The sequence below is a fragment of the Anomaloglossus baeobatrachus genome, chromosome 1, assembly GCF_048569485.1.
Source record: "Anomaloglossus baeobatrachus isolate aAnoBae1 chromosome 1, aAnoBae1.hap1, whole genome shotgun sequence".
NCBI lineage: Eukaryota > Metazoa > Chordata > Amphibia > Anura > Aromobatidae > Anomaloglossus > Anomaloglossus baeobatrachus.
In genome coordinates, this window is record NC_134353.1 from 706,877,323 (window position 1) to 706,949,411 (window position 72,089).

Consider the following 72,089-nt stretch of genomic DNA (forward strand, 5'->3'; position numbering starts at 1 on the left):
GTGTATCTAATCTGTAATTGCATTGGCCAGTGAAGGAATAGTCATTGTTCTTTACAGCAGGGGATCCCTTCATCTACTGTGGCTGGCAGACATATTGGAGCCCTGTGATGGACCAAACCATTGATGATAGGATGTGTGACCCCCACCCCCTGAACAAACATGGTGGGCTGGTCAAGCAGCACAGACAATGCATTTCCCTTTTTGTAACTTCAGAGTGAGCTGAAACTTGAAGAGAGCAGGAGCCCCAGCCTGGGTGGCTGTGGACACGGACGGAGCTAGGCCTGTGTGGCGGCCCGTGGGATTGTGTGGAACTCTTTGGACTACTGTAAGGACGATTGCTTTGTTATCCGGTCCGAGGATTGTTGGGAAGGGCCCCCGAATCTGTTTTATGTGGACTAATCGTGTGCTGTTCCTGTATTCCTGTTAATAAACCTATTGGATCGTTCCTCGGCCTCGTCCATCCTTTGCTCTCTTGTACACCCCCGTCACAAACTGGTTGGCAGCGCTGGGATCAGAGCAGAAGGAATGGAGGACAACGGCCCATTAACATCTGGAATCAGAACCTCAGAATACAAGAACTGGACTGTGGTGAGCCTACAAACAATGGCCCGTGAAGTAGGAGTTCGTTTCAAAGGACTCTCCAAGGAGCAGCTGATTGAGGCGCTAGAAGGAGTCTGTTCGCAAAATGACGTGGAGGAAGGATCCTCACAGCAAACGGAAGAAAGACGGCAGCCGGAGGTGAATACCCAAAAAAGTCAATGGGTTGTGTGGTACAAGGAGGAGATGGCACTGCTTGGAGATGAGGCCACCATAGAAGATAAGAGGGAGGCCATGCGTGGAGCTAAAGAGAAGGAGCGCAGGATGGAGGAGATGGCACTGCTGGATAAGGAGCTCGCTGTGGAAGCCGCGAGAGGTTCCAGACAGACTGTAACCCCAGCACCCATCATGAGGGAACTTCCCAGGGTGTCCCGCAAAGACTTTAAGCCGTTTAATGAGGCTGCAGGCGACATTGAGGGCTTCTTCCAGGACTTTGAGCATCAGTGTCGATTAATGGAAGTCCCGGACAGGGAGCGTGTCCGGCATCTGGTTGGGCTCCTAGAGGGGGGAGCTGCTGAAGCCTATAGAGCTATGGACCCTCGGTGGAACTGTGAGTATGCGGATATTAAACAGACTATTCTAGAACATTATGCTGTGACCCCAGACACTTACAGGACTCAGTTCCGTGCTTTAGCATGTGATGGGGAAGTGTCTTTTAAGATATATGCTCATAGACTCAAACAAATATGTAATCGCTGGCTGGAGGCAGAGGAGGCCTTATCTTGGGAGACCTTCCTGCAGGTCATCCTAAAAGAACAATTCTTTGCCCAGTGCCCCGCTGAGATCCGGGAATGGGTGCGTGAGAGAAAACCAGCGACAGTGGAGGAAGCTGCTGCTCTCGCGGATGAGGCTCTCACCATCAAGCCGCAGTGGAGGGTTCTGTTGGAGGATGGAGAGACGCCTAACAGCTCCACAACACCGGATGCCCCCAGTTATTCTGTCCCCATTGTTCCCCGTTCCTCTAAGGCACCACATGTTGATACCCGTGTTAATGTGCCTCCAGTTGCTTCTACTGCACTTTCTGGAATACGCCGGGGAGAGGAAGTAACAGAGCGCAGGTGTTATGTTTGTAGGCATCCCGGGCATTTGCAGGCCTCATGCCCAGCCAGGCCATGGAGGAATCATCCTCAAACCCCTACAGCACCTTCAGGTGGGAGCCGGCCTCCAAGTTCCCCTACCCCTTACCCAAGAGGACGCCTTGGATGGAGGGAGACCCAGCTCAGATGCTATCAATGTGGACAGCCAAGGCATCGGCAAGTCTCCTGCCCAGCTGTTCAAATGAGGACTGATCCTGCACCCAATCGGATTGTTAATTATTTACAGCCCAGTGCCATGGAGGAAGATGTGGCACCGCTATGTGAGGACTGGCCTAGTGACTCAGCCCCCCATGTTGCACCACCAGGAGTTTACGGGGTGCGACCCGCAGTTATGACGACTTCTGCTCATCGAGGTAAGCACTTGCAGGAGGTTGTGCTGGATGGACAGAGACTTGTTGGATTTTGTGACTCGGGTGCTTTCCTCACACTGGCTGATCCCCGAGTGGTTCGGTCTGAGGCAATCCATAGAGGACCTGGGATTGTTATTGAACTGGCTGGTGGACAATGGAGGACTATTCCCACAGCCACTGTGGATCTGAACTTTGGTTTTGGGGTCAGGCGATGTGTGGTTGGGGTGATGGGTGGTCTGCCTGCAGCTGTTCTCCTGGGCAATGATGTGGGAGAGCTACGATGCCAATTCGTGGCTGCATGAAGCCACATGTAAGTAACGCTCTGCCTGTGTGTACTTCACCAGTGACCTGTAGAGGTCCCTAGTACGTACACAAGTTGGGAGGGGGAGGGATTGTGAAGATGTAATTTACCCTCTCACTGTATATGCTGTGATACTATGTCATGATATGTATATTTCCCTGGTTGTATTAGTTGTAATTCATGTATTTTCTTGGGGGAGCTACTGGTCTCAATGTGTCTCTCTCATACAATTGTAGTCTTGGCATCTAATGTGATTATGTAAATAGCCTGTCCTCTTCTTTCCAGAGTTGTGTATCTAATCTGTAATTGCATTGGCCAGTGAAGGAATAGTCATTGTTCTTTACAGCAGGGGATCCCTTCATCTACTGTGGCTGGCAGACATATTGGAGCCATGTGATGGACCAAACCATTGATGATAGGATGTGTGACCCCCACCCCCTGAACAAACATGGTGGGCTGGTCAAGCAGCACAGACAATGCATTTCCCTTTTTGTAACTTCAGAGTGAGCTGAAACTTGAAGAGAGCAGGAGCCCCAGCCTGGGTGGCTGTGGACACGGACGGAGCTAGGCCTGTGTGGCGGCCCGTGGGATTGTGTGGAACTCTTTGGACTACTGTAAGGACGATTGCTTTGTTATCCGGTCCGAGGATTGTCGGGAAGGGCCCCCGAATCTGTTTTATGTGGACTAATCGTGTGCTGTTCCTGTATTCCTGTTAATAAACCTGTTGGATCGTTCCTCGGCCTCGTCCATCCTTTGCTCTCTTGTACACCCCCGTCACAGCGTGATTAGACGCGAAACGGCCGTCGTCCGTGAGGGGCCCTGCACCTAGCTCCTCTCCTGCTTTTTACCTGGCACCGACAATTTAATAAAGAAGATCTTTTGGCATATTCCGGAGAGTGCAGTCTCATCTCTTTTATGGACTCTATATGGAATCTTCTATCTGAACAGACGTGCACCTCTAAGCTGGGATCACGGAGCACCTGAGCTGATTCCCATGCTGGTGCGACACCCCGCAAGGTAACGCTGTGTGGTGCGGGACTTTTGCTAACTGTTTATCTGTGTTACTTTGTATTGGTCTTTATTGTCTGTACATGTAAATTGTAAAATGCTGCGGAATGTTGCCGCTATACGAGAAATAAAATTATTATTGATATTACTTGGCATTAGCTGCAAAGAGGATCCCGCACGGGAAATTCAGTCACTGTAAGTACACTGGTCAAAAATATAGACACAACACTTTTGGTTTTGCTCCCATTTTTCATGAGCTGAACTCTAAGATCTCAGACTTCTCTATGAACACAAAGGCCTTTTTCTCTTAAATATTGTTCACAAATTTGTTTAAATCTGTTATGGCTGCTTTACACGCAGTGACATCACTAGCGATGTCGCTTGTGAAAGCACCCGCCCCCGTCGTTTGTGCATCACGGGCAAATCGCAGCCCGTGGCGCACAATATCGTTAGTCCCCGTCACACTTACCTTCCTAGCGACGTTGCTGTGGCCGGTGAACAGCCTCTTTTCTAAGGGGGCGGTTCGTGCGGCATCACAGCGACGTCACACGGCAGGCGTCCAATAGAAGCGGAGGGGCAGAGAGCAGCTGCATGAATGTCACGTCCACCTCGTTGCCAAAGGACGCAGGAACGTTGTTGTTCGTCGTTCCCGGGGTGTCACACGTAGCGATGTGTGCTGCCTCAGGAACGACAAACAACTTGCGTCCAAAAGCAGCAACGATATTTTGGAAATGGAGGACGTGTCATCAATCAATGATTTGGTAAGTATTTTGCATCGTTAGCGGTCGCTCGTACATGTCACACGCAACGACGTCGCTAACGAGGCCGGATTTGCGTCATGAATTCCATGACCCCGACGACATCTTGTTAGTGATGTTGTTGCGTGTAAAGCCCCCTTTAGTGAGCACTTCGCTTTTTCTGAATAAATCCATCCACCTCACAGGTGTGGCATATCAAGATGCTGATTAGACAGCATGATTATTGCACTGGTGTGCCTTAGGCTGGCCACAATAAAAGGCCACTCTAAAATGTGCAGTTTTATCAGACCGCCACAGATGTCGCAAGTTTTGAAGGAGAGTATAATTGGCATGCTGACTGCAGGCGTTTGAGAATTTAGCAGTACATCCAACCGGCCTCACATCCGCAGATCACGTATAACCACACTTGATATGCCACACCTGTGAGGTGAATGGAATATCTCGGCAAAGGAGCAGTGGTCACTAAAACAGATTTAGGCAAATTTGTGAACAATATTTGAAAAAAGGCCTTTTGTGTACATAGAAAAAGTCTTAGATCTTCCAACAATGTATCACTTAGTTTTCTGGGTGCAATCGGAGTTTTCAGATTTAGCAATGCAAAAGAGCTCAGAGAGCTAGTCCCACCCACACCAGGCTCTGTATGTACATTGTCTAAAGACAGTGAGCTGCTAATCAGAGGTGGAGGGGGTGGGGTGGAAGACATGTGCCCCCACATGTACTGTTTTTTTCTGATCAATGATAATCTCCTGGTACTAAAACAATCATTGCAAGTAAACAACAGCACAGAGCCTGGAGCCTGATAACAGAGGCATCTGCTGAAATCTGTGTTTTAACCCCTACACATTGCTGTCTTCAGATTACATAGCAAAAATCTGCTTACAGATTCCCTTTAACATGTCCAAAAAGTCCAATGCTGCCATCTAGAGGCAATAATTGATTTTTCTATCCACAGTGAGGACTTCTTTATTTCTTTTTAATGGCAGTGTTGCTGAAAGTATATATGAATGTTAACAGCAAACATTTAGAATGGATAAACGGTTCTTTATTCTTACTTTAGGGAGCTATATAATAGAAAAAAACAAGTGTTGGATGTCGCGGCGGAGGAGGGGACGCTGCGCTCTCCCACTGCTCGGGTCCGGCTGCTGCTGCTGCTCGGTGGTGGCTCGAGCGGTGGGCCAGATCCCGGGGACTCGAGCGGCATTCCTCGCCCGTGAGTGAAAAGGGGAATTTGATTGTGGGGGTTTGGTATTGTCCGTGACGCCACCCACGGTTGTGGTGAGATTGGTGACACCACCGCTGCTCTGGACGGGGGATCCCGGGAGCGATGACAGGGAGCAGCCTGGATGTTAGTTCTCCCCTCTGTGGGTAGGGGGTTGGTTGTCCCGGGGCCCGGTGATGGGGTAGGGATGGATGGCAGGCGGATTACGGGGCCTGGTGAGGTGCAGGGTCGCGGGGCAGCGCTGTGCCGTATGGCACGGTGGTACTCACTCAGCCAATGATGTACACAGAGTCTTCGGTAAAACAAACGGCTGGATGGACGGGTCCCACAGACGGCTGCGGTGTTTCTCCTCCCGGCAGGTTGATGGTGACTGCCTTTCCCTGCACCTGTGTAGTGTGTTCGGTTCCGATGGGTTCCCACCGGTAACCCGCTCCCCAGCTTGAAGGATGCTGAAGGAGCCCTTTTTGCCCGCAGGCTCTGGCCCTGGGAACTTTAGCCTTGGCGGTGACTGTGTTTCCCTCTCTCAGTTGGACTGTTGCCTTCTGTCGGGACTTGGCTGCTGGGAAACCCAGGAGGTTCCCTTCGCTAACGGATTTGGCAAATTCACGGCGACTCCTAGCCTTGCCGGGGTCCATAAGCCCCTGCCGGATGGTGCTGGCTTCTCTTTGCATACCGGTCCGGTACCGCCGGGCCACCGCCTGTCCACGGTCCTTACGGCAAGCTCCAATAGGCCACTCCTGCAAACGGTCACCACCGTCTGCCAACCTTGCTGATCCGTCCGTGCCACACACCCGGACCACTTTCTGTCTGCTCAACTGCTACTTCCCTCCTTCCACTTTCACTTCCAAAACTCAACTCCTCTACTTTTCCCGCCTCCAGGACTGTGAACTCCTCGGTGGGTGGGACCAACCGCCTGGCCTACCCCCTGGTGTGAACATCAGCCCCTGGAGGAAGGCAACAAGGGTTTTTGTCTGACTTTGGTGTGCCTGACCGGGAGTGTGGGGTGTGTTAGTGTTGTTCTGTGACGACCTGGTTTGTCCAGGGCGCCACATTCCCCCTTAGTAAAATGCAGACCGTCCGCGGGTTGCCCGTCCATCACCGCTTTTATTTTCACAAACTGAAAAAGATAAACGGTCAACAGGTTACAATTATAATAACATCTTCCCACATCGGGAGGCATGGTTACTTAAACGTTGCTAAACGGTAACAGCTTCCGCTCTCTCCCACCCAAGTAACCTTGCCCTGATGCTGCCCCTAAGCAAACAGGCAGCACCCCTTGACCCCAGTCCAGCACAACTTACCTGAGAGGGTTCTGTCTCTTTCAGGGGACCCACGTCCATGGGGAACCCCTGAACCCCCGGAGGATCGCCACCGGTTGAGGTAGTGGCGGGCCTGGGCCATCACTTCCCTCCAGGCCCATCCTCCAAATCAGCCTCTCCGGAGGCGGTTATGGTAAAGCCATAAAACACATTTTATTTACAAACCACAAGTTCGTGGTTGCCCTGCCAGTTCTCGGGCTTGTCCGTAGTAGTTCCTATGCATTTGTTTGTGAGGGGTCCCAACGGGGACCAGTTGCCGGCAACGACCGGTGCAAATCAGGGTTTGTTAATCTGGTGACATCTTCGGTTATCATTCTTATCATTCATTTACAACTTTTAAATGGTTCTTTCAACACATAATACTGGTGGTCCCAACGGGGGACAATTGCAACGGGACTCCGCTGCCATCACTCTGATTCTTCTGCGTCGGTCGGGGGAGGGGGCGCGGTACACACTCGGGCCTTTTGGCTGCCCCTCAGGTTTGCGTCCAACGCAAACCACCCCCTCTCCCCGCAGTGCCGGGTGTACTGCACCAGGTCTCCTGGCATCAGGTTGCATCCTGGGTGCTCCTCCGGCAGGTGGGCATTAACATCCCGCCGGGCTATAAAGACTTCGGCCTCCAGGCCCGGCTCATATATAAAGCCATAGCCCCAGCGGACATCAAACCGCTTCACCTGCCCTTCATACAGGGGGCCCCGGACACGGAAGGTCGCTTGGCGGAGGCTCTCTTTTTCCCTGGATCGTGCGGGCCACCAACTCCGCCTTCTTCCTTTCCCTTTCCGCGATCTCAGGGCCCAGCGGTGTCGGCTCCCTGTCCCAATACGGGGCTGCTGCGAGCTCCGGCGCACGGGTCGGGCCCCGCGAGACCTTCTGGACACTGCCCACCACTGGCGATCTGGAAGGTCCCGCGGTGACTTGGCCTGGGGTACTGCCTTGCAGCGGCAACCCGGCGCAACCTCAGCCGAGGTGTGGGGGATGGGCACAGGGGTCCTTTTCCGCCGGGCCTCCTGCACGGAGCGGTCTGTCAGCTCCGGCACGGGGGAAGTCTCCGCAGATACCTCCGGTTCGGGCTTCGGCACCTTCCAGGGTAGCATTTCTGGTCGGTCACGGGCTCTGGCTACAGGCCGATCCGCCTGGGCGGACATGCGGGGTACCGCTACCGGTTGCGGGGGTAGCAGGCCTAGTGGCGGGGGCGCGGCGGCCAATACGGGTAGCGGGGGAGGTAGCTGGGCGAGCGGGTGTGGACCGGGTCCCTCCGCCGCGATGACCGACCCACTGGGGGCACAGGGGCGTGGGTCACTCACCCTCCCTTCCGAAGCTCCCTCTTCATCGCGTCTCCGCACGTTCGCCACAACCTCCGCCATGTCGGCCTCCCACTCCTCCAGGAGGAACTGCATCTTGACCTGCAGCCGTTGTTGGAGCTGTGCGGTCCGGATCTCCACCCATGCCGCGGTTCCAGGCGAGGGGGCTACGGCATGAACATGGCTCTGGCGGCCTCTTCCAGGAACCAGCAACAAGATGGCCGCAGGGTCCTGGCGTCCCTGCTTTTATAGCCACGGGCTACATGCGGCCAGACGCCATCAGTCCCCCTTAGTCTCTTTCCGGATCCTCCTCTACAGGGGCGGGGTTTTGGCCTTCGCGCCTCCACTGCTCGAGGAGACGCTTGAGCGGGAATTTTTCGCGCCCAAGATGGCGGCTTCTCAAATTTTTCGGCCGGACACCTCCGGCGGTCACAAGGCGCACCTCTACCAGACGGCAGAGCGGTAAGATCCTGTTCGTGACGCCAAGTTGTTGCGGGCGGAGGAGGGGACGCTGCGCTCTCCCACTGCTCGGGTCCGGCTGCTGCTCGGTGGTGGCTCGAGCGGTGGGCCGGATCCCGGGGACTCGAGCGGCGTTCCTCGCCCGTGAGTGAAAAGGGGAATTTGATTGTGGGGGTTTGGTATTGTCCGTGACGCCACCCACGGTTGTGGTGAGATTGGTGACAACACCGCTGCTCTGGACAGGGGATCCCGGGAGCGATGACAGGGAGCAGCCTGGATGTTAGTTCTCCACTCCGTGGGTAGGGGGTTGGTTGTCCCGGGGCCCGGTGATAGGGTAGGGATGGATGGCAGGCGGATTACGGGGCCTGGTGATGTGCAGGGTCGCGGGGGCAGTGCTGTGTCGTACGGCACGGTGGTACTCACTCAGCCAATGATGTACACAGAGTCTTCGGTAAAACAAACGGCTGGATGGACGGGTCCCACAGACGGCTGCGGTGTTTCTCCTCCCGGCAGGTTGATGATGACTGCCTTTCCCTGCACCTGTGTAGTGTGTACGGTTCCGATGGGTTCCCACCGGTAACCCACTCCCCAGCTTGAAGGATGCTGAAGGAGCCCCTTTTGCCCGCAGGCTCTGGCCCTGGGAACTTTAGCCTTGGCGGTGACTGTGTTTCCCTCTCTCGGTTGGACTGTTGCCTTCTGTCGGGACTTGGCTGCTGGGAAACCCAGGAGGTTCCCTTCGCTAACGGATTTGGCAAATTCATGGCGACTCCTAGCCTTGCCGGGGTCCGTAAGCCCCTGCCGGATGGTGCTGGCTTCTCTTTGCGTACCGGTCCGGTACCGCCGGGCCACCGCCCGTCCACGGTCCTTACGGCAAGCTCCAATAGGCCACTCCTGCAGACGGTCACCACCGTCTGCCAACCTTGCTGATCCGTCCGGGCCACACACCCGGACCACTTTCTGTCTGCTCAACTGCTACTTCCCTCCTTCCACTTTCACTTCCAAAACTCAACTCCTCTACTTTTCCCGCCTCCAGGACTGTGAACTCCTCGGTGGGCGGGACCAACCGCCTGGCCCACCTCCTGGTGTGAACATCAGCCCCTGGAGGAAGGCAACAAGGGTTTTTGTCTGACTTTGGTGTGCCTGACCGGGAGTGTGAGGTGTGTTAGTGTTGTTCTGTGACGACCTGGTTTGTCCAGGGCGCCACAGGATACTTTCAGACAGCTGCAAAATAGCTTTAAAGGGGCGGTCCTCTACTCGGACAACCATTATTAAATCCATATGTTTCCCCTTTTTAAGATAATAAAACCTATACTTCCCTCTGGTGATGGCGCCGTTAGAGTGGTTTCGGCCATGTCTCTCCCAGGATTGCGAACCAGGGTGACGTCACACGGTCCTAGCCATTCAGGGCCTGCGTCACTCTCTTCGCCTGCAGACAATCTCTTTCTCTGGATGTAAGCCATACGTTTGAAGGTGGGAGAGTGAAGCAGGCGCTGAATCACTTCTGGGACCGTGTAACGTCACCTTAGTACCCAATCCTGGGAGAGACGTGGCTGACATCACTGGAACGCCACCATCACTGGAGCTAAGTATAGGTTTTATTATATGAAAAAGGGGAAACGTACGGATTGAGAAAGGGTTGTCTGAGTAGTGGACTGCCCCTTTAAATAGGACCATGAATGTTAAGAGTTGATCTCTTCACAATAAAGAAGGCAGTGGATGTGCTGCTTAGATCTTATAGGTTTCATTGTCACTCCTAGCACAAATATTTGGCCCCGCACAGACCCACATCATGGCTGCCTTAAAATGCGTCCCTTTTCTCTGCAATATTTTACAATTATAGTGACCAGGAATACCTGGAATGGTTTGGGATTTAGACATTTCCCAAAAGCCAGAAATTTGTAAAGTTTCAAATGTCAAAAAGTTTGCAAAGTATTTTTACAGAGACCTTGTGAATCCGCAGGCCAGATGGGGGCAGCGGTGAGGGCTCATCTGTGACTATTCCTATGGAGATGATGCTTCGAGACACTGCGGCTTTTATGTGGCTCCATCATAGGCCATATTGAGGACCTGAGATATGGATCCTGAATATAGCTATCTACATATGAGATCGAGCTCTACGGATTGAAGACGTAAATCCTTTATTTCTATGGATAAAATCCAAAATCTATAGTGAAAATTAAAATCAACAGCAAATTCAAGTCCATGCTGAGTGTGAACAAGGCACCAACGCGTCATAGGTGCCATACACAATTATTAATAAGGGTTTATAACACCAGAACCGCCTTGTTGTCACTGATAAAGGGGTCGTCCACTACTGCAGCCATCGTCTGAGCCCACCTGGAAGATGTTCACTGCAGACGATCAGTGCTGATTGTCTGCAGTGCTCACGTGACACCCCTCTGGATATTGATCTTTATAGAATAGTGGGTGGTGCAGAGGAGCCAGTCTGGAAGGTACCATTTATTATTATTATTATTAATATTTATTTATAGAGCACCATTAATTCCATGGTGCTGTACATGAGAAGGGGTTACATACAGAATACATATCCAAGTTACAATAGACAGACTAATACAGAGGGAAGAGGACCCTGCCCTTGCGAACTTACATTCTGTAGGATTTTGGGAAGGAGACAATAGGTGGGGTGTTGATTGGGCGGAAGCTCCGCACGGTGGTGAGGTGGCAGCGGCTCTGCACGGTGGTGAGGCGGCTTCGCACGGTGGTGAGGCGGCTCTGTGCCGCCCCAGCAGCGGATTGAACCGCTCGGATCCGGGGGTAGTAGGCGTTCGTGGTTAGAGGGTCTCCCGACCCTGGGGCTTAGGGGCCACACTCAAATGTAAAGGGGGTATTTACAGGGGAATTGATATAGTTGGTGACGCCACCCGTGGTGTGCAGTAATTGGGAGTACCGCCTCTGCCGTTGGGAGTACCCGGAGTGATGGAGTGGGGCAGCTAGGTGACATTACCCTCCACGGGTAGGGGTAGGCCCCGGGACTCTGGATGGTGGTGCAGGGACACAGTGTTGGGGTCAGTCGGGTACTCATTCAGCAATGAAGCAGACGCTGACAACAAGGTAAACCAAGTCTCTGAACGCCGCTGCCTCTCAAGGGGAGCTCGTCCAGGTCCCGTCCCCTGCAGTGCTGCTGGTGGTCTGTAACCTGCCTCCTGGCACTAGATTTTAGAGTGTCCGTTGTGGTCTGGTAGCTTGGAGCTATCCGGGTCCCGCTCCCTACTATGGCTAAGTAGAGGATCCTGATCTCAGGAGCTCACGCTTGGGATTTCAGTGGGCTGCTTGTTTGGAAAGCCCTATCCCCCTCGTTGCACTAGTGCCCTGATTCTGGAGCTGGTGGGAACAGTCCATAAAGGCTCTGTTCTCCTCAGGTTAATTGCCGGGTTGCCTGAAGCTTCTCCCTGACCTAGGGTCCGTGTACCCCGTCGTGCCTTCAGTCCCGGACTGGTGATAGGACCAGGTGGCTGACCGTCCTTCAAGACAGGTCCCAGGCACCTAGCCTCAAACCCTGCGACCGGGGGTCCGACTCCTCTAGGTCCAGACCACCGTCTGCGACCTAATTTTCCTCTCCTCAGGGAGCTCCAACTTCCAGTTCCTCTCTCACCAGGAGCTACTTCTCTTCTCTCCCTCTCTGACTTGAACTTGACACCTCCCACCTCCTTGTCTGACCCCTAGGTGGGCGGCCCTATTCCTGCTTAAGCAGCCCACTGGTGTGCCTGACAGGTGTGGTGCAAAGTGTATCTAGGATTTGTGAATGCTGATGGAGGCAACACTGCAAGATAGAGACCCAGAACCATGAGGGGTTGAATACTACACGAGAGGATAGTTTGTGCAGTACCCTGTGACAACCTGAATAGTTCAGGGTGGGGAGGCGGCTCCGCCCGGGGTTGAGGCGGCGGCGGCTCCGTACGGTGGTGAGGCAGTAGCTGTGGTGGTGGTGAAGAAGTGGGGTCATTGAAGAATATACGCATTCCTGAACAGATGAGTTTTCAAGTTCCGTTTGAAGCTTGAAAGTGTAGCAGATAATCTGATGTGTTGAGGCAGCGAATTCCAGTTTCAGTAGAATGATGTGGACGGAAGCCGGACTGTAGGTTGTCAAAGAGAAGCACCTGTCACAATCTGCCGCTTTGGGAAACAGCGCAATCCATTAACGGATGTGCGCTGCTTCCCATTGACTTGTATTGATGACGCATTGCGATGGATGGCCCTGTGTTGTATCCGCCGGGCGGAAAGAACGCAGCATGTAGTGTGACATCCTGGCAAAACCAGGTAGTCACAGAGGTTGTGCAAATCTCTCTGGCACAAAACTCCATCTTCCTTGGCATACGAACACAAAACCCACACCCAGGTACACCACACAGCCAGTAAAGCCTAGTCCCCCCCTCATGACAATAGGGACAAACCAGTGGGTGGGACCAGGCGGATGGGAGCGCCCACCTAGGGGTCCTGAGGTGTCAGGGGCGGGAATACAGTAGAACAGTTCTGACAGTTGACAGTGGAGGAGTGTGGAGTGCAGTGGAGTCAGGGATTGGGGCCCCTGGACTACCGTACTAGGTGGCAGACGGCAAGCAGGACCACAGGCGACGGAGATCCGGTCGCGGGAGACCTAAAGTGGACCGGGGCAGGGTTGTAGCCCGCCTGTGACAACAGCGGGAATCCGGTCTGGAGGCCGTGCACAGTCGGGGTACCTGGACCCTAGGATGAGGAAGGTTTCAAGCCCCCTTGTTAATTGACCAGCCGGGGACAAGGTTTCAGGCCTTGTTCTACAGAAGCCCAGAGAGCGAAACAGAAGCCCAACGCGGGGGATAGGGTGTCCGTCAGAACCCACAGAAATCCCACGGGTCAGATTTCGCGGGCCAGAGCTCCCAACATACACAGTACAGGGAGTGGACTTCCCCGTTCCAAGCGGAGTTGTCCCAGTGAAGACACAAACACTGAGTGCAGGAGGAAGGGACCCCTGTTTGCTACACCCGGATGTGGGACCCGAATACACCCGCCGGAGGCGACCGGTCACTGGCAATTTGGTTTACCACTGGACTCTGTGTGCAATTCCTTGAACTGTGAGTACACCATTTACCCCCGGTCCAACCCTGCACGTCACCTTCAACAGCCATTGCTCCCGTACACCTGGGCCCCGGGACTACACCTCCCCCTACCCGTTGAGGGGATTCCATCCTGCTGCCCCGCTCCATCAGCCCCGGGCGTCCCATCACCAGACAGCGGCGGTGCTACCAACTCTCACCGCAACCCACGGGTGGCGTCACCGACAAATTAATCCCCTGTAAATACTCCCTTCGTACGGTTGTGAAGACGGACGGCTGTATGAGCCCAGGTCCAGCCACCACTCGAGCCGCAGTAACGAGCCCAGATCCGAGCAGCCCCTGCAGCGGCCCGGCCCCCCGTCTGCAACAGTAGCGTTTTTCTGCGCTTCCCAGAGCGTCAAAAAACACAATGTGCTCGATTCCGTTGGCGTCCGTCATTTTTACTGTATAATGGAAGCTATGGTGGCGGAACCTGTCATTTGACGGATTCCTGTGACGGATCCGTCTTTACACAACTGCACATGCTCAGTTGAGTAAATTGCTGAAAAAAAGCTACAACAGATTCCGTTGTTTTGCAAGATCCGTCGCATCAGTTGTGCCACTATATGCAACTCATCCGTTACATCCGTCATACAACGCAATGCCGCACAACGCAAGTATGAAACTAGCCTTAGATGAGAGGTGGGAGGAAGGTTCAGCATGGACGTGCTGCTCGAGGAGTTTTTTCCTCACCTCCCTGGGCTCAATAGAGATCCAGACACGGACAGCCCCTTTAATTAAGGCCCCTGTCACACGCCCGTGAAAATCACGCACGTGTTTCATGGACGTGTCAAAGATGAAGATTGTCCTCGGTGTGCTGTGTGTATGGCACTACGTGTGTTCTCCGTGTGTTATCCGTGATAACACACGGAGAACGGGAACTTTCTACTCACCTGTCCCTGGCGTCGCTGTCCGTGGTGCTGATCTTCGGTCTCCGGTGCTACTGACTCCCCGCTGCTGCTGCTTCCAGCCGCAGTGAAGTGAATATGCAATGAGCATAATGAGCGGCGGTCGGCAGCAAGTGACAGCAGCGGCAGAGACAGCAGGGCAGGAGAAGGTGAGTAAAGGTTTTTTGTTTTTTTTTAAAAGACACATGTCTTTTCTCTGGTGCGTTTCACACGGAACACATCCGTGTGGTCTGTGTGTGTTATGTATGACACGTTTGCGTTCCGTGTGACACCCGTGATGCCAGAGAAAAACGGACATGACGGCGTATGGGGCACACGTAAGTACGGAATGGACACGCGGTCTGTGCAAAAATACTTACGTGTTCCCGAAACTATAGGAAAACATATGTCAACGTGTGCCCGTGTCTCCGGTACGTGAGAAAACTGTCCACACACGTACCGGAGGCACGGACGGGTCCACAGATCATTGCATGACCCTAAACTAACCGTGCAGAAACTTGCTCCTGGCTTCATTTATTCCTTTTTCCCTCCCTGATTTATAGCTCCGTCCTCAGCTCTGGGATCTTCATGGATTATTCTGATTACCTACAATCCCTATATGCTCGAACAGCGGCACGGAGCATGCTGGGAGTTGTAGTTTTTCCAAAATCTTGTGGCTAGATTAAAATAGTCCCGCCTCCGCCGCCCGCTCACTGCTGGGACTATGAAACTGACAGCAGTCAGTCCGCACAGAATGTAAGCGTGCTAGGGGCGGGGCAATGGGTGACGTCAGGACACAGGGGCGGGCCCTAGGCAGATACCGTCCTGTCAGAAGGAAATGAATGCTCCGAGGAGAGAGGACAGAGTACCGGGACCGCTGTAGGGCGCCGGGAGGTGAGCAGCTGCGGGGACAGAGCGGGAGGCCTACCAATTCTCTCATTTCTCCCCCCCTGTGTTGTGGTATCTTCCAGCCTCATCTCACCCTCACTATTTATTACATGCCGCTGTATCCTGCCGCCCCCAGTCTGCATCCGACCTGCGCCTGTCCACGCTGCTTCCTATAGCGGCTCTTACCACATTGCCCCAGTGCTCCCATGTGTCAGTATAGAGGACACCCGTGTTAGTATAGAGGCATGTGCCCCGGCCGCCTGATAGATTGCGCCATTCAGCCGTGAACCTTGCTCTCCGTGATGGCCCTTATGTAACTTGTCTCTGGCGCGGCTGCTGGCTCCCACGTTACTGATTATCTCCCAGTCTGATATCGCCAAGCAGTAAGAATATGCAGCCGCCTCTACTGTATAAGGGCTTTTCCCATAATACCCCGCACTGTCAGACCCCCAGGCTTGGCCAGGCACAGGCAGTCCCATCAGCCCTCTGGAAAGGGGAGAACTTGAAACCTCTTTTTAACCCCTTAGTGACTGGGCTACCTTTTCCAAATCTCTGCCACCAGTGTCCCTTTATGTGCAATGTCTCCCCATATCCCAGTGATTCTGAGCCTTGTTTTTTTGTGACACGTTCTATTTTATGATAATATCCATATGTTTTGCTTTTATGCAAATATCAGAAATTTGACACACACTTCTAAAAATTAGCAATTTTCCAATGAATGAATATTCCTGTAATCCAGATATTCCCACCACACATGTTAATAAATCTCAGTGCCCGGCTGCTTTCACACCTCAGTTTTTTCCTGTGCGGCACAATCCGGCGCTTTGCAGAAAAAACGCAACCGGTTTTTTTTTTGCCGCCGGTTGCGTTTTTTTTTTGCATAGACTTACATTAGTGCCGTATTGTGCCGCATGGGCTTGCGTTCCGTCCGTTTTTTGCTGCATGCGGCAGATTTAGCTGATGCGGCGGCCGGATGGAACGTTGCCTGGCACATTTTTTTGTCCGGCAAAAAAAAACCGCATCGCGCCACATCTAGCCGATGTGGCGTGATTTGCAATGCATGCCTATGGACGCCGCGTGCGTTTTTTTCGACTGCGCATGCTCCGTAGCCTGCCGCAAGCGGCAAAAACCGGACGGGCCGCATGTAAAAAAACTTATACAAAGGATGCGGTTTTGTCGCCGCATCCGTTGCATAGGTTTTAGAGCCGGATTGGCCGGCTCTGCTAAAACCGGAGGTGTGAAAGCAGCTTACATCAGCGCCGTCTGTAAAATGTGCTGTTTGTTGGGATGTCAGAAGCTTTAACATATTAGCAGTCATTTTTCATAGGAAAATTACAAAACCTATCTTGTTAGGGACCTAGTCAGTTTTGAGGTGACTGTGGGGGACCGATACTTTTGGGGATTTCCAATATAATACCATTTTACAACCTGCGCACCTCAACATATTCAGAGCTGCTGTCAGGTAGTTATTAACCCCTTCGGCTGCTCTTCAGGAATTAATGCAAAGTGGTACGACAGGAAAGAAAAATGTTATTTTTTACCACTTCAGTGCTAACGTCTGAACAGGCCCCTATATTCGGCAGGCTTTATTAAGGCCCGTTATTTGTCCGTTAATTTCTTTTTACAACCATCAGGACCACACAATCATGATATCAGGATGCCGAAGGGGTTAAAGAGGAGCCCACACACTCTGTTAACCATCTAGGATGCGTTAAGCCGCCCTAGTCTGTGCCAACACCGATCATGACTGATGCAGCAGGGTGTCAGCCGTAGAGGACAGCTGCTGCATTTTCACCTGTCAGGGGGAAGCTATTAACTTAGATCTCAGCCCAGGTCAGTAAAAAGATGTATTGGTGGTCACTAACTGGTTAAGGAAATGTAGAATATAATTTTAGATCTCATTTTTACCATCAGATTTTATAGGAGAACTGGCCACAAAGTTATTTTAATGGCTGATCAGAAGACTGTGGTGACATTACTAGTGTGCCTGTGCTGCTCCCACCGGTGACATTACTGGTGTGTCTGTGCTGCTCCCACCGGTGACATTACTGGTGTGCCTGTGCTGCTCCCACCGGTGACATTACTGGTGTGCCTGTGCTGCTCCCACCGGTGACATTACTGGTGTGTCTGTGCTGCTCCCACCGGTGACATTACTGGTGTGTCTGTGCTGCTCCCACCGGTGACATTACTGGTGTGCCTGTGCTGCTCCCACCGGTGACATTACTGGTGTGCCTGTGCTGCTCCCACCGGTGACATTACTGGTGTGCCTGTGCTGCTCCCACCGGTGACATTACTGGTGTGCCTGTGCTGCTCCCACCGGTGACATTACTGGTGTGCCTGTGCTGCTCCCACCGGTGACATTACTGGTGTGTCTGTGCTGCTCCCACCGGTGACATTACTGGTGTGTCTGTGCTGCTCCCACCGGTGACATTACTGGTGTGCCTGTGCTGCTCCCACCGGTGACATTACTGGTGTGCCTGTGCTGCTCCCACCGGTGACATTACTGGTGTGCCTGTGCTGCTCCCACCGGTGACATTACTGGTGTGCCTGTGCTGCTCCCACTGGTGACATTACTGGTGTGCCTGTGCTGCTCCCACTGGTGACATTACTGGTGTGCCTGTGCTGCTCCCACTGGTGACATTACTGGTGTGCCTGTGCTGCTCCCACCGGTGACATTACTGGTGTGCCTGTGCTGCTCCCACCGGTGACATTACTGGTGTGCCTGTGCTGCTCCCACCGGTGACATTACTGGTGTGCCTGTGCTGCTCCCACCGGTGACATTACTGGTGTGCCTGTGCTGCTCCCACCGGTGACATTACTGGTGTGTCTGTGCTGCTGTACTGTTCCCACCGGTGACATTACTGGTGTGTCTGTGCTGCTGTACTGTTCCCACCGGTGACATTACTGGTGTGCCTGTGCTGCTCCCACTGGTGACATTACTGGTGTGCCTGTGCTGCTACCACCGGTGACATTACTGGTGTGCCTGTGCTGGTCCCACCGGTGACATTACTGGTGTGCCTGTGCTGCTCTCACCGGTGACATTACTGGTGTGCCTGTGCTGCTCCCACTGGTGACATTACTGGTGTGCCTGTGCTGCTCCCACCGGTGACATTACTGGTGTGCCTGTGCTGCTCCCACCGGTGACATTACTGGTGTGCCTGTGCTGCTGTACTGCACCCACCGGTGACATTACTGGTGTGCCTGTGCTGCTCCCACCGGTGACATTACTGGTGTGCCTGTGCTGCTGTACTGTTCCCACCGGTGACATTACTGGTGTATCTGTGCTGCTGTACTGCTCCCACCGGTGACATTACTGGTGTGCCTGTGCTGCTGTACTGTTCCCACCGGTGACATTACTGGTGTGTCTGTGCTGCTGTACTGTTCCCACCGGTGACATGACTGGTGTGCCTGTGCTGCTGTACTGCTCCCACCGGTGACATTACTGGTGTGCCTGTGCTGCTCCCACCGGTGACATTACTGGTGTGCCTGTGCTGCTGTACTGTTCCCACCCGTGACATTACTGGTGTGCCTGTGCTGCTGTACTGTTCCCACCGGTGACATTACTGGTGTGCCTGTGCTGCTCCCACTGGTGACATTACTGGTGTGCCTGTGCTGCTCCCACCGGTGACATTACTGGTGTGCCTGTGCTGCTCCCACTGGTGACATTACTAGTGTGCCTGTGCTGCTCCCACCGGTGACATTACTGGTGTGCCTGTGCTGCTCCCACTGGTGACATTACTGGTTTGCCTGTGCTGCTCCCACCGGTGACATTACTGGTGTGCCTGTGCTGCTCCCACCGGTGACATTACTGGTGTGCCTGTGCTGCTCCCACCGGTGACCTTACTGGTGTGCCTGTGCTGCTCCCACCGGTGACATTACTGGTGTGCCTGTGCTGCTGTACTGTTCCCACCGGTGACATTACTGGTGTGTCTGTGCTGCTGTACTGTTCCCACCGGTGACATGACTGGTGTGCCTGTGCTGCTGTACTGCTCCCACCGGTGACATTACTGGTGTGCCTGTGCTGCTCCCACCGGTGACATTACTGGTGTGCCTGTGCTGCTGTACTGTTCCCACCGGTGACATTACTGGTGTGCCTGTGCTGCTGTACTGTTCCCACCGGTGACATTACTGGTGTGCCTGTGCTGCTGTACTGCTCCCACCGGTGACATTACTGGTGTGCCTGTGCTGCTGTACTGTTCCCACCGGTGACATTACTGGTGTGTCTGTGCTGCTGTACTGTTCCCACCGGTGACATGACTGGTGTGCCTGTGCTGCTGTACTGCTCCCACCGGTGACATTACTGGTGTGCCTGTGCTGCTCCCACCGGTGACATTACTGGTGTGCCTGTGCTGCTGTACTGTTCCCACCGGTGACATTACTGGTGTGCCTGTGCTGCTGTACTGCTCCCACCGGTGACATTACTGGTGTGCCTGTGCTGCTGTACTGCTCCCACCGGTGACATTACTGGTGTGTCTGTGCTGCTGTACTGTTCCCACCGGTGACATGACTGGTGTGCCTGTGCTGTTCCCACCGGTGACATGACTGGTGTGCCTGTGCTGTTCCCACCGGTGACATGACTGGTGTGCCTGTGCTGTTCCCACCGGTGACATGACTGGTGTGCCTGTGCTGTTCCCACCGGTGACATGACTGGTGTGCCTGTGCTGTTCCCACCGGTGACATGACTGGTGTGCCTGTGCTGTTCCCACCGGTGACATGACTGGTGTGCCTGTGCTGTTCCCACCGGTGACATGACTGGTGTGCCTGTGCTGTTCCCACCGGTGACATGACTGGTGTGCCTGTGCTGTACTGTTCCCACCCATAGAGCTTTCACCATAAGTACAAGTCACAGTCACACAATCTACTCTGAAATCTTCTGTTGGAGGAGGAAATCCATGTGATGCAGAGCACATGAATGATGTGTAACCACGCCTAAGATAATTTCTGTGGAAAATCACTCCAGTATGGTGGAGAATAGTGATGAGTGAGCACTACCATGCTCGGGTACTCGTAACGAGCCGTCAGGCGCTCAGACAGGGCTGACTTCCATGTTGCTCGGTACTTGAGTTGACCCCATCTGTTTCTATAGTCCTGGCTACCACATAGGCACAGACATTCCTATCTCAGCCACAACTGGCGGAGGCACAATACCCTTTTACAGTACGGCATATGCAGCATTGAGCTATTGCACACATTGAATATTTGGTGAGGGTTTTTTTTACCTCCGTATTTGTAGCCAAAGCAGGAGTGGGTGAAAAATGCAGAAGTGGTGCCCGTGTTTCTATAAGGGTACGTTCCTAAAGCATTTTGGACGCAGCGTGTCTTCCTTGCGTGACTGTGTCTAAAAGGCTACGTTGTACCGTACAAGCAGTGGATGGGATTTATGGAAATTCCTGCTCTCTGCTTCCTTTTTGCGCAGAGGAGGACCTTTGTCTCTCCGCGAGAGAAAACACACTGTGTCTAGAACGCAGCATGCTCGGATTGTGGGCACGTACCATTTTATACTTTAATCACACAAAAATCTGTTATGGATATACAGATATTTAAGAAAGCTCAAAGAAGTCAGAAATAATAAAAATACTTTTTATTTTATTTTAATGTCTTCTCTATTAAAAAATACATATATGAAAAAACTCCACTATATAGTACCCAAGGACTGGATTAAACAGGTCAAAAGGTTTTATTAATAATCCCACATTGACATATGGATTCAAGGATTCATAGTGCCCTATAGTTGATTAAGCATATATAAGGCTACAATGAAAATTCAAACCTCCTTTTTTCCAAATGCAGAAACTATTGCATAAGACATAGTCGTAATAGCATATCATGTGGTAACCAGTAAATAGGTGCAAAGTACCATATATTAATACCCTAAGACACTAAGGGATTCTCAGTTAATATTAGTGCGTACCCTATTATGTGGGCATGAAACCGGAGCACCATTCCAATAAAGTTACACCATAATACACCACATAGCTAATCAATAGGAATAGTAACCCCAGATCCCCCACAGGAGACCACTTGTATGCATTACCTATTAGAAGACCTGATATCCACGTCCTGCGACCCCAACACGTGTTTCGCCTTTTCTTCTTCAGGGGGCGTGTGTTTGGGTAGGGGGACTTGGTCTTTATATAGTACGCCGCCATAATCATGTGAACTCCACTCACCCGTGCTGTCCGGCGCGGCGTCGGGAGGCTGGGACTGCAGGAAGTACAAGGAACTTCCGCCCGGCGGCTCTGACCCGCATACTGCGTTCCATTTGTCACCTGACAACGGAAGCAGCGCATGGCCAATTACGAAAAACTACTAACAAATAGGAATAACGTTTGGAACACCATTCTAAGTCCGAACTGGGTGCAAAAACCTAAAAATTCCTATTTGTTGGTATTTTTTCGTTTGTGAACCCTCCCCAACCACACCTATTGCCAATCCATATCATACGCATAAATAGCCTGGGTCTCAGCTTCCCATACACGGTAGGTTTTTTAACTGCATGAGAGGACACACAAGCTAGGGACCCCAACGTAGAGAAATACTTTGGCGTAGTGTTGGGGCTCTATTGCATTGATCAATTCAGTAGCTAAATTTCTCTTTGTTCATATATTCATGGCAGTAATGCAGATTCCATTTTTCACATTTTCATTCTTACATATAGCTATTGAATTTTTCAAGTCAGTATTCACACAGCAGTTTCTGCTATTTCATGTATTCCCCTTGCATAGTCACTGGTGTGCATACCTTATCTCCCCATAGTGATGTTTTTTTAGGTTTTTGCACCCAGTTCGGACTTAGAATGGTGTTCCAAACGTTATTCCTATTAGTCAGAAGCTGCAGGCACAAGATGGTGCCACAGGACCAGAGCGGCATCGGTAAAGTATGAAAACACGGAAAGTAAGTATGAGCCAGGGGTCGGGGAGGGGGCTTACATTTAAAGCACTATAATGGGGGAAAAAAAACAAAACGCTGTAGTGTAATTGTGCTATAAAGTTGTAGCTCAATATGCGTCTTTTGCTCGTATGCCCACACACCCTGCCACACCTGTGGGTCTGATGACCTAAATTAGCTGTAATAGGTCCTGGGACTGAATCTATTCCACATAACTGAATGGGGGGTTTCTACATCATGAGGTAAGTAGGACTATCTGCTGTATTTCTGTAGGAAAGCTGCAGTGACTCTACCATTAGTCTTTTCTATACACCCCAGTTACACACCTTGTTTGTGTGGACTCCATACTGTCAGCAGCTTATATTGTGGGCCGGGACACATGACAGTAGTATAAATATAAGGATGAGGTGAGTGTTAATGCACAGTCTTCACTTTTCTCTATTCTTTGCAGCCACCCCGGGCTATCGGCAATGTCTGTGACCAACAGGATCAAGCTGGTGGTGACAGGAGATGACTTTGGTTACTGCCCTCGCAGAGATGTTGGTATCGTCGAATGTTTCCATGCTGGCGCCATAACGAATGTATCTCTTTTGGTGAATGGCGTCTCGGCGGCTTGTGCGGCAGAATTGGCTCGTAGGTAAGAAACATGGAGGCCATGTTTTCTAAAGGTAAAGGAAGGCACACCCTCAGAGGCCATCGAGTTCATGTTTACATTTACACGTGTGCAGATCACATTCTCATACCGCAAACATTTGTGCCACCTCACATCTCCAGTGACGATACTTGTATGCTCAACAAATGTTCAGTAGACTAGCAATGATCCCACACCCAGCTAATAGTGACAAGTATCCAGAACTGAAGGTATTTCTAGGTTCTTTATATTAATGAAACTAAAATGTGGAATAGTTTTCCCTCATGGCCACGTGTGATTTTCCCAATCACAATATTTCTGACTATAAGGCCTCATGCACTCTGCCATATTGTGGCTCTGTGCTATATGATGCCATAACGAGACCCCTATTCTAGTGCACGGAGCCTTTACTCTGCTTTCTTATGTTCCAGTTTTCATACAAATTTTTTCAGAAAAACTGTGGCGTGCTCCACTGTGTTGCTTCTAGGGCAGAAAGGCCTTCTGACGAATGTGGCGGATTTTATGGACTTTACACATTGCTGTATAGGTTCTGCTGTAGGGGTTTGGGTAAGTTCACACAGTGCGTTTTTCGCGGCGTTTTTGTGCGTTTTTGGGCTCAAAACTGTATGACTTTGCTTCCCCAGCAAAGTCTAGGAGTTTTCATTTTTGCTGTCCGCACACAACTTTTTTTTTTAAGCTGCGTTTTTGAGCTTAAAAAAAAAATGGACATGTCAATTCTTTCCTGCGTTTTTCTGCGTTTCCCCCCCATGCAATGCATTGGAAAAACGCAGAGATCAAAAACGCAGCAAAACACAGCTAAAAACGTACCAAATTGCGGTAAAAACTCATGCGTTCTTTTTTGTGCGTTTTTAGCGGCCAAAAACGCAGCGTAAACAAAACACAGCGTGTGCACATAGCCTTACTTTGTCAGCCACTCATGGCTAAGGCTACGTGTGCACGCTGCGTTTTTTGTCCCTTTTTTTTGTGCAGTTTTGTTGTCAGCAAGTTCAGACTTTGGACTTCCCAGCAAAGTCTATGAGAATTCAGATTTGCTGTGCGCACATTGCTGTGCTTTTGTCTGCAGTTTATTTGGCAAAACTGTTTGACAAAAAAGAAGCAGCATTTTCATTCTTCTTGAGTTTTTGTCACGTTTTGTCACCCATTGAAATCAAAGAGGGGATGAAAATGCAAGGAAAAATGCATGCTACTCAATTTGTGCATATTGCATGTGTTTTACTTGTGTTTTTGTCACAAAAAACGCAGGTCACCCACATTGTTCCAGGATAAATTAATTAACTCTCTATCTTTCTAATCGCTTTATACTCACCTATCACCGGCGTGGCTGTCACACTGCTCCTGCTGCCTCTCTCTTCTTTCGGGCCGCTCATTAGGCTCATACATATTAACTGCTTCTCCTGCCCACCGGCATCTGAAATTGGTTTCAGCCAGACGGCCCCCCACTCTGAGTGACAGCTGTCTGACTGCAACCAATCACAGACGCCGGTGGGCGGGTGTATATAGTACAGTAAAATAATTAAAAACAAAAACACAGTGTGCGGTTCCCCCAATTTTGATACTCAGCCAAGATAAAGCCCCACAGCTGGGGGCTGGTATTCTCAGACTGGGGAGGCCTAAGGTTATTGGGCTCTCCCCAGCCTAAAAATATCAGCCAGCAGACTCCCAGAATTGCTGCATTAGATGCAACAGTCCTGGCACTTTACCCATCTCTTCCGAATTGCCCTGATGTGGTGGCAATCGGGGTGATAAGGAGTTAATGGCAGCCCATAGCTGCCACTAAGTCCTAGATTAGTCATTACAGGCGTCTGAGACGCCCCCCATCACTAATCTGTAAGTGAAAGTAAATAGACACAAACACCTAAAGGTTCCTTTATTTTAAATAGAAGACCAAAAAGCACCCTCTTTCACCACTTTAGTAACCCCCATACACTCCTCCAGGTCCGACGTAATCCACACGAGGTCCCATGATGCTTCCATGATGCTTCTGGGCTGGTATTACAGTGGCCATTTTAATATTCTAAACACCTCTAAAGACTTTTTTATTAAACTAATTTACTAAGAAAAGAACCAGAATCCAAAGTAATAAAAATAATAATAAACTTTATTGTAAATACATCAACCAAGGGTGCAATAACAGAACGGTACACAAGGTGACAGTGCAGATCAACAGGAGGAGATGGAAAGGAACATCATAAAGTAAAAATGTATGGGTAATTTTACAACAACAAAACCATGTCCCAGTATAATAATGTCCAAAAGAATATCAGTGGCTATAATGCAAGGGAATGGAAGTGCTGAAATCGAATATAAATAAATCCAGAGTGAAAGAGGTGAAACTAACCTGTCGACATATCCTCCTGCTGGCGCCACCCGCCCAATGAACGTTTCATCAGAAGCCTTCATCAGGGGGCGCCCCCAGTTAAAACATCAGCGTGCGCATGTAGCCTTTGATGGAATGCTCTCATCGAAGGAGGGCAAGTTCTGAATTATGGAAACCGCATGATTAGTGAGCGAGCACTACCATGCACTGTACTCATTAGGAGTAGTTGAATGCTTGGATGAGTGCGACTCGTGTACCAGAGTATAATAGAAGTCAGTAGAGGACTTCCAGAGATCTTCCAGAAAAATGCGCAAGTCCCCACTGACGTCGACTTGAGCATCCAAGCATAATGGAATTCAATGGGAGGCTCAAGCATTTTTCTAGGAATGCTCGAGTACCCTGTTGACTTCCATTATAATCGGGTGCTCGAGTCAGACCCATCCGAGCATCCAACTGTGCTTAATAAGTAGAGCGCACCCAAGCATGATAGTGCTTGCTCATCACTAGGCATGATGCTACACAGTCTCCATAACTGCCATTCATCTCTGTGGGAGATATGGAAATTGGATAGCGCTGAACACTTGGCTGTTTCTGGAATCGTGACCTCCTCTCACCATTACATAGACTCTTTCTTTGTCGCTCCATTGGGAGACCCAGACAATTGGGTGTATAGCTATTGCCTCTGGAGGCCACACAAAGTATTACACTTAAAAGTGTAAGGCCCCTCCCCTTCTGGCTATACACCCCCAGTGGGATCACTGGCTCACCAGTTTTGTGCTTTGTGCGAAGGAGGCAACACATCCACGCATAGCTCCACTTTTTAGTCAGCAGCAGCTGCTGACTATGTCGGATGGAAGAAAAGAGGACACATATAGTGTCCCCAGCATGCTCCCTTCTCACCCCACTGTATGTCGGAGGTGTTTGTAAGGTTGAGGTACCCATTGCGGGTACGGCGGCAGGAGCCCACATGCTGATTCCTTCCCCATCCCTTTTTACAGGGCTCTGGGTGAAGTGGGATTTACCGGTCTCCAGGCACTGAGACCGTGCTCCATCTACAGCCCCTGGAGAAGATGCTGGATGGAGCGGAGTACATCAGGGACATGGCCCTGCTTCCTCAAGGTACTCTGTGTCCCCGTGCATTTGGCGCTCACACCGCAGCATGCTGGGTGTTGTAGTGCGCCGGGGGACATCAGCGCTGCGGCGCCTGTGCCAAATGGCCTCATTCAGCTTTGCTGAAGCAGGCTCACTTATGGGAATTGGTCGCGCCGGCCGCTGGGACTGCGGCGCGGCTGGCACTTGTAGTGCGCCGGGGACTTCAGCGCGGCCTGCGCTTTTACGGCGGCCGCGCTGATAACTAGAGTCCCCGGCTTTTGCGGCCTGCTTCCGTTCGTTCCCGCCCCCAGACCTGCCAGTCAGGAGAGGGGCGGGACGCTGGCCACTTCCAGGAATCGGTCGCGCCGGCCGCTGGCAGCGGCGCGGCTGGCACTTGTGGTGCGCCGGGGACTTCAGCGCGGCCCGCGCTTTTACGGCGGCCGCGCTGATAACTAGAGTCCCCGGCTTTTGCGGCCTGCTTCCGTTCGTTCCCGCCCCCAGACCTGCCAGTCAGGAGAGGGGCGGGACGCTGGCCACTTCTATGAATCGGTCGCGCCGGCCGCTGGAACTGCGGCGCGGCTGGCACTTGTGGTGCGCCGGGGACTTCAGCGCGGCCCGCGCTTTTACGGCGGCCGCGCTGTTAACTCGAGTCCCCGGCTTCTGGGCCTAGTCTCCCTTCGTTACCGCCCACAGCCCTGACAGTCAGGGTAGGGGCGTGACGCTGCATAGAGCAGAGCTGAAAGCTGGAGTATGTTTTGCATACTCCACCCCTCTCACTGTGTGCACTGTGAATCCGGATTCCCGCACTTTCTCAGGCACGCCCACGGCTTCCTTCTCTACAAGGACACCGGCAGCCATTAGTGTCAGTTTCTGTAAGATACAGAGACAAGTGTGGAAGACCCTGGCATTCTGATAGTCACACAATCGCTGTAACAGGCGTTAAGCAGCACCTGTGGTGCTAACCCCACTAGTGCAGAAGTGCACTTATAGATATGCTTGTACTATATACATTGCACTGTTTGGTCGCACGTTGTATATACCCTCCTGGATTATGCGGAGGAGTTATCAGCATATTCTCTGTGTAAAACAAAGGTGCAGAACCACATGTTTTTCTATACAGCTGGTACAGCATGTACGGCTATACGGCCGGCAGGTACATAGACTCCCATTGTATGCACTAATGGCCAGGGGATGAGGACGGTGTCTGCAGTATTTACTGACAGTTTTTCTGAGACTATGGCTATGATACTAGAAGCCTAGCAGTCCGGACATGTCTCTCACAATATGGGCACTGTTGAATCATTGATCCATGGCCCCCCTCAGTGTGAATAACTAACAGCTCCGGGAATGTCACACGCATCCCAGAGTCACGGCTCTGCACGGACGTCAGTCCCAGACAGCCTAAGTGGGCTCGCTATGAGCGGCCTCGGTTTCATCAGGGTCCTAACAGAAGGACTCGCTGTGTAATGAGGCGGAAGTAGCGGCTCAGGATTCTGATCCTGAGACCGCTCTCAATCTGGATACACCTGATTGTGACGCCATAGTAAATAATCTTATAGCGTCCATCTATAGAATGTGGGTTATTTCTCACAGCTCCTCCAGTGGAGGAGTCAGCTTCACGTATTTTTCTGGACCACTCTGCCTTCAGAGAGGCAGTCCAGGAACACCACGCTTATCCAGATATGCGCTTCTCCAAACGGCTTAGGATACACGTTATCCCTGTCCCCTGACTTGGTCAAGGACTGGACCCAATGTCCCGAGCGGCATCCTCCAATCTCCAGGCTTGTAGCTAGATCCATAGTTGCAGTGGGAGATGGAACTGCAAACTCAAAGATGCCACTGACAGACAGATGGATCTCTGGTCGAAAGCCATCTATGAGGCTGTCGGCGCACCGTTGGCTCCGGCATTCTCTCCCTTGGGGCACTCCAAGCTATTTCAGCTTGTCTTACACAGATTGACACGGTTACACGTACATCTGTGCCGCAGGTGGCATCCTTAACCTCTCAAATGTCTGCATTTGTTTCTTACGCGATTCAGGTTGTCCTGGACTCTGCGAACCGTGCGGCGGTAGCCTCCGCTACTCCGTGTTTTTAAGCAGAGCCTGGTCTGCTCGTTAAGTGAATGGAAGGCAGATTCTGCTTCCAAAAAAGGTTGCCTAACCAGTTGCCTTTTTCTGCTGACCGACTGTTTGGTGAGCGTTGGATGTAACCATCAAACAGTCCAGGGGTAAGGATTCATCCTTTCCTCAGCCCGGACACAACAAACCCCAACAGAGCAAGAGGCAGTCGGGGTTTTCGGCCTTTTCGAGGCTCGGGCAGGTCCCATTTTTCCTCGTCCAATGTGGACTCAAAAGGATCAGAGGAGCTAAGATTCTTAGCGGGCTCAGTCTCGCCCAAAAAAGCGACAGTCTGAAAACCCGCTTCCAAGGCGGCTTCCTCATGACTTGCGGCCTCGGTCGGTAGCAGGCTCTCCTGCCTTGGCGATATTTAGCTGCCATAGGTCAATGACCATTGAGTGTGAGACATTCTGTCTCACGGGTACAGGATAGAGCTCACTTCTCGTCCTCCAACTCGATTCTTCAGAATTTCTCCACCTCCCGGCCGGGCCGCTGCTCTTCTGCAAACAGGGTGCACTCTATAGGCAGAAAGAGTGATGACCCCCGTTCCTCTTCAGGAACAAGGTCACGGTTTTTACCCCAAATTCTTTGCGGTACCTATAACAACGGGCCGTTCCGTCCCGTTCTGGATCTAAAAATGCTCAGCAAGCTCGTGGACACCAGGCGGTTCCGGATGGAATCCCTCCGCCATGTCATCGCCTCAAGGTCCCAAGGATATTTCCTAGCATCATTAGGCATCAAGGATGCTTATCCACACGTGCCGATTGATCCAGAGCAGTAGCGTTTCTACGCTTCGTTATAGGAGACGAACACCCTCTGTTCGTAGCTCTACCTTCCGGCTAGCGACAGTCCAACTGGTCTTCGCCAAGGTCAGGGCAGCAGTAGTCACAGTCCTGCACTCTCAGGGTCACTCTGTGGTCCCGTATTTAGACGATCTACTTGTCAAGGCACTCTCTTAGGAAACATGCCAACACTGCCCGAACGTTGCGCTGGAGACTCTCTAGAGTTTTGGGTGGATCATCAACTTTTTAAAGTCAGATCCGACCCCGACCCTATCGATAACATATCTAGGCATAGAGTTTCTTACTCTCTCAGCGATAGTGAAGCTGCCGCTAGACAAACAGCATTCACTACGGGCTGCAAGCTCTTCTTTAAGAACCAGTCGCACACATTGAGACGCCTCATGCACTTCCTACGTAAGATGGTAGCAATGGAGGCAGTTCCTTTCGCGCAGTTTTACTGCGTCCACTACAATGGGACATTCTCCGCCAATGGGACGAGGAGTCGACGTCCCTCAACAGAGTCGTCGTTCTTTCTCAGGCGGCCAAGGAATCTCTACGGTGGTGGCTTCTTCTCACCTCTTGGTCAAAAAGAAGGTCCTTCCTATCCCCGTCCTGGGCGATAGTTACGACAGACGCGAGTCTATCAGGGTGGGGAGCAGTTTTTCTCCACTACAGCGCTCAGGGTACGTGGACTCAGCAAGAGTCCACTCTTCAGATCAATGTTCTTGAACACAGAGCAGTGTATCTTGCCCTACAATCCTTCCAACAGCGGCTGGAAAGCAAGCATATCCGACTTCAGTCGGACAGCTCCACAGCGGTGGCATACATCAACCACCAAGGAAGAACGCGCAACCGGCAAGCCTTCCAGGAAGTCCGGCAGGTTCTGATGTGGGTGGAAGACACGGCACCCACCATATCCACAATTCACATCCCAAGTGTGGAAACTAGGAAGCTGACTTCCTAAGTCGCTGAGGTGTGGCCGAAAGAGTATGGTCTCCTCACCCGGACGGGTTTCAGGAGATCTGGCGCCGCTGACAGAGGCCGGACGTCGATCTAATGGCGTCACGGCACAACAACAATGTGCCAGCTTCATGGCACGGTTTCACAATCATCGAGCTCTGGCGGCAAACGCCTTAGTTCAGCATTGGTCGCAGTTCCAGCTACCTTAGGTGCCACCTCTGGCATGGTTGCCCAGAGTACTGCGCTAGATCAAGACCGACTGCGGCCGCGCCATCCTCGTCGCTACAAATTGGCCGAGGATGTTGTGGTACTCGGTTCTGTGGTGCCTCACGGTAGGCTAACCGGGGGCACTACCAGACCAATCAGACTGGCTGTCTCAAGGGCCATTCTTCCATTTGAATTCTACGGCCCTCAACCGGATGGTGTGGCATTGAGTCCTGGAACCTAGTGTCGTCAGGATTACCTCAGGACGTGGTTGCCACCATGAGACAGGCTAGCATACCAACGTCCGCCAAGATTGACCACAGGACGTGGAAGATGTTCTTATCTCGGTGCTCGGCGCAGGGTGTTTCTCCCTGGCCGGTTGCATCGTCTATGTTTCCTTCCTTCCTGCAATCTAGGTAGGAAAATGGGTTGTCGCTCAGTTCCCTTTAGGGACAAGTCTCAGCGCTATCTGTATTTTTTCAGTAACGACGACTTCCTCAGGTACGCACGTTCCTACGGGGAGTTTGTCTTCTCAGCACTCCGTACAAGCGGCCGTTAGAGCCCTGAGATCTGAACAAGGTTCTAATTGCTCTCCAGATGCCGCCTTTCGAGCCTTTGAAGGATGTCTCCCTTCCCGTTTTTCACGGGAAGTGGCCTTCTAGTAACGGTCTCGTCTCTTAGGAGAGTTTCCGAGCTAGCAACGCTCTCATACAAACTCCCTTCCTGGTCCTTCACCAGGACAGGGTAGTTCTGCGTCCGGTTCCGGAATTTCTCCCTAAGGTGGTATCCCATTTTCATATCAATCAGGATATCACCTCACCTTCTTTGTGTCCTCGTCCAGTCCATCAATTTCAGAAAGATTTGCATCTGTTGGTTCTGGTGAGAGCACTCAGGTTCTACTTCCCGCATGGCGCTCCTGCGCCACCCGGATGCACTCTTTGTCCTTGTCGCTGGTCGGCGTAAACAGTCGCAAGCTTCCAGATCCACCCTTGCTCGGGGGCTCGAGGAACCAATTCTTGAAACCTACAGTTCTACTGGGCTTCTGGTTCTCTCAAGGCCGAAGGCCCATTCTACCAGAGCCGTGGGTGCATCCTGGGCATTACGGCACCAGGCTACGGCTCAGCAGGTGTGTCAGGCACCCACCTGGTCGAGTCTACTTACTTTTACCAAGCATTATCAGATGCATACCTACGCTTCGGCAGACGCCAGCCTAGGTAGATAAGTCATTCAGGCGGCGGTTGGCCACCTGTAGGAGAGGGCCGTTTGACGGCCCTATCATGAGGTATTCTTTTACCCACCCAGGGATTGCTTTTGGACATCCCAATTGTCTGGGTCTCCCAATGGAGCGACAAAGAAGAAGGGAATTTTGTTTACTTACCGTAAATTCCTTTTCTTCTAGCTCCAATTGGGAGACCCAGCACCCGCCCTGTTTTCTCGGGGTTTTTCTGTTTTTTCGGGTACACATGTTGTTCATGTGGTATGGTTCAGTTCTCCGATGTTTCCTCGGATTGAATTGGTCTTTAAACCAGTTATTGGCTTTCCTCCTTCTTGCTTTGGCACTAAAACTGGTGAGCCAGTGATCCCACTGGGGGTGTATAGCCAGAAGGGGAGGGGCCTTACACTTTTAAGTGTAATACTTTGTGTGGCCTCCAGAGGCAATAGCTATACACCCAATTGTCTGGGTCTCCCAATTGGAGCTAGAAGAAAAGGAATTTACGGTAAGTAAACAAAATTCCCTTCTTTATTCCCTATGAATGGCTGAGCGGGCATGGAGTGTAATTTTGGTATATTGGCCGTTCTTAAGATTCTGTTCTTCTGAATGTGAAATGTGCTCTGTAGTTGACTCTGTTAAAGGGTGATGTTTTGTTTTTGTTTGTTTGTTTTAAAAGGTATAATATCCCAATTGGCTTGCATGCTAATCTCTCAGAAGGAATACCAGTATGTAGAGAACTTCGGCAGAACTGCTCTCTAATAAATGATCGAGGAGTGTTTCTTGGGAAAATGGGTATCCGAAAAGCACTCGCACAAGGACGACTACACATGTCAGAGGTGAGACCATGGCGGGGTACGGTATCAATCTGGTTTTACAGACCAAACATCAACACGTATTAACAATTTGCAGCAACCTGCAAATTACAATTTCCATTAATGTGTACTTAATTGATGGATATAGTCTTCAGATATATTTGCTGCTAAAACACATGACTTCACAGGATGTTTTGAAAGAAAAGCAGACCATGTAACCTTTGGATGAGAAGGGTCCTCCACAGCACCCCTGCATTCTACTTCAGAAAGGGGGCGCCTTAGTTTTCCCCATGTATCTATGGGTTTGCTCTGGGTTTTCTCCCATACAACAAGAACAAGTTGTTACTGGCTTTAAATTAAATGGCACTCTTTATGTATATATGTATCCGAGATGGTAAATTAGATTGTGGAGTCTGTACTCTCTATTGAGAAAACTTTACATTATTGCTGTATTATTTTGACTTCTATGTTTGTAGTGAAGATATATGGCTGTTTTTTTCCACCTCTGAATTAAAGGTGTCTATACTTTAGATTGCTTGTTTAGCCAAGATATTTCTCAGGTCACCCCCATAAACATACACCCTTAGGTTTGGCCGAGTTCGGCTATATATGGGGGTCTTTAGCTGTGAGTGAAGCTGTATTGCGCATTCGTGACCATGGCTCCTTTCACTGTCAATGGAGCGATGGTCACAGATGCAATATTGCTTCTGTGATCCCATAGAAATGAATGGAACAAAGGTCATACATGCACACTACCACCTCTATAGGCCCATAGAAGTGAATGGAATAATGACCTTTCATGCACATCACCATTTTATTTACATGGGGACTTTGGGAGCCCTGTTCTGGGACCTCCAGTGATCCTAAGCATGTAAGATCTGCATCGAGCATACATGTTATCACACATCTTGTTTTAAAAAAATGGTGAACTAAATATTTGAATCGCCTATTAACACTGTGTAACTAGAATTTATCAAGGCAGATGTTTAGTTTTTCCTGTTTGATCCATGGCTCCTAGAGGCAGTGTGGACATAAAGGCATACCTGCACTTAGAACAGCTGATGTTTGGGCCACATTGTTTTCCACCGCACAACAGACGTCCCTGTGTAGCTCTAGCCGGAAGCAATTTCTGTCCTGAAATATAAATTATGCAACCGTGAAATTATATATTCATTTAAACAATACAGAGTAAACTAGAAGCCAATTCTATATTTTATATTCTGCTTCTACTCCTGCTTCACTTAATTACATTGGAAGTCCAATTGAAGAATTAAAGGGGATGTCCGGACTAAAGTGATAAGTCTGCAGTCATTCTATGTGACGTACATACTGTGAGCAGCAAGAATTCGTCAGTTTCTTAGCGAGGAAGGAAGGGCATGTCACCGCAGTTGTTCGATATGCACATTCACAGCCTGAACCCGACTAGTGGGTGCGGCCTCACTCAAGGAGTGGGTATGTCCGACTAGTGGGCGTATCCAAGTTCCATACATTTGTGTGGAGTGAGGCCACGCCCACTAGTCAGGTTCTGGCCGGGGACATACATACCGATTGCACAATTGCGGTCACGTGACAGTTGTTCCCAGCTCAGAAACATGAATTCTTGCAGCACACATGTACTGGGAGGATTCATAAGTCCGCAGTCACACAGTGTGACACATGGAGTGACTGCAGACTTTTCACTCTAGCCCGGACAACCCCTTTAAGCAGGTCTTGATGCGGAATGTGCAGTTTATTATGAAATTCTGCTCAATCTTAAAGGTATATGGCTCCACCTTCTGTAATCTTTCCAGTATGTATGTGACCTTTATTCACATCCATGTAGTTACGGCTTTGGTGGGTGCCTAATTAGGTTCTGCCATGTATTTTGTCTGTGACCCTACATGCAGGGGCGTAACAAGATCGGAGGCAGGGTTAGGGGCCTGGCACCTGGCCTGCAGAGAAGCAGCCGGCTCCTCTGTGAGTGAAGAACTGCAGTGTTCAGTGGCAGACTACGTAGCCGCTATGATGCCCATGAGTCAGGGATGGCCCCGTGTCCGCTGCGGCACCTGGCCCCCCTTGCCCGCTCCATTCTTCCTCATTCTCCCCCTGTGCCCGCGTTCAATGTCTTAGTGCAGCAGAGCGCGGTGACGTCAGTCACCACTGTGCGACTGCTGTGCTGAGACTGCAGAGAGCAGGACGGAGGACACTGACTGAAGCAGCGGGGGAACGAGGAGAAGTGAAGATTTTTTTTTTTTTTTTTCTTAAATCCGTGAAGGTCTATGGGGCTGCATAATACAATATGAAGGACACCGTATAAATGACTGCAAGAGTGCATTATACATGGAGGAGTATGAGGCTGCATAATGCAATATGAAGGATCATTATATATGGACTATAGGGGTGCATTATACATGGAGGACTATGGGGCTGAATAATACAATATGAAGGTGTATGGAACTGCATTATAATACATATAGGACTATGGGGGCTGCATTATAATATATGGAGGACTATGGGGGCTACCTTTATACATGGACTATGGGGGTTGCATCATAATACATGCAGGACTATGGGGGTTGCATCATAATACATGCAGGACTATGGGGGCTGCATTATAATATATGGAGAACTATGAGATGCAGGACTATGGGAAATGCATTATAATACATGGAGAACTATGGAGGTGCATTCTAATATATGAAGGGTTATGTGGGGCCCTGTATACTATATGGAAAGCTTTAGGGGCCATTATAGTATTTGGAGAACTATATACGAAGGGGGACAAAGATACAAGCATGGGATGGGAACATTTTGCACCCAGCTTTCCCATGCTCTGATATGGGAAAGCTGGGTGCTGAGGGAAAGATGGATATCAGAATATAGGAAAGCTGGGTGCTGATAGAGGAATTTCAGATCATGGGAAACCTGGGTGCTGAGGGAAAGAGCCAAGTGTCAGCGTCATTATCCTGTGCCCAGAGTGTCGGTGGAGGCCCAGGTCCAAACTTTTCATCGGAGCCCATCAAACTCTAGTTACGCTACTGCCTATAGGAGTATGCTATAATCCACACCACATGTCAATGTCCATGTAAAATTCTCTGCAACGTATAGATGACAATTGTTAAAATATAATCTACTAATCTAGTAATCGCTTATGCTGAGGATTTTCTGCATGCAAATATGCACGGTAAAACCACAGCAAATCTGCAACATGTGAACATACTCTAATTGACCTTGCACCAGTCATACAGTTGCGTTATTCACTCTATTGAGTAACCTATCTGTATTATGCCATATTTAAATATTGAAGTAAAATTCTATAAGAGTAAGTTGTACAAAACCCTTTCCAATCTGATTGTCAGGTTCGGCAAGAATTGAGTGCCCAGGTCGAGCTTTTTCGCGAGTTGACTGGTCAGATCCCCCAACACATGGATGGACATCAGCATGTTCATGTTTTACCAAGTAAGATTGTTTGTGGGTTTTGGGGGTTTTTTTGTACTTTTTTCCACAATTTATGAATTTGTGTAGGTTTTCTTCCGTACCCCAAAGACTTAGTGATTAGGGCTTTCAATCTAAATCCCCTACGAGGACAGTGATGTCTGTAAAGCCCTGCAGAATGTGGATGCTGCATAAGAAGAATACAATCCTTACAAAGAATAGTGGCCATATCATTGCTGCAGCCACACAACGACCCCATGTCCACCTCAATCGCAGGTGGAATTGGGCATTATGATGAGATATTGGTACGGCAAAGGGCCCATATACTGTTCTTTCACAGGGGCCCTTTTCTGTCCAAGTACGCCAGTGGGACATAGTTAAGAGGTATATTCCATAAAAAACGCTAATCTACCACTGTCATTTTACTTGACCTTCTCCTTTCATAACTTTACTAATTAGAATAAAATGTATGGTTTCTTCATACTTTTTCCATTGCTGTAATTGTAAAAATTCACAACAGCCACATCTGAACAAGCTGAGATGTAGTGTAAAGCAAGGAGAACAGCTTCCCAAATGAAACAAAAATGAAACAGTTGTGAATTTTGTCCACAGCTGCACGTTCTATAGCAAAAAAGTTATTGATTAGAAATCTGAGTTAATAAAGCAGAGATGAGAAAGTAGCCATTTGGTAAAGACCCCAAAAAATGAATATTGGGTAAGCACCACCTGATTGAATCATAGATATTATGAAGGTCACATACGACCCCCTATCTGAGGGTAAATTAAATTGAGTGGGGGATACGGAGACGGAGCTCATGTATGGATGCCATCCTGTCCTGTATATAAACCCTCACAGGACAAGAAGCTGTTACTGTCCTTTTTACAAACTCCTAAATCAAATAATCCAAGACAATGTATAACCCCACCCAGTGCCTACTCCTCTACCACAGATGTGGAGGTTTAAGAGATATGATGAAGTTCTTTTAAAGGGAATCTCGGTATGATTTAGAGCAGAGAGCCTGATTGTAGAGATGTCATTTGTCCAGCAGCTTGCTGTAGTTTCAATACCATCAGTGTTTTATCAGCAAGAGATTATCACTGCAGGACTAGGTGACTAAAGGGTGGTTTACACGCTGCGACATCGCTAGCGATCTCGTTAGTGATGTGACACGCCAGATCGCAGATGCGATCTGCCGAGATCGCATATATGATCGGCGCTATAAAAGTGACCTATGTGCGATCTCGGCAGATCACATCGGCGATCTGGCCTGTCACATCGCTAACGAGATTGCTAGCGATGTCGCAGCGTGTAAAGCACCCTTAATGCCAGGCAGTACAGCTAATCTGTGTAAACCGACGACTGTAAGCTTGTTGACAATGGCAGCTTCTTGTGTACATTGCACAATCGGGGATGTGGATGGGGTTATACACAGCTCAGCATTTTGACCACTACTACATCTATAGCAGATAAAACAGGTATTCTATTAAAACTACAATATGCAGCTACAGTTGAAATCAGAAGTTTACATTCACTATCTAAAAAAACACATATGCATGTTTTTCGCACTATCCGACATGAAATCGGAATAAACCTTTCCTGTTTTAGCACAATTAGTGACAAAAATTATTTATATTTGCCAAATGCAAGAATAATGAGAGAATGTTTTAAAATATTTTTATTACTTTCTGCAAAGTGAAAACTTTACATACACTAAGAGTACTATGCCTTTAAACAATAGGTACAGCCCATATGATGATGTCATGTCTTTGGAAGCTTCTGATAGGTTTATTGTCAACATCTGAGTTAATTAGAGACACACCTATGGATGTATTTAATGCACAACTGAAACACACTTTCTTTGTATAGCATCATGGGAAAGTCAAAAGAAATCCGCCAAGATCTCAGGAAGAGAATTGTGGACTTTAACAAGTTAGGCTCATCCTTGAGTGCAATTTCCAGATACCTGATGGTGCCTTGTTCATCTGTACAAACAATTATATGCAATTATGAACAAGATAAGAATGTTCACCCATCATACTGCTCAGGATGGGTTCGGTATACCAGAGATGAACGTGCTTTGGTCAGACACGTACATAGCAGCCCAAGAACAAAAGCAAAAGACCTTGTGAAGATTCTGGTGGAAGTTAGGGTACCTTCACACTTAGCGATGCAGCAGCGATCCGACCAGCGATCTGACCTGGTCAGGATCGCTGCTGCATCGCTACATGGTCGCTGGTGAGCTGTCAAACAGGCAGATCTCACCAGCGACCAGTGAACAGCCCCCAGCCAGCAGCGACGTGCAAGCGACGCTGCGCTTGCACGGAGCCGCCGTCTGGAAGCTGCGGAGACTGGTAACTAAGGTAAACATCGGGTATGGTTACCCGATGTTTACATTAGTTACCAGTGTGAGCAGGGAGCAGGGAGCCGCGCACACTGAGCGCTGGCTCCTTGCTCTCCTAGCTACAGTTCACATCGGGTTAATTAACCCGATGTGTAATGCAGCTACATGTGCAGAGAGCAGGGAGCCGCGCACACTGCTTAGCGCTGGCTCCTTGCTCTCCTAGCTGCTGTACACATCGGGTTAATTAACCCGATGTGTACAGCAGCTACATGTGCAGAGAGCCGGAGCCGGCAGCACAGGCAGCGTGAGAGCTGCAGAGGCTGGTAACTAAGGTAAATATCGGGTAACCACCTTGGTTACCCGATGTTTATCTTGGATACAGCTTACCTCAGCTGTCAGACGCCGGCTCCTGCTCCCTGCTCGCTTCATTTGTCGCTCTCTCGCTGTCACACACAGCGATCTGTGTGTCACAGCAGGAGAGCGGCTTTGAAGAAAACGAACCAGGGCTGTGTGTAACGAGCAGCGATCTCGCAGCAGGGGCCAGATCGCTGCTCAGTGTCACACACAGCGAGATCGCTAATGAGGTCACTGCTGCGTCACAAAAAGCGTGACTCAGCAGCGATCTCGGCAGTGAGCTCGCTGTGTGTGAAGCACCCCTTAGTAAGATTGTGACATTATCCACAGTGATATGGGTACTGTAGCAACATGGGCTGAAAGGCCACTCTGCCAGGAAGAAGCCATTACTCCAAAAGAAACATAAAAAAGCCAGATTAATGTTTGCAAATGTACACAGGAACACAGAGCTTAAGTTTTGGCAACATATCCTGTGGTCTGACAAAACTACAGTAAATTTGAGCAGTTTGGTCAAAATGACCATTACTTTTGGAGGAAAAGGGGAGAAACTTTTGAAGCCTAAGAACACCATCCCAGCTGTGAAACATGGGGGTGACCGTATCATGGTGTGGGGTTGTTCTGCTGCAGGAGGGACTGGTGCACTTCACAAGATAGATGGCATCATGAGGAAAGAATATTATGTGGCAGTACTGGATTAACATCTCAAGACATCAGCCAGGAGCTTAAAGCTTGGGCAGAAATGGGTCTTCCAAATGGACAATGACCTGAAGCATACTGCTAAACTGGTTACAATGTTTTGGAGTGGCCTGATCTCAATTCTATGTATGGGCAAAGCTGAAAAGGCCAGTGCGAGCAAAGCGACCTACAAACATGGCTCGGTTACACCAGTTCAGTCAGGAGGAATGGGCCCAAATTCCTACTAACTATTGTGAGAAGCTTGTGGAAGGAGATCCAAAATATTTCACCCAAGTCATACAGTATAAGGGCAATGGTACCAAATAGTAATGAAATGTATGTCAACATTTGACTTTGCAGAAAGTAATAAAAAATGTCTTAAAACATTTTCCCTTTCATTACTATGGCAGTTGGCAAATCTAAATATTTGGGTTCCTAATTGACCTAAAACATGAAAGCTTTATTCTGATTTGATGTCAGACAGAGAAAAACATGAATGTGTATTTTTAGATGGTGAATGGGAACTTCTGGTTTCAACTGTAAGTAATTAATCACTGGAATCTGTCTCTCTATCCCTACATCATGATGCTCCCAGATTGTATATCAAAAACCTGCTGATGATTCCCTTAAAGATTACATCATTTGCTTTAAAAGACTGCTCAGTTATTTATTTTTCGGCTTCTCAGAAATTCGTGAGGAGTTTGCACAAGTGCTGAGAGAACATGATATTCCTTACACGCGTGTTCCAATAGAAGTTGGACTGCACCGATGTGCCTGGATCAAGGAGGAAGTAATGGAGTTTTATAGAGGCGTGGAGGAAGATGCTCTAAATACAGCGGAAATCTTCAAAAGCTATGGGATTCGGTAAGAGTTAATTACTTCAGAATCCCACAACATAATCAGGGTCATTGTATATCAATAGACATATAGCATATCTTTTTTTCAAATTCATACCCAAGGGGGTCTTAGTATCCATTGTGAATATCCACACATATATGATACTAACAATATTACCACCAGAGGTTTATCTGGAGCATCGCAGCATTTTCTCAATGTGCATGCCGGCAATATGGATTCATTGCAAGTCAAGGCAATTGAAAAAGTGTTTTTGCCAAGAAGAGGGGGAGATCTCAAAAATATTCTTTGCCGCAAAGAAATTAAGTGGATATTCACAATGGATACTAGGACCCCCTTGGGTATGAATTTGAAAAAAAAAGATATGCTATATGTCTATTGATATAAAATAATACTAATGTCCCTGATTTATGTTGTGGGATTCTGAACCACTATAATTAATTATTTTGAACCTGTGCAGTCTTTTCTGATTCTATGTCCGGTTTCATGTCCTTTTTAAACTGCTCTGTCAGTCTCCACGTGTTAGAGACAGACTAAGAACAAATATGTTCGAAACGCGTCCTCTCACTCCTATTCTCTTATGAATTCATGATGGAACTTTTTTAACGAACATGAAATAAAGCATCGAATATTTTAAGCTACATCTTGGACCTGTTTGCTGGAATTATCCTTTACTTAAGATATATTTAATATTCTTGGAGGGATTTTTTTTTTGTTGTTTAAAATGAACTAGTTCTTATGTCGGGATGCCAGGGTAAAACATTAAGCCCCAAGATTGCATTTTTGGGAGGACACATTTTTTTTCCCCATGTCCTGGTTACTTCATTTGCTATAAAAAAGGAACCTGTCATGTTTAAAAAAAAAAAAAAAAAATTGCTGGTAATTTGCAGGTTAATAGCGTTCTGACAACTTGCGGCCGCCGCACTGGAAACTCCACTGCCGGGAGGAAATGACCTATATTCCTCTCTGCATTCTCTGGCTTTGTCATAAAGGAGCAGCCGTCACAGTTTCAGCCACTGCTCAGTGCTTGGTGAACGATGGTTGTCGGTCAGTGCCAGTGGTGTAGTTACAGCCACCTCGCACTAAGCAATGTGTGGTGACTGAAACTGCGCCGGCCACACTACTATGACTGAAAGCCTGCTGGGAGGAATAAACATTTCATCCCAGGATCGGGGCTCTCCGTGTGGTGGTAACCTACAGATTAACCCCATATCTGTAAGTTTAATAGAGGTTTTATTTAACATGATAGGTTCCCTTAAATGATTTAAAGGGGTTTTCTCACCTGGCCCCGACTGTGCGCGCTCAAGTGGATGCTGCTGGCCCCGACTGTGCGCGCTCAAGTGGATGCTGCTGGCCCCGACTGTGCGCGCTCAAGTGGATGCTGCTGGCCCCGACTGTGCGCGCTCAAGTGGATGCTGCTGGCCCCGACTGTGTGCGCTCAAGTGGATGCTGCTGGCCCCGACTGTGCGCGCTCAAGTGGATGCTGCTGGCCCCGACTGTGCGCGCTCAAGTGGATGCTGCTAGCAGAGGCATGATGAAGTTAGCCATATTTAGTGATTCGGCCACCTTAAGGGGAGCGCTTGCAAGCTGTTTAGGAAACTAGTCAACTCTGAGATGGTGGCTGATAACGTAGACCAAGTATCCCCCACTCAGTGGCTTGTGGGCCCCTGATGTGTGGCTCGCGATTGTATACTCAGGCGAGTGCCACTTTCAATTGTAATGATCTCCACAGGCAGCATTGATACTTGTTAGGAAGCATTCAGATGGCATTATTTATGAGTATTCAGGACAATATCACTTGATAAGAGGCACTGAAATTACTTTTATAGCTTTTTTTTTTTTTATCCCCTTCACCCACGGGCAATTTTCCGTTTTTGTTTTTTGCTCCCCTTCTTCCAAGAGCTGTTAAGTTTTTTTTATTTTTCCATCAATCTTGCTATATGAGGGCTTGTTTTTTGCGGGACGAGTTATACTTTTAAATGAAACCATGAGTTTAGGCATATTGTGTACTAGAAAACGACAAAATGAATTCCAATTGTGCAAAAATTGCAAAAAAAAGTGTGATTGCATGATTTGTTATTGGGGTATTTAATTCACCGTGTCTACTATATGGTAAAACTGATGTCGGTGTGATGTCTGAGGTCGGTACAAGTTCATAGATAGCAAATATGTATAGGTTTACTTTTATTTAAGGGGTTAAGAAAAAATTCAGAAGTTTGTCCCAAAAAAAGTGGCGCACTTTTTGTGCTGTTTTCCGTGACCTGTAGCGATCTCATTTTTCAGGATATGGGGCTAAGTGGCGGGTTGTTTTTTTTTTTTTTTGCACCTTGAGCTGACGTTTTTATCTTTGCGCAAATTTGATTACAGTTTGATCGCTTTTTATTGCATTTTGCACAAAATTTGCAAAGACAACAAACAAAAACACACACAGTACAGACCAAAAGTTTGGACACACCTTCTCATCTCTAGAACAACTGTTAAGAGGAGACTTTGTGCAGCAGGCTTTCATGGTAAAATAGCTGCTAGGAAACCACTGCTAAGGACAGGCAACAAGCAGAAGAGACTTGTTTGGGCTAAAGAACCCAAGGAATGGACCAGTGGAAATCTGTGCTTTTGGTCTGATGAGTCCAAATTTGAGATCTTTGAATCCAACCACCGTGTCTTTGTAGAAAAGGTGAACGGATGGACTCTACATGGCTGATTTCCACCGTGAAGCATGGAGGAGGAGGTGTGATGGTGTGGGGGTGCTTTGCTTGTGACACTGTTGGGGATTTGTTGAAAATTGAAGGCATACTGAACCAGCATGGCTACCACAGCATCTTGCAGTGGCATGCTATTCCATCCGGTTTGCGTTTAGTTGGACCATCATTTATTTTTCAACAGGACAATGACCCCAAACACACCTCAAGGCTGTGTAAGGGCTATTTGACTAAGAAGGAGAGTGATGGGGTGCTACGCCAGATGACCTGGTCTCCAGTCACCAGACCTGAAACCAATCGAGGTGGTTTGGGGTGAGCTGGACCGCAGAGTGAAGGCAAAAGGCCCAACAAGTGCTAAGCATCTCTGGGAACTCCTTCAAGACTGTTGGAAAACCATTTCCGGTGACTACCTCTTGAAGCTCATCAAGGGAATGCCAAGAGTGTGCAAAGCAGTAATCAAAGCAAAAGGTGGCTACTTTGAAGAACCTAGAATATAAGACATATTTTCAGTTTTTTCACACTTTTTTTTAAGTATTTCATTCCACATATTTTTAATTCATAGTTTTGATGCCTTGCCTTCAATGTGAATCTACAATTTTCAGAGTCCTGAAAATAAAAAAAACTCTTTGAATGAGGTGTGTCCAAACTTTTGGTCTGTACTCTGTGTGTGTGTGTGTGTATATATATGTATGTATATAGATTTATAGAGAGAGAGTTTAGAGATAGAGATTAGAGTTGTGCGTATAGTGAAAAATCCGGGTCCGGCGGCTACCTGGCGGGTTGAGAAAGAAGTCCGGATAAGATCTGGAGTTCGGCCCCATATATGTCAATGGGGAGTGGAATCCGGGGAAGAGAGAGAGAGATCGACACTAATAGAGATATAATTAATTTTTTTATTTATTTTACTAGTCCCCCTAGGGGGCTATAAGGATCAGCAGTCTGATCACTTGTTCATTTCTCCTGATCAAACCAGCACAGCTCTGATTAGTAGAAATGCAGCATTCCTGTGAAAGCCACTGCTCTGCCAGCTGTAACAGGAACTATGTCATGATAGCAACAGGAGTCATCACATGACCCTGTGCCACCAAGGCAACCATCCGCTTCCCGTTATCGCATCACGGGGCCTCCGATGGCGGCGGGGAAAGGTGCGTTCCCCACCGCGGCCATTTATATCCCGTTGCCACATTTTTACAGCGCAATCTAAGGGGTGAACAGGCGCGGGTGGATTGCAAATCAGCAGACATGTGCAGGACTCACTGCAGCTGCAGACGGTGATTATACGGACATGAGCCGTAACGTACCCAGTACATCCAATGTCTGTAAGAGTGAGTCACTGAAGGGGCATTATTACTTTATAAGCAACAGTAAGACCATTATTACTGAATAGAGACTGTAAAGTGATTCATTGCAGTTATGTTACTCCACTTTCAGTTAGTATCTTGAAGAAAAAAAATTGGGGTCCAGTTCATGGAAGATGTGCCAGTCTTTCCTTATGTTTTTTTCTGTATAGATTTCACTCCTAGTTTGACTTACAAATAAAATGAAGTAAATTACTAACATGTAAAGGTGTTAAAAGTAACACTGACTAATGATGCAATGGTCCTTTTTATAATCTTTATTTATTTTTGTGTTTATTTAGGTGGCCTGATGTATATATTGGTCTGAGTACTATGGGAGAGAACATGACAATAAAGAACATTCAGCGAGCTCTCGATTACAGCAATCAGCCTCTTCACAACTGCCTGACGCCACAGCGCCCCTTGTATAGTCCGACTTCACGTTCCAGTACCAGTATTGAACTTATGACCCACCCAGGCTACCCCAGTGTATTATCTGAAGGGGGCTGTGGAGAGGGTCCAGATGACTTTTCTCAGTCTTGGGAAAGATTGCATGAAATGAAAGTTCTTAAAGACCCGTTATTGCATAGTTATTACAATGAAAGAGGTATACAATTGTGTGCTTTTCGAGACCTTTGATAGAGGTTAAGGGGGCTGTCTACTATATGGACAGTTCTTTCTTAAATACAACAGAGTCCTATGTAAAATAAAAGCACCATATATTCTGTTTTTCACTATTTTAGATATGGAATGTCTGCTGCCGGTCCGCTGATGAGCAGTAGCATTCACATTTTCCTCATCCAAAACAATTTTGTCTGAGGGAAGTGAGAGCCCATTAGCGACTACTGATCGGCTAAAGCGCTTGAGTGACTGCATCGCCGAAGCTGTGCCGGTTCATAGATGGTGTTTTTATTCTACATGGGGCAATATTGAATTTAAAAAGGTGTTGTCCAAGTAGTGCACAACCCCTTAAATAATGTGCCTTGTATTGAGCTGTGAATGGTAACATGTACTAGCATGTAAAAAATGTTGGGATCGCAAAGAAATTTCTCAGTTATTGAACTTCAAGGTACCTTTTATATTGCCAAAAAAGGAGGAAGTTGACAGAATTACAGCTTATTTTATATAACTGTTGTTCATGAAACATGTTTACAAAAATTGTTAACTCATTCCAGAAGTGCAGATACTTTGTATGGCATGCTTCCTTGACAAAAGGTGAAAATGTATACATATAGAAGGTACATAAGATATATCATTAACAAAATCTCCTAAAACCTATTTGATAGTCAGGTTAAAAAGAGGGGAAACCCCACATCCAATACATTAAATAAGAAAACAACACACAAGGGGGCTGACCCTAATGAGCCCTATGACTGCCCCTACCTTGCAGCGGAGGCCGGTGCCCTATTACCTGCGCAGTTGGCGCCCCCGCTCACCGTTGACTTTTACCTAATGACCCTATTAGTCCCTATTGGGAGATAGTGATTAACAATCTAGGATCAAAAACACCAAATAGCCTAGTCGGAAATGACAAAAGATGATTAAATGTGTGATACTCCAACACAAATCTTAAAATAAGTATCCGTCCAATACAATTACATCAGAGGTACACAACAGCAAATCGACCTATATTTTTATAATTTATTCCTACCAAAAATTGGAGGAAACCCCCAATTTTTGACTCAACAAATCTTCCCTTCTATACAGATGTTGATTACTAGCACTTCTTTCATTTCCAAATTATGATGTTCCATTTCTCAGTACATTATGGCAAAATTATTTAAATATTTGTCATTTTCTTTTGCATCCCACATTTGTGCATGTTAGTGTGTGTGTGTGTGTGTGTGTGTGTGTGTGTGTGTGTGTGTGTGTATGATTAATATACAAATATTAATTTAAACTAAATTATCTGCTTAAATATCTTTAATATTTTTGATACAATGGTTATTGCCAAGGGACATATTTTCAATATCTGCTGTTCCCTCTGTAATTCAGTATCTATGAAGTTTTGCTTTTATTGATTTAAATCATAGAAGTAAATAAAAAAAAAGAGAAAAATTGTATTCCAGTTATTGTGTAAGTAGAAACTGAGGTGGGATACAAATTTACTGTGGTGCTACAAGACATACATACAAAAACATCATGCCTATGCTATATACAAATGCACCATGTGAACAGAGCACATGCACTACCTGTACCCACTGTGGGCGCCATTTGTACACAGATATACAAATACTGTGTGTGCCTTTTGGATGTAGTGTGCTGATGGATGGGGGGAGCCAGCAATCTTCCAGGAACTGTTAGAAAAGATCACCATTCTTTGTATGTGTGTATAACTAGCTGACATTTAACCCCTTAGTAACATCTACCACATATGGAGAATGGGAGCTCACTCCATGCACAGCAGTACTAATGGTATTACACATCCAGGAACAGCTTGCAAAGTATGACATCTGTTCTTGGCCGTATGAGAGGCTAAGACGGGGTCTAAGGGGAAAGCTTTTCTCTGAGACTGACACACCAATCCAGCATGCCAGTAGTGAGGAGACCCAAGTCATATGACAAGGCTTGTTAAAGGTTCAATTTTGTCTTTTCAGATTGCTACTTCCAATATGTGGCACTAGAGTTTTACTTCCTCTCTGACAAGACAAAATGTATATTTCCCAGAGGAGCATTGCGGCTAGACGTCTTCTCACTACTGGTATGTCGGATTGGTGTCAGTCTCCGCAAGGAGAAAAGCTTTCCCCTTAGATCAGGTATTATAATATATTATACCGTGTTTTTCCAAAAATAAGCCCTCCCCCCAAAAATAAGCCCTAGCAGCGATTTTCAGCATTTTTGGAGCAAGGCTTAAATATAAGCCCTCCCCCGAAAATAAGCCCTAGTCTCGGATCAATAATGAGGTGTCCATGCAGCTAAAAAAGTTAAAGATACTGCAGGACACTTCATTATATACAGCGGGCACCCCGTAATCACACTCACCCGACGCTGAGCGGCAGAACCTGCAGTGATTGTGCGCGCGCACACACACACACACACACACACACACACACACACACACACACACACACACACACACACACACATCCGATCTCTCTCTCTCTCACACACACACACACACACACACACACATCCGATCTCTCTCTCTCTCACACACACACACACACACACACACACACACAATCAGATCGCACATACAAACATCCGATCTCACACAATCAGAGCACACACACATCGCATCATACACATAACACATTCAGGGACACCGATTTCTTCTAGCCGGCAGCATCCTGGGAGGCAGTGCAGTGGAGCGCAAGAATGCTAGCTTACAGGACCTGCGGGCCGGACACTTGACTTCCTCCCATCATTCCTTGCCTTCAGAAGTATTCTGCAATGCTGGATGAAGTGTGTGTGTGTGTGTGTGTGTGTGTGTGTGTGTCAGTCAGCGGCAGCCAGCGTGTGTGTCAGCGGCAGCCAGCGTGTGTGTCAGTGTCAGCGTCAGTCAACCAGCCAGAAGCATGGGAGAAAGGTGTGCAGCACCCACCAGGGATCACAGGGAGGACCTGTGAGCCACGCAGATGTCCGGGTCTGGTAAGTGTGAGTCTCCTGGGAGTCGGGGGGGTGGTCTTCTTTCTTCTTTTTTGGGGGGGTAAACTTACACCCAACCATGTTTCTCCAAAAATAAGACCTCCACCAAAAATAAGCCCTAGTGCTTACAATAAGACAGTGTCTTATCTTTGGAAAAACACGATAGTAGCACTGCAGTCAATTTATCATGGCGTGGCCATTTTAAATACACCTTCTCGTCAGCTTGTTTTCTTTGAATCCCCCCCATTCTTTGATCAACAGCTCTGGCTTCATAGAGCCAGGGACTGGTGGAAATAGAGTGTAAGGGTAATCAAGCAGGTGGAAAGTTGTATTTACATTTTTGGCCTGTGCTTTGAACAGTTATTCTGTGCTGAGAGTCCGTTTTAACGGACTTCAGTAGGGACACAGTTACTTTGTTCATGCTACAATATATGTCTTTCTCAATGTCTTTAAATATTGAGAGGTATGCTGTCTGTGACTGCACCTATGCGCTGTGACCCTATTCACACAGCCAGGTTTTTTTCTTATTAGTTTTGAGGGGAAAAGTGGGGAGTAGAGTGCCCCAATAGGACTTTTTTGCTTTGGTGGCTGAATTATTTTCTATTTATGCCACTGACCAGCAGAACTAAATTTACCACTGTAAAAACAACCCCCATCAGCTAGCATATACACTATATATATTTTTTCTTTTAATAATCTATTTTATTTTTCATACACACTCATTATATGGTATGGCAAATGGAAACAGTACGGTACCACTGGATATGTGTGCATGTGTGTGAGTGCCAGCCAGCCAGAAGCAGGAAAGGACCACTATGGAAAAGACAAAGAGCTGCATGGAGCGTGCACTGAGTACTTTGAAGAGATGCAGATGTCCAGGGTCTGGTAACTATGCAGGCGGAAGAACCACAATCTTATTTTTGGGGAAACGCAGTACCAGTAAAGTGGAAAACTTCTATATTTCTGTTGATGGATTGCGGACCTGAGTGAGAAATTGTAATTTTTTGTGGGTTGAGTTGAATACTATTGGTAGAAATTTAGTATACAGAACATTTTGCATCAGTTCACATTTATCCTGTGCTCTATGCTGAGCACGTACATTAGAATTTTTATCTACATCTCCGAAATACGTGATTCAGGTAAAACTTACAACGGATCTCCGTTTGGCCTCTCCTCAGCGGTGTCCTTAGCAAAGGTGCACAAAACTGTTGTTGACCACACTTTTGTGCATGCCCATAAAGACACGTAAAAAGACACTGCTGGACCATTGGCCAGGCGGGAGTTCAAAGTGACTCACATCCGCTTCATTACAGGGAATTTTCCTTTGGGAATTTTGTCTGAATTACGTTTTTTTTTTTTTTTTTAGAGATTAACATGTAAACCTTGATGTAAGCACTCAGTGTAAAGCGCAGGATAAATGTGAGCTGAGCCTTACTGCGATCTTTGAGAGGCAGAATAAACAAATCAACAGCAGTTGAAGAATTGGTTTTATTTATTTATTTTTTATGCCGTTCACCTTACCGTATAAGTGATTAGGCAGCTTTATTACTCAGGTCTGTATGATTATGGCGATAACAGATTTATATAGGGTTTTTTTTTCTAGGTTTGTAACACTCTTTTCCTGCTGTCAGACACCAGTCCTTTTACCTCACAAGGGTCAATAATCACTCAACTTTAGGGCTTGCGCAGACTATCAATTTTTCTGTCCGAGTACTATCTGTCAAAACATTAGATTGTACTAAGACCAATGTTAGTTATTGAGGCAGTGCACATGACCGATTCTTTTCCTTGGATCAAATGGTCCAAAGAAAAATATTGCAGCATGTGTGATTTGCCTCTTAGAATCTGACAGTACTCAGCAATTAAAGTCTATGGGTGTTTGCAAAAAAAAAAAAAAACACGGATCGCAGTTGGATGACAACCAAGTGCGCTCAGCTTTTCATGGACTGACAGAATGGAGAAAATGGAGAAACTTTTTATATCTACTCACTACATCTAAGAAAGATGGATCCCACTCTGGTCGAACTTGGATCAGTCTGATTAGCATAATTGCACTGGTTTTCTCGCATGGAGAAAATATAATGAGTGTTATTGAGAAAATCACAATGAGTGGCTGTCTTTCTAGACAACTTTTTTACATCACCCATGGTTATGGTGGGTTTTTATAGGTGCAACCTCTGCAAAATATGCAAATGAAGAGGCTAACTGTGCTTAACAGAACCAAAAGGTCATTGTAAACATTTCTATATATTTTGTCATAACATTGGGTAACTTTTGATTTTGTTTTCCCCATTACGCATATTTATTATAACATATTATTGGCAATTTAGTACATACATTAACAAGATAGCTTTCCAAAGCATTCAATATACAAGCTTCTTCTCATAGTGAGATGTAAGGTATATTAGGAATACAACAAGGTCAAATGCAGTAGATTTATCCAAAAGGATTATAAAAGGGTTAACATAAACCCTCTTTAAAATTGAAGCTGGCCAGCTTCCAGGCTGTTGATGGCTATGCATCTGGCATTACATGCCTACCCTAGATGCATGCCTGACTGTAATTCACAGTGGGACTGGGTCTGTCAGAGGCAAGAACTGCTGTTTGTTAGTGGATAATACAGGGGAGTAAATAAGATTAGGGTCACTCAAAAGGAAGAACTGAGCTTTAGGTTTCTCTGCCAATCATTAGAAGCTTTGGTTCGTACTTTTTTTCCCATTGGAAACGTCACATATCGCACCACCCTGGTGGCAGAGCGTACTGTAAATTCCAATTACTCAATAGAATGCAAATCAAAAAAGGTCCGTGGAGCCTCTGTTAGGAGTCTCGACACAGAAAAATAGCCAGATATCCCTCCGGGAAGGACCTAGCCAAGGAGTGGCTCTTTTTAAGGAGACCACCATATTAAGTGGCCCTTTTAGTCAATATCCTACTCTTTGACAAGTTTAAAGTAATGACAAGGGAAATGCCAAGGCCAGGTATCCATCCACAGACAGCTGTTTCGGGGTATTGCCCCTCATCAGTGTGGAGTAGGATTCTGGCTAGGTGGGAGCTCGTTGGTGAAGGCTGTGTTGGGAAAGAAGGCGCAAAATAACTGCTCATGAATTGTGGAAAATCAAGCGTGAAGCTGCCAAGATACCATTTGCCACCAGTTTGGCCATATTTCCGAGCTGCAATGTTACTGGAGTATAAAAAAAGCACAAAGTGTGCCATACTCCGGGACATGACCAAGGTAAGGAAGGCTGAAAAACGACCAACTTTGAACAAGAAACATAAGATAAAACGTCAAGACTAGGCCAAGAAATATCTTAAGACTGATTTTTCAAAGGTTATAGACAGATGAAATGAGAGTGACTCTTGATGGGCCAGATGGATGGGCCAGAGGCTGCATCAGTAAAGGGCAAAGAGCTCCACTCCAACTCAGATGCCAGCAAGGTGAAGGTGGGGTACTGGTATGGGCTGGTATCATCAAAGATGAACTTGTGGGACCTTTTCGGGTTGAGGATGGAGTGAAGCTCAACTCCCAGACTTACTGCCAGTTTCTGGAAGACAACTTCTTCAATCAGTGGTACAGGAAGAAGTCAGTATCATTCAAGAAAAACATGATTTTCATGTAGGACAATGCTCCATCACACGCATCTAACTACTCCACAGTGTGGCTGGCCAGTAAAGGTCTAAAAGATGAAAAAATAATAACATGGCCCCCTTGTTCACCTGATCTGAACCCCATAGAGAACCTGTGGTCCCTCATAAAATGTAACATCTACAGGGAGGGAAAACAGTACACCTCTCGGAACAGTGTCTGTGAGGCTGTGTTGGCTGCTGCACGCAATGTTGATTGTCAGTTGCTTGATCTATTTACAATCTATGGATGGTAGGCTGTTGAGTGTCATCATAAAGAAAGGTGGCTATATTGGTCACTAATTTTTTGGGGTTTTGTTTCTGCATGTCAGAAATGTTTGTTTCTAAATTTTGTGCAGTTATATTGATTTACCTGGTGAAAATAAACAAGGGAGATGGGAATATATTTGGTTTTTATTAAGTTGCCAAATAATTCTGCACAGTAATAGTTACCTACACAAACAGATATCCTCCTAAGATAGCCAAATCTAAAAAAAAAAAACACTCCAACTTCCAAAAATATTAAGCTTTGATATTTGAGTATTTTGGGTTGATTGAGAACATAGCTGCTGATCAATAACAAAAAAAAAATCCTCTAAAATACAACTTGCCTAATAATTTTGCACACAGTGTATGAAGCTGATGACACCCCCCCCCCCCAACACATGAATCCTGATTCCCATGTAAAGGAATGGATCAGAGACTAAGGTAACAGGTACCCTAACGCACCCCACCCCCCTCCTCTCCGATGGGTCAGGTAACAAACTCTGATTACCATTTCCACTACAATTGTTACTGTGTCACCAAAAAATAACAGGAAAAAAAAGTGGTGTACTGTGGAGGTGAGGCTTTACAGGAAGTGTGTATTCATAGTTAGATATGGAATTATTCCTTACTTACAGACCATCATGCCATTGTGTGCTGACGCTACCCCCCACTCACTGATCTGGTTCCCGTGATAGCCTCCAAATCTTCCCCATACTCTTGTTGGTGCCACGCGCTGAGGCGCCGATGGCCTGCCTCGGCCTCCTTCTCTATGACATCTGGGTCCTGAGATCCACACATGCGCAATAGGGCACAGCCGCGCTCTGTCCACATGCTTAAACGGCTATCCCCACCCTACCCGGATGTTCCTCCTATGACCCTTTACAGGTACTGGGTACTTAAGACACCCTCTCCCAATGGGAGGTGCCTGTTCATTGTGCCCCTGTAGCCAGTCTGCCTATGCTAATTGTCAGGTCCCACACTCTGTATTAGTTGTGACTCTGTCTCTGCTTCCATCTAGTATTGCCAGTGTTCCCACTTGTGTCCATCTGTCTACCTCCTGTTTCTGGAAATACCTGTTACCACCAGTGTCAGCCAGTCCCGGACCACACCAGACTCTGCCTCCTCTGTCCTGGTTCCTGGTCTCCGTCCTGTGGCACCAACTGCCAAGGTATCGGAATACCCGGGGACTACCTCAAGGTGGACACTTACCAGCGTGTACCTGGTGCCACCTCTGATGGTAATAGTGAAGACTCGGAGGCTGCCCAGGTCCACTCATCTGGGTTAGTGAACGGTACCTTGGTCCAGTGGACCCACTTCTACCTCATCCGGTAACCTGGGTGCGACACTAACTATTTACATGATACCAGGGAAAAATAGCGGTATTCATCCCTGACATCGTATATTTTAAATGTCAAACCCAAGAATAGTCATGGAAACTAATATTGATTAATTATAAAGGGTTTGGTTTCCATTAAGGTGTTTAGCATTTGACAGATACACCAATGGAATTAACTGCTAGTAAGGCAATATTTTTCGGTATAGAGGTGTATAGTGAGATGATGTCGCATGAGAGGCATGTCCACTGTTCAGACCAGGCAACATCTTTGAATAATTCCAAAACATCACAGGAGTCCTGCAGGAATCCAGGGATTCTGCGTACTAGTGGTTGTAGTGAAACATCCAGACAACTCACCTAGGCGTTCACTAATTGACCCTATGCCTGAGATAATCGGTCTCATGGTCAGAGGTGATGTATTCCTGTGAGTCTTCGGTAATGCGTTTATAATAGGAGTGATCGCTAAGGAAATCCCTAAGGGAAGAAAAAACTCCAAAAGGTTTGGGAAATATTGCCTTACTAGCAGTTAATTACCATCTTAAAAAATATAGTGATTTTTCTACTGTTTTTTGTGAATACATCTCCCCGGTTCTTACTTTACTGCTTTTCCATAATTATTTTTTATTTGATAAAAATTTTTTTTTGCAGAGAAAAGGAGTTTAGATGGGTGCAAAGTTCTCACCAGCCATGGCCAATTTGGTCATGGCTTGGTGAGAAGAAAAATTTATAACACAAACAATCCTTTTCTAAGAAATATTAAATGGTATGCGAGGTTTATAGATGACTTGATGGTCGTATAGGAGGGAAGAAATTTCACATTTTGTCTCCTATATCAATTCTAATGATGTTAATCTGCGGCACACTCATTTTTTCACTCCGATAAAATCACTTTTTTGGATTTACAACTCAGTGGTCAGGATGGAAAAATTATTGACAGCAAAACATTCCGAAAACCGACATCCGATAATATTATTTTGAATGCTGACAGTTTCCATCCTGCCCACACAGTTAAATCCATTCCTTTTACGAGAGCCGATTTGTGCAAGACGAAATTGTAGCAACAATGATTCTTTTGTCCAAGAATCCAAGATTGTGGAAAATAGGTTAAAACAACGCAAATATCCCCAATGGTCACTTGATAGAGCAAAACACTAGTAGCAACCAAAAAAAATAATTCCCTAAAAAACACAAAACAAAATAGCACTGTTGAGAATTTTAATACCCCCTTTAGTGCTTACATATAGCGGTTCTTTTAAACCCATCTCTGACATTATAAATAAAAATCTACATTTGCTGAGAGAGGATCCCACAATTGATAGAATTTTGTCTAAGGGCATTAACATTGTGTCACGAAAAGCCCCGACCTTGGGACAATATTTGTCTCCAAGTTTATTAAAATCACATAATAAAATGCTAAATAAATCGTCATGGTTAAAAACTGATGTATACTACAAATGTGGGAATTTTCCATGTAAAACTTCTCAACATTCGTGCAAAACACGGGATTTTCATAATTGCAATGACAGTAAAAAGTACTGTATTTATGAGTTTAATTGCAACTCAGATTTTGTCGGATATATTATTCTTTGCAGTGATTGCAATCTTAAATACGTGGGATGTACTATCAGAAAATTTAAATGCAGGCTAGGGAACATCTCTATGATATATCGGACACTTCAGGTAGAAATGTATCTAATGCTGCCAAACATTTTATTAATTGTCATAACTGCAGCACTCTAAGGCTGCTTTCACACTTGCGTTGTTTTGCATCAGTTGCAATCCGTTGCCCTGAGGAAATACGGTATCCTGCAAAATATTTTGCAGGATTCCGTTTTTTCCCCGTAGACTTGTATGGACGACGGATTGCGACTGATTGCCTTGCGTTGCATCCGCCGCGTGAAGGATCAGTCATGGAACAACTGACCATCGGGCGGCAGGAACGTAGCATGTATTTTTGAGCGTCGGAATCTTTTTTTTTCACTGCGCATGCTCAGCTCTTGTGTTTAAGAATTGAAATCAATGTTTCTTTCTCTCTTGGCGGCCGAACGATCAGCTGATCGCCCAGCGGCCGGCTTTTGAGAGCGATCAGCTGATTGCCCGGCGGGCGGCTTTTGTGAACGATGAGCTGATCGCCCGGTGGCCGGCTTTTGTGAACGATGAGCTGATCGCCCAGCGGCCGGGGGATCAGCTAATCGTTCACAATAGCCGGCCGCCAGTAAAACGGTAAAAAATCAAAAACAAAAAAAAAACGGATTGTTGTTTTGCAACATCAGTCACATCAGTTGTGCCACTTTCTGCAACTCATCCATTGCAGCAGTCACACAATTGATTGTGACGGATGCAAAACAACACAAATGTGAAAGCAGCCTAAGTTTCCGTTCATTTGCAATTGAATCCATAGCAAGGCATACCAGAGGGGGGAGACAGAGAAATGATGCTTCGTAATAGAGAAGCCTTTTGGATTTTTCAACTGGGAACTGAAGCACCTTCTGGTTTGAATGTAAGAAACAAACTCATGCTATATTATTAATTAATGTTGTTCTTGTGATTTATGGGTAACTTGGATTTTTTTTTCTATTTGAGTGTTTCTGTAATAACAATGTATTGTTTTTACTTTATTTTGTGTTTATATCGTTGAGAGGGGTGTAATCTTCCTGATCACGCCAGTGAATGCGGTCTGTCAGGTGTTTTGAAGGTTAATAGATTATATCCCTATATCAACCCTCGACTTGTATATCCAATCCACCAAAGAGCCATGCGCTCAAAACGCATCTGGTGTGTGGCATAAGCATGGGATTTTTTCCAAGACCTGGAGATGGTATACATACAGTGTGTCCACCCATATCCTGTCCACCGCCATTAACTTGAGAACGGCGGCAGCTATAGGAATAGAAGTAGTGTCTAGATATAGTAGAGTAGCCATGCGCTACGCACTGAAACCACCTATAGCGCCACCTGGTGGAAAACAACGGCGTTAGCATTTTTATCTCGAAAACGGAACGAGATAGAGAAAAAAGTGAATTACAAAGTTGTAGGGCATCATCAATTCAATACGAATCGACACCTTGCATACAGAAATGTTATGATTAGAACGTGTAAAACTCATAATGCTGTGGACATGAAGCGATACCTCATACAGACCTTCCTACAAGACATTGATTATGGTGGCTGCATGGAGTGGCCTCCACACTCACCTGACCTGACCCCATTGGACTTCTTTCTGTGAGGTCACATCAAACAGCAGGTGTATGCGACCCCTCCACCAACATTGCAGGACCTACGACGACGTATCACAGATGCTTGTGCAAACGTGTCACCTACCATATTTCACAACATGCAGCAAGATCCAGTATGCTGTCCAGAGTCCAGATGTGCATTGCAGCTGACGGTGGCCACTTTGAGCATCAAAGTTAAATAAGCGCCATATGCGTGACCAACATTCAATGTTTTTTTTTGGGGGGGAATCACGGGTTTCATATCATAGCATTTCTGTATGCAAAGTGTCGATTCGTATTGAATTGATGATGCCCTACAGTTTTTTAATTCACTTTTTTTTCTCTATCGCGTTCCGTTGTAACGATAAAGATGATAACTCCATTGTTTTCCACCAGGTGGCGCAATAGGTGGTTTCATTGTATAGCACATGGCTACTTTACTATACCTAGACACCACTTCTATGCCCATAGCTGCCACCGTTCTCAAGTTAATGGCGGTGGACTGATATGAGTGGACACACTGTATAATGTAAAATACTCAATTGCATTGTATTTGTATGTTTTAAAGTTGTTCATTAAAGCTGGATTTTTATTGAAATTGGAAGCTGGATCATTTACCCTTTTCGCCAGCTAGTCACAGCAATGATAATCACCAGGTAATAAAGCCTTTGATTTAAGTAAACAACGGCATACATCTTGACATGTAACACTGTTGAATTGTGTTTTAACCCATCCCTCATGTTGTCCTGAGATTACATAGCAAAAACTTGCTGACAGATTCCCTTTGAGGCATCTGCTGAATCCTGGAGATGCTGTTAGAATGATTCTATCTTCTTAAAAGAAATGGAAAGAACATATGACCAGATTCATCATTTGCATTTTTTATTCACTTTTCTCTTTTGTTACTCCTTGCCATTTTTTTGCTTCAAAGTCTTCCCAAAAAGTTGATTGATGAATCAGATGAAAAAATTGGAAACTCCAAACCCTGCTAACGACGACAAACAGACAAGAAAAACGCAAATGAAAATCACCAAAAACAAGACAAATGTGCAAATATAATAATAAATCCGGCTCACAGAATATAATAAGTGCAAGATTTTTTGACTGTTGGAAAATCACCTTGTTGAACATTTTCTGATCAGTATTAAACACTTTTACTGTATTCTGGTGACAATTTGTAAGCTGAAACCGGGAGTGGCACAGAAAGAAAATAGAGCCGAAAGATTTGCACTTCTTCCATGTTTTGGTTCAACTGCTGGTTTCGGCTTAGAAATACTGAGCCAGTATACAAGTGTGAATAGTATTTTCTTTCGTCAGTACAACTCATACTTTACAAAGTCTCTGTAATCATGATACAGCTGAAAACAGCCTAAGACCATGTTCACATGTACTTTAAATGCTGTATTTTTGTCCCTGAAGTTTTTCTGCAGAAAATCTGCTACATTTAACAATTTAAGGAAAGTTTCATAAAACCTAACGCTCCCTGTGCATTTAAGGGCACATTTGAACTATGGCTTTTTTTTGTCCATTATTTTCACACTTTAGTAAATTGCCTATTTAATCTATCAGGCAAAAAATAATGGGCCAGGCTTATGGTTAGGGCTCATGTTAGGCATCCTTGATTTGCAAATACATATTCTCTCCAAGTGAATATTTCACTACACATTAAAGGGCTGGCTTCGGACTTTCATATTGATTATCTATCCGTAGGGCAGGTCATCAACATCTAAATCAGTGGAGAAGGGGTGGTGGGGGGGCAGCAATACCTGGCATCGCCACTGCCACTGATCAGCTGTTACCAGCCAAATTTAATGAGTTGCAGAGTTAGGCTATGTGCACACAGTGCGTTTTTCTCGGCGTTTTTCGGGTGCGTTTTTGGCCTCAAAACTGCATGACTTTGCTTCCCCAGCAAAGTCTATGAGTTTTCATTTTTGCTGTCCCCACACAGCGTTTTTTTTCAGCTGCGTTTTTGTGGTGACCACAAAAGCGCAGCATGTCAATTATTCCCGCGTTTTTCACTGCGCTTTTCATCCATTGAGTTCAATGGGATGTTGAAAGACGCAATGAGAAACGCAAATAGCTGCGTTTTGGTGCGTTTCTAAGACCAAAAACGCAGCTATAAACGCAGGAGGTGGGTAGTAAAGTGACGTGTACAGGAAGAAGATTCCTTCTGTCAGTATATACAGAAGCGTGAATCCTCCCGGTACCGTCACCGTCGCTTCCACCTCCCGTCCTGTGCATGTATGCTGCCGTGCGGCGCCATGTCTGGGCGGGAGGTGGAAGCGGCTGCGAACAGTAGAAAAAAAAAAAAAAGTTATACTCCCCTGTCTGCAGACTCCCGGTGCTATGCCCGCTCCCATCTCCTCTCACAGTATCGCCACCCCCGCTCCGGCTGTGTGCAGACGGCCGGGAAAGCTCCGATGGATGCAGGACCTGGCGATGGATCACCTGATGCAGTCACCTGACGCATCAGGTGATCGTAAGTATCGCGGTGACGCGGGCGCCCGGCCGGTATCAGCGGATTCGTCAGGAGACTTCATCCCTGATTACCGGCAGCTGCTGCAGCGATCGGACGGGATGAGAGTCCCGCCCCATCGCTGCAGGAGCTGCCGGTAATCAGCACATAAGTGAGTATTATTTATTTTTTTTTTGCACCGATGCATCTGCTGATTGTATAAACGGCTTTTATACAATCAGCCGATGTGTGATGTGATTCAGGCACTTGATCCTGACACATCATCTGATCGCTTTGCCTTCCAGCAAACCGATCAGATGATATTGGATCCGGATTGGACGGCGCGGGACCCTGACCCAGGATTACTGCGGAGGGGGGTTCTTTATTTCAATAAAGATGGAGTCACTAATTGTGTTGTGTTTTATTTCTAATAAAAATATTTTTCTGTGTGTTGTGTTTTTTTTTATCTTTACTAGAAATTCATGGTGGCCATGTCTAATATTGGCATGACACCATGAATTTCGGGCTTAGGGCTAGCTGATAATATACAGCTAGCCCTAACTCCATTATTACCTAGCTAGCCACCCGGCTTCAGGGCAGCTGGAAGAGTTGGATACAGCGCCAGAAGATGGCGCTTCTATGAAAGCGCCATTTTCTGGGGTGGCTGCGGGACTGCAATTCAGAGCGGGGGTGCCCAGAAAGCATGGGTACCCTGCACTGTGGATTCCAATCCCCAGCTGCCTAGTTGTACCCGGCTGGACTTAAAAATTGGGCGAAGCTCACGTCATTTTTTTTAAAAATAATTTCATGAAATTCATGAAATAATTTTAAAAAAAGGGCTTTTCTATATTTTTGGTTCCCAGCCGGGTACAAATAGGCAGCTGGGGGTTGGGGGCAGCCCGTACCTGCCTGCTGTACCCGGCTAGCATACAAAAATATGGCGAAGCCCACGTCATTTTTTTTGTTTGGGGGGGCAAAGAAATCCTGCATACAGTCCTGGAAGGAGGATGCTGAGCCTTGTAGTTCGACAGCTGCTGTCTGCTCTCCTGCATACACTATTGGATGGAGGATGCTGAGCCTTGTAGTTCTGCAGCTGTCTGCTCTTCTGCATACACTAGTGGAGAATGAAGAACACATTGAAGAAGGAAATGACATCAGACCTTTTTTTTTTGTTCACTGATAAAAAACGCATAAGAACGCAGTGAGCAAAAACGCAGCAAAACGCAGCAAAAAACGCACCAAATCGCGGCAAAACGCGTGCGTTTTTTGCCGCGGTTTTTCGACGCAGGTGCGTTTTTGTGCGTTTTTAGCGGCCAAAAACGCACAAAAACGCAGTGTCAAAAAAACGCAGTGTGTGCACGTACCCTTAGGCTAGGTTCGCACACTGCGTCTTTTTGACGCTGCGTTTTTGGCCACTAAAAACGCACAAAAACGCACCTGCGGCGAAAAAACGCATAAAAAACGCATGCGTTTTTGCCACGATTTGGTGTGTTTTTTGGCTGCGTTTTTGATCTCTGCGTTTTGCTGCGTTTTTCAAATGCATTGCATGGGCGGAAAACGCAGAAAAACGCAGGAAAGAACTGACATGTCCATTTTTTTTTTTAAACTCAAAAACGCAGGTAAAAAAAACAGATGTGTGCGGACAGCAAAAATGAAAACTCAGACTTTGCTGGGGAAACAAAGTCCTGCAGTTTTGAGGCCAAAAACGCACCCGAAAAACGCCGCGAAAAACGCACTGTGCGCACATAGCCTTACACAGCTCCATCAATGGAATAATGGCTGTGGCCAGGTACTCCACATCTGCCCCCTATTCAATTCAGTGTCAGAACTGCAGTACCTGGCAGCGACCACTATGTACTGTAGTTGGTGTAGCTGTGCTGCTCCATATCTCAGCACACCTGGCCACCACCGGCATCAGCTGATTGGCAGATATGCTGGGTATCATGCCCCCTCCGATCATATATTGGAGTAGGCCATTAAGATAAGTCTCAGACAGCCAATTTAAAAAAATATGGGGGCTCCGTACACAGAGATTTACCAAATAACCTTTAAAGGGTTAGTCCCATGGTTTAAAGTAATCTATCCTGTGAATAATTTATTGTCCCCAGAGTGTCCAACAGCTGGGACCCCCACCCATCCTGAGAATAGGATTCTGAAACGCTCCATTATTCTCTGTAGTGCTCAGCTACCTCTAGAGCTCCATAGACAATGAAGAGGGTGGTGGCCGCACATGTCAATATAAATCAGCAAATACAAAACCTTTGCCTACAACGTTATTTGGTGCACACTCCTATGCTTCAATCATTTCTATACGTGACATCATAAACCAGTACCCTGTGGTGGTCTGACAATGCACTTTCCATACCTCCTGTTCATTTTATATATGAGCAACTGTATAATCACTTCCTGATCGCCGTCTGTAACTTAGGTCATCAAAAAATTACCTATTGCTTAAATCAGGTTTTTAGGGTTAATGCATTTTTTAATGCACCACTCCAACATGTTTTATTTTATCGCAGGAGTGATGCAATTAATGTAAGTTCCCTGAGCCTACACTTATACATACCTGCTGCCGTCTTCAGCTTATATCGCCGCCCTCCGGTGGGTTTTCTGCAGCTTGTGACCCGTCGATTGCTCCAGTGTTTCATGGAGCGCTTCGGAGGTCACTCTTCAATAAATCTCTAATGAGAGCCTCGATCTGGCTCTCAGAAATCTATTGAGAGCTTGTGACGCAACTTCTGACATACTGCCAGTCAGAAGTTGTGATCACAAGACGGTGTCACGGGACCAGAAAGGCGGTGATATAAGCTGCTGGAATGTGAGTATAAAGCCTGCTTTACAGGGGATGACCGATTGTGCAATTTCACAATCGATCGTACCCGCCCCCGTCGTTTGTGCGTCACGGGCAAATCGCTGCTCGTGTCGCACAAAGTTGTGAAACCCCTATCACACGTACTTACCTGCTGAGCGACCTCGCAGTGGGTGGCAAACGTCCTCTTCCTGAATGGGGAGGGACATTCGGCGTCACAGCGACGTCACACAGCCGCCGGCCAATAGAAGCGGAGGGGCGGAGATGAGCGGGATGTTAACATCCCGCCCACCTCCTTCCTTCCGCATAGCCGGCGGGTGCCACGGGACGCAGGTAAGCAGAGTTGACGCTCCCGTGGTGTCACACGGAGCTACGTGTGCTGCCACGGGAACGATGAGCAACCGGCACAAGTACAAATAAACGATATTATGAAACTGAGCGACGAGTACACGACTCACGATTTGTGAGTGATACTGCGTCGCTCAGAGGTTTAACACGAGACGACGTCGTGTATGATGCCTGATGTGCGTCACGAAAACAGAGACCCAGACGATGCATCGCACGATCCGTCGTCTGGTGTAAAGCACCCTTAAGAGTATGGGCAGGGACCTCAGATTAAAACCACCACTCCAGCTCTGCGAAAGAAAGAAAAAAAAAAACCCAACTGGAGTGTCACTTTATTATTATTTTTTTACATTTAGTAACCTTGTAACTTTCATACTAACCATTAAGAATAATACTAGATTCATAATTCATATACTTTTCAGTAGTCATCAGAGTAAGGGTTATATACAATAGATAACAGGACCTATCAATCACAATAGATGGCCACCGATCGTGTTGTCAAGGGGAACAAAAACTAACACATTTAATATGAAAACCGGGTGACACATTCCCTATAACTTTAGCAAAGATCAAAATTACAATCATTTTTACCATGTCTTCATGCTAGGCCTTATCTTCTGTAATGTAAATATGTCTGGAGCACAAATCAGTCTTCTGTCCTGTTAAGCCTCCTAAAATGTGTTATTCTGGCATATTTACCTGGAATATAGGGTAGCCAGCTCACCAGAGTGAGCGGCTCATGTAGAAAGTAGTGTTAGGCCATGTGCGCACGTTGCTTTTTTTTTTGCCGCTTTTTTTGGGTGCAATTTTGGTCTCAAAACTGTATGCATTTCCTTCCCCAGCAAAGTCTATGAGATTTCATTTTTGCTGTTTGCACATTGCAGCTTTTTTTTGGCTGTGTCTTTGTGGTGACCACAAAGATGCAGTATGTCAATTCTTTCTGCGTTTTTGCCAGCATTGTTGAGCCCTTCCAGTCAACAGATTTGACTTAAAAAAACGCACTGGAGAGAAAGGCTGTAAAAAACGCAGTAAAACAGGGCAAAGAATGCATGCCGAGGGATTGTTTTTTGGGACTAAAGTGCATCTTTGTGGTCACCACAAAGATGCAGCGTGCACACATAGCCTTACATGCTCCGCAGCACATAGGCAGATGTTCCATGTACCCCTTATATAAAGACTCAAGTACCAAATACTGCCCCCTTCCCTGTCTTAATTTCTTTTGTACCTTAAAGGGTACAAACATACATGTAGCTCTTTCAAAGACACATCCAGCCTTTTTATCCATTAGGTTAGGGCACAGTCATACCTTGTGTATGACTTGCATGAGTGCAATGTGAGAAAATCTCGCATCGCACTTGTCCCCATTTAAGACAATGCTGCAACACACATCTGAGTTTTTCATCAGCCCTAAACAGACTGAGGAAAAAAATCACAGCATGCTGCTATTGTCTGCGTGAGCCGTGTCACCCCCACCTATACAAGGCTATAGGTGCGAGAGAAACCTCGTACTGCACTCAGATGTCATTCAAGTGCAGTGCAATATACGCATAGGCTGACAATGGAGGAGATTAATCCCACCTCCTCAGATGTGATCCGATCTCAGGATCGGATCAGTTACAGGACACTCTGCTCACTCGTACACAGAGTGGGAGCAAAGGGTCATTAGCATATCACATCTGATGCTATCACATCAGAAGCGATACGCAAGTGTAAGGGGTACTTCTCACATAGCGAGATCGCTGCTGAGTCACTGTTTTTGTGACGCACCAGTGACCTCATTAGCAATCTCGCTCTGTGTGACACTGAGCAGCGATCTGGCCCCTGCTGTGAAATCGCTGCTTATTATGAACAGTGGTGGTTCATTTTTTTGCGGTGCTCTCCCGCTGCGAAGCACACATCGCTGTGTTAGACAGCGAGAGAGCAACAATCTGAATGTGCAGGGAGCCGGCTTCTGGCAGCCTGTGGTAAGCTGTAACCAAGGTAAATATCAGGTAACCAAGAGAAGCGCTTTGCTTGGTTACCCGATATTTACCTTGGTTACTAGCGTCCACCGCTCTCACGCTGCCAGTGCCGGCTCCCTGCACACATAGCCAGAGTACACATCGGGTAAATAAGCAAAGCGGTTTGCTTATTAACCCGATGTGTACTCTGACTAGGAGTGCAGGGAGCCAGCGCTAAGCGGTGTGCACTGGTAACCAAGGTAAATATCGGGTAACCAAACGCTTGGTTACCCGATATTTACCATAGTTACCAAGCGCAGCATCGCTTCCACGCGTCGCTGGTCACTGGTGAGAATCTGCCTGATTGACAGCTCACCAGCGATCATGTAGCGACGCACCAGTGATCCTGACCAGGTCGGATCGCTGGTGCGTCGCTAAAGTGTGACGGTACCTTAACTCTACCCTTACTGTGAAATCAGCATTTAAATCAATATGCAAATGAAGCTGAAGAGCTATTTGTACATCTGAAGACTAACTACAAATCTATTTCCCACCTAGCACCGCCTCTTCCTGCTTGACTGACTGCTCCATTGCCTGAACTCACACAGCACTGAAGCTGACAGTCAAGCAGAAGGTGGCAGATTTGCTTGGCACGGAATAGAGCTGGCGTGATGGGGTTTCAGATCTAGTGTCTCATTTGCATATACATTAAAACGCTGATTTTTCAATAATGAAGGAACATACTATCCATGTTAACGTATTGCTGGATTTGTCAATCAAAGAGCTATATGTTCACAAATAATTTAGGGGGTGAAATCTTGTTGACAATTTCTCTTTAAAGAAATAGAAATTTTGTGAGAAACCCGTGTCTAAAATTGGAGACACAAAGAATTAGCTCCACATTGCAGATCTCCACTGTATATTTGTAATACAACTGTGCGCATCGGTCCCAAAGGTGATCCTTCCTACAGATTTGAGAAATGTTAGGTCTGCATTGATGTTTACCATCTGTGTGAAAACAAGTGTTTTATTCAACAGGATATTGAAAAACATTTATATTTGCAGGATATAAATATATGTGCAATAAGCTGCATATATGTCTCAAACAGCAGGATATCATGATACAGACCCCAGCGGACCCTATTTATTTTTTTTTCTCCAGCTACAAACCATTGCTGGCCACGGTAGTGCAGCTTATATGCAAAAAAAAAAAAAAAGGAGTTGAGAACTCCATTCAACTGTTTACATCCGGCCACTGGCAAAAAAACAAAACAAAAAAACCCCAAAAAACAGTGGGGACGCCAGATGACAGAGCTCCACTGATCTGTTTAATGACCTTTCCTATAAATAGGTCATCAAATGTCTGTGCCTGACGACCCCTTTACGTAAAACTTTTTTTTTTTCTATTTTAACTGAAAAATGGAAATTGTTGTTGAACCATCCTGGCACAGCTCGGCACCCGCAGCACTGCTGTATCACTGCAGATTATCTCTTGTTGCTGATTTTTGCAGGAAGAAAGTTATATCTTAACAGCTTAAACAAAATTCATCTGCAACATCTGAAATGCAAACTTATTTATGTATGTAGCCAAGCTCAGGGTACCTTCACACTTAGCGATGCAGCAGCGATCCGACCAGCGATCTGACCTGGTCAGGATCGCTGCTGCATCGCTACATGGTCGCTGGTGAGCTGTCAAACAGGCAGATCTCACCAGCGACCAGTGAACAGCCCCCAGCCAGCAGCGACGTGCAAGCGACGCTGCGCTTGCACGGAGCCGCCGTCTGGAAGCTGCGGAGACTGGTAACTAAGGTAAACATCGGGTATGGTTACCCGATGTTTACATTAGTTACCAGTGTGAGCAGGGAGCAGGGAGCCGCGCACACTGAGCGCTGGCTCCTTGCTCTCCTAGCTACAGTACACATCGGGTTAATTAACCCGATGTGTAATGCAGCTACATGTGCAGAGAGCAGGGAGCCGCGCACACTGCTTAGCGCTGGCTCCTTGCTCTCCTAGCTGCTGTACACATCGGGTTAATTAACCCGATGTGTACAGCAGCTACATGTGCAGAGAGCCGGAGCCGGCAGCACAGGCAGCGTGAGAGCTGCAGAGGCTGGTAACTAAGGTAAATATCGGGTAACCACCTTGGTTACCCGATGTTTATCTTGGATACAGCTTACCTCAGCTGTCAGACGCCGGCTCCTGCTCCCTTCATTTGTCGCTCTCTTGCTGTCACACACAGCGATCTGTGTGTCACAGCAGGAGAGCGGCTTTGAAGAAAACGAACCAGGGCTGTGTGTAACGAGCAGCGATCTCGCAGCAGGGGCCAGATCGCTGCTCAGTGTCACACACAGCGAGATCGCTAATGAGGTCACTGCTGCGTCACAAAAAGCGTGACTCAGCAGCGATCTCGGCAGCGAGCTCGCTGTGTGTGAAGCACCCCTCAGAGTGGCCCCTCTTCACACCAGGTTTTCAGTGTACATTTCCATAGACAAAAGCTGTTAATCACAGAAGGGGTGGAGTCGGACTACAGCTCACCACTGCTGAGACCCACTAATGATAAAGATAAGAAGCTTAGGCTGGAATCACACTTGCGAGTGACTCATGCGAGTCTCACATCACATAGCATGTCCACACACTCTCCGAACACAAGCGTTTCAGCTGCATAGAAATACATGCAGATGACTTGCTCCTGTCAGGAGAGTAAGCTGCCGTGCCGGTTTATGCGATGCGAGTCACTCGCAAGTGTGACTACGGCCTTAAACGAACGTTGCAGGTAAAGAAAAGCAGACTTTGACATAAAAGAGGGCTGGCTGTAAACTTTATGTTAACTCCTGCAGCAGGCTGGCTTCAGATTACATAGCAAAAACATCCTAGCAGAGTCCCTTTAAAGGGACGGTATCACTACATACATGCTGCTCAAACCGTGGCCAGCAATCTTTTTACTGATTGACAAGCTGACAAAATGAGTTTGTTAGGAGTTATTTGAAAGGCAATCCAGTTCTATAAGCAAAACATAACCAAACTGGAGTAATTGCTTTAACTCCTTCAGATTTTTTGCCACCTGCTTCACTCTCCTGCCAGTAAGTGATCAGGGTGGCACATACTGACAGAGCACATGATAGCTAGCAACCTGTAAATAAAGATCAACAGGTGATCACTGAAGCATCTGCACTGGATAGATTGGCAACAGAAGAGGTGAGCACAGTTTTTTGTTTTAATACATTTCCTGCTTTTTTCCAATTTCTTGGACAACCCACTTAAGTAGCACTAAATTAAAAACCTGTATCAAGCAAGCTTTAGAGAAACATTAGAATGCAGGTTATGTCTTAAAAATGGAGTCACAACAGGGCGGCTTGGTTTACCCCTTTAATAAACATAATCTCAACATCCGGCAGAATTACAGAAGAACAGGCTCATTTCCGACAGTTTAAAGGTTTTTTTCCTTTTTTATTTAATATTCTTTATGTTACAAACTGAAGGAGAACTTACCAAGTCCCACAAAGCACAGTGCAACACTGAAAGGAAAACTAAGAGCCGAATGTTCGACAATCCCCCTCCCTTTGGTGGGTTTGCATGGGCCATGGTTGTGTAATCCCTCCAATGTCAGAAAACAGATCCGACACCGAGAAGACTGCTAATGGGAGAGGAAGTGACAATAGACTAAAACCTAACAGATAAAGGACCTTCGCCTGGGAGTGTTCAAAATTGGATGACAGGAATATTACCAAAAGGTTAAAAAAAAAAAATCAAAAAACCTAAGCGATGCTACAGTTTACCCCATGGGAAAAAAGAAATACATTGAGATGTGTGTGATTTATTTCTTAATACAATAAAATGAAAAGAAAAAACATTTTCTGAGATTAAGAATGAAAAAAGTGATTATTTTTTACACAGAGAGCAGAACTGCACTCCCAATTTCACACATTTTTAATCCTCCTCTAACAGTTTTAAGTAGAGTTTAGCGAAAGCCGCGGGTTGACGCTGCGCCTCTTTCCGTGTTCCCGCGGAGTCCTGCCTCGTGTGTATTTTCAGGGTAAAGGTGAAGGAGGGGATTCTGAACTCACTGACTCCAATTCTTCAGTTGCGCTTTTTGAATTTGTGTTTGTATTTTGTGTGTGTTTTCCTCTGGCGCAAGGCCTCAATCTCTAGTCCACAGGTCGCTTCTCTCCGTATTTCTTTGTAAACTCTTCAGCATTCTTACAGAATTTTTTACGGTCCTTTGAGTATTCTTCTGCTAGATCAGCACGCAGTGGGTGCTCAGGTTGGGGATCGTTGACCAGGGCAATGAGAGATTGGATGACTGGGAAGAAAAAAAAAAAAAAAAAAGGCTGAATTACTGCAGTAGAACTAATTTCTATAAATGCCAATCATTATCAGTGGAGGCAAAAAACAAATACTCTTAGAAATGTGGTACTACACTGGTTATGCCAATTCCCTCACCACCAAAAAAGGATTTTGTTCCTTCTTTATGAGCAGACAGATGGATTCTGTAAAATGACCAACCTAAAAGTTGCATTTCAACATATAAAAAAAACCAAACCATTTCAGGTTTAGAAATAAGATATGATTAACAGAAAAACCCATCCCTTTAACAGTTTAAAGGTAAGCTGCCATCTGAGTCAAGCAGGCCAAGCTAAAGGGAGAATGAATCAAAGTCAAGCCATGGTATTATAGTTGTGTATGCTTTGCTCAAACACTGCAGCTTTCTATAATATAAATATATATATATATATATATATATATTATAGAAAGCTGCAGTGTTTGAGCAAAGCATACACAACTGTGTATGTGTGTATATATATATATATTATATATATACACACACACACACATATACATATATGTATACACACACACACACATACACACTAATATATATATATATATATTATATATTATATATATATATATATATATATATAATTAGTGTGTGCATGTATGTGTGTATATATATATATATATATATATCAGTTTCGTGCCTTGGATGATTTGGCGGCCTCTCCGTCTCACTTCACTACACTGACGGGTCTTTCCATGTCTGTAAGGGAACTACCTAGGACTAGTCAACTGAGATACATAGTCCCCATCCAATTCTTTAAAGTGTTTTTTTCCCTCAAACACCGTAGTCTATTACAGTAAAACACGACTGCAATAGTAAAGTCAGACTAATTCATGTTGTAAAAATGCACGCAAACTGTCAATCACATGAGCTTCCTCTTAACGACCGCGGCCCGTAACGGTACGTCCTAAGCCAAATAGTTGTAATCGTCGGCAGCTGTTTCGGGCAGCCGGCAGTGATTCCTGCACATGTCAGCGGATTTGAACAGCTGATGCGTGCCTCACAGGCACGGGTGGATCCACTCGCGCCTGTTAACCCCTTAAATCTCACTGTCAAAATGTGACAGCGATTTAAATGCCCGCCGCGGTAAATCTTCACTCACCCGGTCCCATCGGCAGCGCTGTGACGTGAACACTGTGAGCCGATGGTTGCCATCGTAGATATCATGACTCACTGCCCGTTTCACCTAGCCGAGTGCTGCCAGTAACAAGAGATGAGTATTTCTGGTGATCACAGCTGTGAAGCTGTTATCAACAGAAATGAATGAGTGATCAGAATGCTGATCCTTATAGTCTCCTAGGGGGACTAGTCAAATAAAAAAAAAATTAAAAAAAATAAGTTAAATTTTTTTTTAAAAAAACCTAAAAATTCAAATCCCCCCATTCGCCCCATTAAAAATTGAAGGGTTTAAAAAAAAAAAAAAAAAAAAAAGTAAAAAACACTTGGTATCACTGCATTTAGAAAAGCTTAATCTATCAAAATATAAAAATCAGTCTGATCAGTAACTGGCATAGTGGCAAAAAAATTCCAACCGCCAAAATATTAAGTCTTTTGGTCGCCTCAAATTTTGCGCAAAATGCAATAACAAACGAATAAAATGTAGCATCCGCGCAAAATTGTATGGTTAAAAAAATCAGCTAAAGACGCAAAACATAAGCAGTCACTGAGGCATAAATTCCAAAAATAATAACGCTACGGGTCACGGAAAATGGCGCAAAAAGTGCGCCACTTTGTTTTAGACATACTTCTGAATTTTTTTTATCCCCTTAGATAAAGGTTAAGCTATACAGGTTTGGTGTCTAAGGCATCACACCCACACATCAGTTTTACCATATCGTGAATACAGGTAAAAAAATCCCCAAAACAATCGTGCCATTGCACTTTTTTTTGCAATTTTTCTGCAGTTTTCTAGTACACTATATGGTAAAACTTATGGTTTCATTTAAAACTATGACTTGTCCCGCAAAAGACAAGCCCTCATATGGCAAGATTGATGGAAAGAAAAAAAAAAAGTAGGTGTGTTAAATTTTGCTTACTTAGTGTGTCTGAGATTTCTGTAATCTCATAGGTTGTGTTGGTACTGTAAAAAGCAGCTTTTATTAGCATGGATTTGCCAATAGCAAAAAAAACATATATATATAAAAAAAAAACCCAAAACGCACCAAAAACACCCAATGTGAACATAGCATTACAGTGCCATTACAGCCATGTCTATATTTACAGAATCATGCTGACAGCTTCTCCTCTTGAAGATCCTATCCCAATATGTAGTGTGTATAATAATAATAATATTGGCAAATACCTCCAATTAGAAATGTGGTAAAATTCTCCTGATATAGCCAGCCATGTCTATTATCCTATATCCTCCAGTATAAGCAAAGTTTTTAAGCCTATTTTTTTAAGCTGAAGATGACCCTCGGGCTTATATTCGAGTCAGGGTCCCACAAAAAAAAAAATGATTCTCATATTCTCACCTGTCCTCCTTTCCTGCGGTGACCTCAGCTGCTTCTTGTAGATCGCAAGGCACGTAGACCCCTCCATGGTAGCGTCTGATGCACGGGGCTGCAGTTGAATGCTTTACAGCGGCGGCGGTGCAGCAAAGCATTCAGCTGCTGTAAAGCACTGACAGCAGCAGTGGCCCCGTGCGCACCGCTGCCGCCGTAAATAATTCAATTACTGTAAAGTCACGATGGCATCCTGCAGCGGCGGTTCCGTGCACGGGACGTAATCATCAAGGGGTGCCTCTTGCAGATTACAGGCACATAGACCCCTCTGTGATCGCGTCCTGTACACTGGGTCGCCGCTGCTGTCATGGCTTTAGTGCAGTTAAATGGTTTACTGCACCGCTGCCGCTGTAAAGCAATCAACTGCAGTAAAGCCACGATGGCAGCCTGCAGCTCCGTCCATTGGACACGATCACGGAGGGGTCTACAAGAAGCAGCTGAGGTCACCGCGGGAATGGAGGACAGGTGAGAATAATTTTTATTTCATAATAGAGGACAAGAAGGGGACCGATAGGAGGACATTACTGTAGGGCACATTACTAGAGTATCCAAGCAAGGGGCACGAGGATGGGCACATTACAATAAGGGGAGGGGGCACAAGGACAGGACACATTACTACAAGGGGGGAAAAGGATGGGCACATTACTACAAGAGGGGACAAGGATGGGCACATTACATTTTATTGGGATCTATTTTTATTTTTGAATCTTCCCAGTAGCTGCTGCATTTCCCTCCCTAGGCTTATACTGGAGTCAATACAGATTCCCAGTTTTTTTTTGTGGTAGAATTAGGGGCCTCAGCTTATACTCTAGTATATACGGTACCTCGTGTGCAGGGAATTGGAGTAGCTTAGGTATCCATGATTATGACCACTCATAGGGAGTTAGTTGCTACTGGTCGTTACCATGGATATCTAAGCCACTAATGCCCTGCACATGAGGTAAGAGACATAGTGATTCAGGAAAACTATACTACATTTCTTACTGGAGGTATTTGCTAATATTACCATATTATACCTACTATATATTGGGATAGGATCTTGGAGATGGGAATACCCCACATTTTTAGCATTATTTGTAATCACTTCTCATCCACCATGTAATGGAAACGTTTTTAAGAGCAGGAGAAAATGTTTTAGAAAGAGGCAGAAATTACTTCAAGTCTACGTCATCAATTTATTGCCCTATAGAGAACACTAGAGCAGCATCTTCGGCACACTACAGCATTACAAATTAGAGTAAACTGGCCAGCCAAACTATAATAACGAACTTGACTCAGTATAATTTAGTGTGATGACCATCTGCCTGAAGTAACAAACCACCCCTAATCCAGAAAATTCTATAATATCCAGACACACACAAGAACAATGCAAACAATACCTTGGTCAGTTTTAGTTGCTGGTTTCCAGTTTTCAGCACTGATCACCGGCAGGCATACCTGGCCTTTCTCATCAATGTTCGGGTGGTAGATTTTGGTTTTGAAGGTTATCTTGGGTGGCTTAAATGGATACTCTGCAGGAAAGTTGATTTCAATCCGAAATGCTCCTTTGTCATATGGAGGATTGTCCTGATACAATACAAAAAGAATAAATCATCTCGGGAATATTTTTATATGCATCAGTTCCGGACCACCCATAAACTTTAAATTGCTGGGCGGTCTCCAATTTACTTTACATAAATGTCT

General features: G+C 46.7%; 2 protein-coding genes across 3 annotated transcripts in view; one reads left to right on the plus strand and one right to left on the minus strand.

Moving 5' to 3' along the window:
* The first annotated feature begins 15,192 nt into the window (after positions 1 to 15,192).
* On the plus strand, positions 15,193 to 46,028 carry YDJC (YdjC chitooligosaccharide deacetylase homolog). Of its 2 annotated transcripts, XM_075321227.1 has the most exons (6): positions 15,193 to 15,280; positions 22,614 to 22,799; positions 32,176 to 32,335; positions 35,650 to 35,749; positions 39,783 to 39,960; positions 44,290 to 46,028. In XM_075321227.1, exons 2-6 carry the CDS (start codon positions 22,633 to 22,635, stop codon positions 44,624 to 44,626), a joined length of 942 nt encoding a protein of 313 aa, XP_075177342.1. In that variant the 5' UTR covers positions 15,193 to 15,280; positions 22,614 to 22,632; the 3' UTR covers positions 44,627 to 46,028. The 2 variants fall into 2 exon arrangements, with proteins under 2 accessions (XP_075177342.1, XP_075177352.1); XM_075321237.1 differs by lacking the exon at positions 39,783 to 39,960 and having other exon boundaries at positions 44,290 to 44,404.
* A 20,888-nt stretch (positions 46,029 to 66,916) lies between these two features.
* UBE2L3 (ubiquitin conjugating enzyme E2 L3) overlaps positions 66,917 to 72,089 on the minus strand; it is an 11,452-nt gene continuing 6,279 nt past the window's right edge. The window contains exons 2-3 of the mRNA XM_075341784.1: positions 71,786 to 71,972; positions 66,917 to 67,863 (exon numbers count right to left, since the gene is read on the minus strand). Coding sequence (XP_075197899.1) covers positions 67,709 to 67,863; positions 71,786 to 71,972 — 342 coding nt within the window. The 3' untranslated portion in view covers positions 66,917 to 67,708. The remainder of the gene's footprint in view (positions 67,864 to 71,785; positions 71,973 to 72,089) is intronic.

Coding starts and splice junctions, on each gene's coding strand:
- YDJC (XM_075321227.1), top strand. CDS start 22,633: ATGTCTGTGACCAACAGGATCAAGCTGGTGGTGACAGGAGATGACTTT. Junction 35,750..39,782: donor GCATGTTCATGTTTTACCAA/GTAAGATTGTTT, acceptor TCGGCTTCTCAG/AAATTCGTGAGGAGTTTGCA. Junction 39,961..44,289: donor TTCAAAAGCTATGGGATTCG/GTAAGAGTTAAT, acceptor GTGTTTATTTAG/GTGGCCTGATGTATATATTG.